A 60,948-nucleotide genomic window follows, 5' to 3' on the forward strand; every position below is an offset into this window, starting at 1 on the left:
AATAGCCAAAGCAATCTTGAGAAAGAAAAACGAAGTTGGAGGAATCAGGCTCCCTGACTTCAGGCTATACTACAAAGCTACAGTAATCAAGATAGTATGGTACTGGCACAAAAACAGATATATAGATCATTGAAACAGGATAGAAAGCCCAGAGATAAACCCACGCACATATGGTCACCTTATATTTGATAAAGGAGGCAAGAATATACAATGGAGAAAAGACAGCCTCTTCAATAAGTAGTGCTGGGAAAACTGGACAGTTACATGTAAAAGAATGAAATTAGAACACTCCCTAACACCATACACAAAAATAAACTCAAAATGATTAAAGACCTAAATGTGAGGCCAGACACTATCAAACTCTTAGAGGAAAACGTAGGCAGAACATTTTATGACATAAATCACAGTGAGATCCTTTTTGACCCACCTCCTAGAGAAATGGAAATAAAAATAAACAAATGGGACCTAATGAAACTTCAAAGCTTTTGCACAGCAAAGGAAACCATAAATAAGATGAAAAGACAACCCTCAAAATGGGAGAAAATATTTGCAAATGAAGCAACTGACAAAGGATTAATCTCCAAAACTTACAAGCAGCTCACGCAGCTCAATATCAAAAAAACAAACAACCCAATCCAAAAATGGGCAGAAGACCTAAATAGACATTTCTCCAAAGAAGATAAACAGATTGCCAACAAACACATGAAAGGATGCTCAACGTCACTAATCATTAGAGAAATGCAAATCAAAACTACAATGAGATATCACCACACACCAGTCAGAATGGCCATCATCAAAACATCTACAAACAATAAATGCTGGAAAGGGTGTGGAGAAAAGGAAACCGTTTTGCACAGTTTGTGGGAATGTAAATTGATACAGCCACTATGAAGAACAGTATGGAGGTTCCTTAAAAAACTAAAAACAGAACTACCATATGACCCAGCAATCCCACTACTGGGCATATACCCTAAGAAAACCATAATTCAAAAAGAGTCATGTACCACAATGTTCATTACAGCACTATTTACAATAGCCAGGACATGGAAGCAACCTAAGTGTCCATCGACAGATGAATGGATAAAGAAGATGTGACACATATATACAATGGAATATTACTCAGCCGTAAAAAGAAACGAAATTGAGTTATTTCTAGTGAGGTGGATGGACCTAGAGTCTGTCATACAGACTGAAGTAAGTCAGAAAGAGAAAAACAAATACCATACGCTAACACATATATATGGAATCCAAAAAAAAAAGGTTCTGAAGAATCTAGGGGCACGGCAGGAATAAAGACACAGACATAGAGAATGGACTTGAGGACACGGGGAGGGGGAAGGGTAAACTGGGATGAAGTGAGAGAGTGGCATGGACATATATACACTACCAAATGTAAAATAGATAGCTAGTGGGAAGCAGCCGCATAGTACAGGGAGATCAGCTCGGTGCTTTGTGACCACCTAGAGGGGTGGGATAGGGAGGGTGGGAGGGAGACACAAGAGGGAGGGGATATGGGGATATATGTATATGTATATCTGATTCACTCTGTTATAAAGCAGAAACTAACACACCATTGTAAAGCAATTATACTCCATTAAAGATGTTAAAAAAATGCAAGAGCAGATTAGAATATAGTTTGAAAATACACTGGCTATGATTCCATTTACATGAAATGTTCAGAATAGGCAGATCTATAGAGACAGAAAGTGGGTAGGGGGCTAGACAGAGGATTGGGGGCTAAGAGATGTGAGATTTCTTTGTGGGGTAATGAAAATGTTACAAGATTGATATTGTGGTGATGGTTACACAACTCTGTGAATATACAAAAAGCCATTGAATTGTACGCATCGAATGGGTGAATTGTATGGTATCTCAATTTTACATATACATAAGAATATATTTATATTTTCATTTTCATACCTTTTATATTTTTATATATTTATATAACATAAATATATGATTATATATTTTTATTTTTAACATATAATTTTATATGTATATATATATAGAGAGAGAGAGAGTATGTGACAATAGAAACTAGAAACCGAATAAAGTTAAGTCTTGAGTTACAGGGAAAGCTGATTTAAGGAACACTTAAATTACTACCAAATTGTTATCTTTTCCCCCAGAACCTGTTCCGACCTTTCCTATCTTGGGGAAGAGTGAGTGGCAGCAGCAATCCAACTGCCCAAGCCAGAAACAAGGGGGGGCATTTTTTACAACCCTGGGTTTTAACCAAACACCAAGCTCTCTCACCTCTAGCTCCCAAATCTCTCTCTGAATCACCCCTCCACCAGCCCCAGAACTACTGTCATCATTCAGTCCCTCGCCCCCATTTCCCTGCACAGCCTCCTAACTTGCCTCCCTGCCCCAGTCTCTCCCCACCAGCCCCATCTGTGTTCCAGGCTGCAGCCAGAGTAATCTTTTCTACAGTGTAAGTCCCATCATGCCTCTCGTCTGACTGTCGGTGGCTCCCACTGCCTACAGATTAAGCCCAAGCTCCTCTTGGCATCCTGCCTGTACCTCCCAACCTCCAACCTACTGTATCCCCCATCTCCTCTCTCCCGACCCCTGTTCACACACACACACACACACACACACACACACACACACACACTATTGAAGCCCATCCTCAACTACTGTGTCCCACACCCTCCACCTTCTCTCTTGCCTGGCCCAGATGAATAATATCATGTGCTCCAAGAATCCTCTCCTGACCCCTTCCAGCCAAGTCAGGTGCTTCTTCCTCTGTGTTCCTAAAACCCCTTCTGTATGTCTCTATTATAATTCTAGACACACAGTATTATAATTGTCTCTGTGTTTGTCTATCACATAAGCCTGTGGCCTCCTTGCAGATAAAATCCACGTTATCTTCTTTTTTTTACTTCTTTTTTTCCTTCCAGTTTTATTGAGATATAATTGACATACAGCACTGTACACATTTAAGGTGTACAGCATAATGATTTGACCTGGGTTTTCTTTAACTTTTTTGCTAACACAGGCTCAAGACGAGGCAAGCATGCGTTATATAGTGTGTTGTATGAATAAATCTTCACTGGCAATGTCAGAAGTTTAATTAGACTCGGGATGGTAGTAAGATATTTGAAAACAATAATCATTTGTGGGAAAATATCCAGGATGGGATAAAATAGATTAATGTTCACAAACTTCTTCCCTTTACCCAACCTGCCCAAGAGAACCCTAACTAACAGCCTAATTCTTCTTCTTCCCCCATCACCTGAGAGACCAATTCCTAGACGTTTTTGGTGCAGAGTCTGGAGTCAGCAAAGAAAGACAGCAGCAGAGGGCTTGAAGCAGAAGCAGAAGGACTTAAGGAAACAGGCCAAATCAATCTATGTAATAAAGAATGAAAAGAGAAAAAAAGAGGAAGTTCAGTAAGTAGAAGCCACTGGAGCTGGTGGAGAAGGAAAAAGTTCTTCAAAGTTCTAGGGAGGGAACAGCCTCAAACAGAGTGTGGGATATAAAAAAACTGGGCAAGCGTCCAAAGAACATGCCATGGGGTATACCTGGAAGCCTGCTGAATGTCCTTTGAGAAAGATGAGAAAAATATTAAGTTCTTAAAAATATTAAGTTCTGGCTTCCCTGGTGGTGCAGTGGTTGAGGGTCCGCCTGCCGATGCAGGGGACACGGGTTCACACCCCGGTCCAGGAAGATCCCACATGCCGCGGAGCAGCTGGGCCCGTGAGCCATGGCCGCTGAGCCTGCGCGTCCGGAGCCTGTGCTCCGCAACGGGAGAGGCCACAGCAGTGAGAGGCCTGCGTACCGCAAAAAGAAAAAAATTAAGTTCCCTTTTCATCATGTTTTGGTTTATTTGGATTATTCTTCTGTAACTAATTCTAGGACTGGACCATGTGGGTCACAGCTTCAATAGGGTTACACGAGGAGTCATTTCAGTAAATGTGAAATGAAACTAGAAAAACAACTGAAAACATATCCCGCTACTAAGAGGATAAGCCTCATTACCCATGTCCAAGGACCATGATCATCTTCACATCTGTTCTTACTGTCCTCTGTCTGGTAGGAATTCTCGTGAGACCAGAAATAGAAACACGGTTAAGCAGCAGAGGACAAGTGACTTTCCACAATGACAGGGAGTATCCATGGCAAGGCCACCCCAGAATTCAGGGGCCCTGAATTCTAGCCCCTGCTTTACTACTAATGGCTTATACAACCCTGGACAAGTGATTTCCGCTCTTTAAGCCTCAGTTTCCTCGTTTGAAAAATGAGGGGGTTTAAACCAGACAACCATTAAGTATTCATTCCAACTGTGAGATGCTACGATCACAGGGATCTGAGACAACCTCCTCTTCAAAGTCTCCAGGGGCTTCCCTGGTGGCGCCTGCCGACGCAGGGGACACGGGTTCGTGCCCCGGTCCAGGAAGATCCCACGTGCCGCGGAGCGGCTGGGCCCGTGAGCCATGGCCGCTGAGCCTGCGCGTCCGGAGCCTGGGCTCCGCAACGGGAGAGGCCACAGCAGTGAGAGGCCCGCGTACCGCAAGAAAAAAAAAAAAATCAAACAAAAGTCTCCAAACTCCAGCTCACTTGGCCAGCAGTGAGCTAACGAAAGCTTTAGGGCAACAGCTCTAAAGCTTTTGAGCAAGGTTTGTCAGCACCGCCCTGAGGGAACTTTAAAGGAGCTTGTGTGCCCATAAACAGCATTTAATTAAAGAGCAGCAAATTAGCAGCAGGGAAAACTGAAAAGTAGGCTGGCTGTCCAGGAGTATTTCTTTGCATCTCTGCTCAACCATAATACACTCACAATGGCCTTTGTTAGAGAAACAGAGAACCTTTGTTTGGGGTCATTTGACCAGCTGCCCTGGAAAGACAGCTGCCCCAGCTCTCTGCCCGGATGCTGTCTCTACCCTGCAGAGGTGAAAAAGCCTCCCAGGTGCCAATGTGGGAATAAGGCTGGGAATTGGGTTGGTCTTAGCAGGATGAAGTTCTCTATAAGGGATTTTTAAATCCGTGGGTGTCCCAGAAGGTTTTTTTTTTTTTTTGGTTTTTTGTTTTGGTTTTTTTTTAACATCTTTATTGGAGTATAATTGCTTTACAATGGTGTGTTAGTTTCTGCTTTATAACAAAGTGAATCAGCTATACCTATACATATATCCCCATATCTCCTCCCTCTTGTGTCTCCCTCCCACCCTCCCTATCCCACCCCTCTAGGTGGTCACAAAGCACCGAGCTGATCTCCCTGTGCTATGCGGCTGCTTCCCACTAGCTATCTATTTTACATTTGGTAGTGTATATATGTCCATGCCACTCTCTCACTTTGTCCCAGCTTACCCTTCCCCCTCCCCGTGTCCTCAAGTCCATTCCCTACGTCTGTGTCTTTATTCCTGTCCTGCCCCTAGGTTCTTCAGAACCATTTTCTTTATTTTTTTTTTTTAGATTCCTATCAAAAAGAGTCATGGGGCTTCCCTGGTGGCGCAGTGGTTGAGAGTCTGCCTGCCGATGCAGGGGACGCGGGTTCATGCCCTGGTCCGGGAAGATTCCACATGCCACGGAGCGGCTAGGCCCGTGAGCCATGGCCGCTGAGCCTGCGTGTCCGGAGCCTGTGCTCCACAACGGGAGAGGCCAAAGCAGTGAGAGGCCCGAGTACCGCAAAAAAAAAAAAAAAAAAAGAGTCATGTACCACAATGTTCATTGCAGCTCTATTTACAATAGGCAGGACATGGAAGCAACCTAAGCATCCATCGACAGATGAATGGATAAAGAAGATGTGGCACATATATGCAATGGAATATTACTCAGCCATAAAAAGAAATGAAATTGAGTTATTTGTAGTGAGGTGGATGGACCTAGAGTCTGTCATACAGAGTAAGTCAGAAAGAGAAAAATAAATACCATATGCTAACACATATATATGTCCCAGAAATTTCACATGCTGCTTCCAACTCCCTGGTGTGGCAGATTATCAGCATGTTGTGTAAGAACGACTAGGGCTCCTAGGAGGAAGGACTTCCATGGCACATGAAAACGTTGATCCCCTGCATGAAGAAATTGCTTACTTTTCCACATCAGAGTAAAGTTTAGACTTCAGAAGGATTTCGTCACAGTAGGATTCAGAAATCTGCCCAAGGCCACAGAAACTAGTAAGTGTCAGAGCTAGGATTTGAACCCAGGTTTCTCTGAGAGGGAAGCCCATGCTTTTACCCACAAGCCTCCAGCCCTTCGTCAAGTGCTCTTCGTGGCTCAGGACCCATTACAACACTGGAAGCAGCCCGTGGGCACACGCACATTCAAAATGGGCTGGTACGTGGGATACACGCCCCGAGGGTCATAGTCCCTGAGGACTCTTCCATCCTATCCCAGGCCACGGATGCAGACCATCCTCCTTGCTGGGAGCCTGGCTTTCATGTCTGTGGTCATGGAAGGCTGGCTGGAACGGGACGCATGGATTGGGTGCTGTCTTTGAAGGAGCTTTGAAGAGAAAAACAGACTGAACGACTGGGGTATCAAATGATTTTAACTATCAACCCCTGTTGACTCATAAGAATGAAGGACCAGGAGATTAAGGGAATTTGACATCCACGTCATGACCTGTAAAACTTTCTTTAGTTGTTTTTTCCAACTGCCTCCTTGAACCAATTTTTCTTTTTTTCTTCTTCTGTTATTTGACAGAATGTTGCAGACTTGTGGAATACGCAGCGCCTGTCTCTGGCAGAGCTCACACATTGTTTTATAATTATCTAGTCCTGTGACTGTTCCTCCTTCATTAGGCCCTGAGATCCCTGAGGCAAGGATCTTATCTTACTCATCTCTAAGATAATGAATACACAGATGTGTATTATACTATTCTCTCCAGTTTTCTGTACATTCAAAATTTTTCATCACACAAAATTCCAATAAAGCAGTTTTCTAACATAACCACAGTGCCATTACCAACTTCAGGAAAGTATCATTACTACAATCCTACTATCTTACATACAATCCACATTCTAATTTTACCGATTGCCTAATACTTCCCTTTACACCAACTTTTGTTTCCAGGATCCAATCCTGAATCACGTTTTGCAGTTACTTGTCATGCTTCTTTGCTCTCTTTCTATTTGGAACCATTTCTCAGCCTTTGTTTTCTACATTTAAAGACACTGACATCGGGGCTTCCCTGGTGGCACAGTGGTTGAGAATCTGCCTGCCGATGCAGGGGACACGGGTTCGAGCCCTGGTCTGGGAAGATCCCACATGCCGCGGAGCAGCTAGGCCCGTGAGCCACAACTACTGAGCCCGCGCATCTGGAGCCCGTGCTCCACAACAAGAGAGGCCGCTATAGTGAGAGGCCCGTGCACCGCGATGAAGAGTGGCCCCCGCTTGCCACAACTAGAGAAGGCCCTCGCACAGAAATGAAGACCCAACACAGCCATAAATAAATAAATAAAGGAATTCTTTAAAAAAAAAAAAGGCACTGACATCCTTAAAGAGTAAAGCTCACTGTGTTGCTGCATGTGTCTGATTGTGTCCTCATGATTTGATTCTTGAATACTACAGGATTCTAGCAGGGATACTACATAAGATGGTGTGGCCTTCTCAGTGCCATGCATCGGGAGGTACCAGATGTCAGTTTGTCCTCTCACTGGCGACGCAGATGTTGATAATTTGGTGAAGGTGGTGTCTGCCAGGTGTCCCCACTGTAAAGGGGCCATTTTTGCCTTTGTAAATAGTCTGTAATCGGTGGTAGACACTTTGAGACTGTGTAAACACCCTGTTCTCCAATGTTTCACCCAATGGTTTTGGCATCCACTGTTGATTCTCGCTTGAATCAATGAGTACTTTGATGGTTGCAAAATGGTGATTTTTGTAGCTCTATCATTCCTTCTATGTTTGTTAGTTGGCATTCTACTGAGAAAAAGAGCTTTCCCTTCTCCCCCTAGCATTTGTTTATTTGCTAGTATCAGAATGGACTCAAAATCATGTGTTTTTTTGTAATATAAACATTACCGGGCTTCCCTGGTGGCGCAGTGGTTGAGAGTCCGCCTGCCGATGCAGGGGACACGGGTTCGTGCCCTGGTCCGGGAAGATCCCACATGCCGTGAAGCGGCTGGGCCCGTGAGCCATGGCCGCTGGGCCTGTGCGTCCGGAGCCTGTGCTCCGCAACGGGAGAGGCCATAACAGTGAGAGGCCTGCGTACCGCAAAAAAAAAACTATACCCCAATATGAAATTAAAATTTAAAAAAACGCATACAGCGCATACTAGGGGCCGAGCTCTGAGCCCCCAAACTGAATCCATGTCCTCACTAGTGCGGAAGACAGGAGGCCAGGTGAGTAACTTCATCCCAATGCAATGGGCGCTGTCACAGAGGTGAGCCAAGTGCTCCAGGAAAGAGCACGGGAGGAAGGAATGGGGAGATACACTGGAACCATCGTGAAGGAAGAATAGTTCTCCAGTAGAAATGGAGAAATGAGCCTTACAGGTGTGTTTGGAATCACTGAGGAGTCAATGGGCCTAAAGTTTGGAGGTTGTAGGATTGCCTGGTTGGATATGGAGATAGAGCAAAACAGGTCAAGATGATTTTTTATAAAAATGGCATTCCACCATGTGCACTCTTTTGTAACCCAACTCCTTTCCTTTCACAACTTGCTCTGGACATTGTTTCCATGTCAACACATGCAGATCAGTTGCAGTGGATTTTGAAATGAGTCATTTCCAGTGTCAGACCATGATTTATTTAACCCAACGCCCTGCTGATGGGCAGGCAGGCCGTTTCCAACTTTTTTGCTACTGCAGTCTTTGTTCATCCTTCTTCTCCTGTGTCTGATTGTTTCCTTAGGATAGATGGGGGAGAGGCTTTTGGCTTCCAAGACCAAAGCCAGACCTGAAGGGTTCAAGGCCGGAGCTGGAAAGAGCGGTGCTAGATTGCCCGTTGTTTTCTTTCATCCATGCGTCATCCCCACAGCAGAACGCCCCTCCCTAGGAAGCTGCCTCTCTTGCCTGCCTGAGCTGACTCTGGACCGAGCATGAAAACGGGGCTTCCACTAACAGCTCTCACCAATTATTGCCAACACATATGAGTTAAGACTCCAGGTGGGCACACTGACTTTTTTTGTTGTTTTTTGTTTGTTTTTTGCGGTACGCGGGCCTCTCACTGCTGCGGCCTCTCCCGTTGCAGAGCACAGGCTCCAGACGCGCAGGCTCAGCGGCCATGGCTCACGGGCCCAGCCGCTCCGCGGCACGTGGGATCTTCCCGGACCGGGACACGAACCCGTGTCCCCTGCATCGGCAGACGGACTCTCAACGACTGCGCCACCAGGGAAGCCCCACACTGACATTTTTTAGACACAAAAGTTAGAGCCTAGATAGACTAATATCCTGTCCCAAGATGCCAGAATGGAAAAATATGAAGAAGGGAAAGGTTGAGAAGCCACTCTGCCTGGAAACAGGGGAGGAGATGAGGATGAGTACAGACGGGAGGGGGAACACAGACCTGGAAGCCGGGCCTTCCAAATCCTGTCTTTTGGGGCAAGTCACTGAATTTCTCTGAGCCTTGGTTTTCTTGGGTGTAAAATGGGAAGATAATGGCTGCATCGTGGAGGTTTGTGAGGACTGATTAGATAACAAACGTGAAACACTGGTGCAGTGCTGGATGGTCAAAAGCCCAAGAGGAAACATTACCCACCACAGGCGGTTCAACCGAAGAGATTGCATGGCAGGGACTGTTTAGACGGGTGTGGGCAGGCCTAAGGGAACAAGCAAGGCACCCAGAATCTAGCCACAGTGGGAAGCCATTACCACCTGCAGGGCTGAAAAAACCTCGGAAGAAGAGTGTTACCAGAAGCCAGTGATTGTTAGTGCCGTGGAGAAGGGGACACTAGCTGGAGTCCTAGTTGCAGCTACTGCTGGTGACACAACACCAAAGAGAGAGGAAAAGAAAAATGAAGAAGGAATGCCAGGTTCCCTCTCTCCCCCGAGCCCTCCAATCTCCTGCCACTGCTTACCAGGGTCAAGCCCAACCAGAAGCCAGTGACAAGGGACTCTGGGTGATGCAGACCCAGAGGTGGTCCAGACTGAGAAAGGCGAACGCTCAAATGGACTCAAGTGGATTCTGGCCAGGAATCCAGGTAAACAAGCCATCGATTCAGAGACACCAAGATGCAAGGTGGTGGAGTTCATCTAGCCCAGGCCTCCTTGTTTCAGAGATGCGGAGAGAGCAGTCCAACATAAGTCATCTGCCTAAGGTCATCTTCTAATTAGCTACACATCCAGGACCAGAACCAAAATATTATACTCCAGAACCAGCTTTTTCTGTCCTTTATTATAAGCATTATTATTACAGCCATGCACCAAAGTTGTCTTTGGTAGAGCCATCAATGCACTTATTCCTAAAGCCTCTGAGCCGTAAAAGGTCCATTGTCCGCTGTAAACTATGAGAAATCAGAGTAACCTCCTCTTTTATAGGCTCAAGAAAGTAAGAAGTACAAACATTCTTCAGTTCTCAAGGATAATGAAGGCCGAATCTTCCTCCAAATTCAAATTCAAAACAGTCCAAATTCAAACCGAAGCTTGGTAAGAAATGAAGCTGAGGTGGTAGTGATTGGTTGTTGATTCATTACCGATCCATTCATTTCATTCCCACACTGCAGATTCTAGCAAGGTTTCTCAATATTTAATGAGCACCTACTATATACTCAGCACCATACTATATGCTGGGGATACCAAAATACATTAGACAATATTCTTGTCCTTAAAGCAGTTATCTGCCTATTTCTTTATTCTCCCGCTCCCAACACATGTACACACACACACACACACACACAACACACACTTTTACATCTTTCTGTTGTTGATATTGATGACAAAAGCATTCGTCAGTCCCAGAACATGATCACTGGCATGAGTTTACATCACACCAAGTATTTTTAGAGTTGTCACCTGCAGACATAAGCCTGTGTTTCTTTGTCCTGCCATGGAAGGGACATGACTCTTCCTCTGATTTCCCATGGCCCTTTATATATACCTCTGTTATAGCATGTATCACCCTGTCTCCACCATCAGAGTCCCTCAAGGACAACAGTCAAAACCCAGGCATCTTTGCAGCTCAGTACTCTAGTGCCTAACACCTAGTATGTGCTTAATACATATTTATTGATTAATGGAATGGTAAATGGATAAATTGATGAATGGATGAATTATGAATATATGAACTTATAGGTGAGTGAGTGTATGGGTAGGCAGATGAGTAGATAGACAGATAGATGTTTGGGCGGATGGATGGTTGGATGTTGGGTGGAGAGATGGATGAATAGATAAATGGATGGGTAGGTGATGATGGTTGGGTGGCTGGGTAGATGGATGAGTAGCTGGTGGATGAATGGGTGGATAAATAATTTAAAAGATATTTATATTCCTTGTGGCTTTAGGAAAACAATACCTATCCTGGGGATTTCCCTGGTGGCACAGTGGATGGGACTCTGTGCTCCCAAAGCAGGAGGCCAGGGTTCGATCCCTGGTCAAGGAACTAGATCCTGCACGCATGCCGCAACTAAGAGTTCACATGCCACAACTATGGAGCCCGCCTGCTGCAACTGCGACGTGGTGCAACCAAATAAATAACTTTTTAAAAATAATAATACCTACCCTGATAATCTCCTAAAATAATGCCATACTAACAGAGAGGTTATAATAATAGTTGCATAGTGTAGTAGGAAAAAAACTTGGGGTCAACAGGCCCGGGTTCTACTCCCAGTTTTGCCACTTAGAAGCTGTATTGACTTAAACAAATCCCTAACTTCTCTGGGCCACCTTCTGTTCAGTCTAAAGTGACGGTGATACCCACCATACAAATCTAGTGGTTATTATACGAGATTATACTGTACTGATATAAATGATAGTGCTTTGTCACAGCCAGCGATGCTGGTTATGATGACAGATAATATAAGTAGCTGTCATCTGGCCATTGTCCATTGGTGGGAATATAACATTTCTTCCATTAAGCTTTGCAGTCCTGGACCCCAACTCTCTGGTCTCAGCCTTCCCGGTCCCCTAGACTAGTGATGGTCCAGCCACCTGCTCATTTTCCTCCTAGCCAGCTGCAGTTCCACGCCACATCCCACAGCACCTGTGCCTACGGGCAATAGGCAAGCAAATGCCCAAGGACCTGAGCCCGCTGTTAGGAAAGAACGCAGGGAGATGGCTGGGGAAGGGCAGCTAGGAGAAGTGCTCTAGGCGAAGGCTTCACTGATGAGTTCCTTTCCAGAGTGCTCTTGTAATTTCTTTTCTTAGAACTTTCATAAATACCTCCACAATACCAAAACCATTCATTCAATATTCACTTATTGCGTGCTTACTGTGTGTCAAGCACTGCACTTGCTGGGGAAACAAAGCTGAATAAATGCTGGCCCCTGCCCTAAATGAAGCCCACTAGTCTGTGCCACTAGATCACAGGCCACTGCAGGACCTTGTCCAGTCCTGGAGTCTGAGTTCATCCCTGACCACCCAGGACCTGGCAGAGCCCAGCACAAAGGAGGTGTTCATTTCACTTCTGTTGCACTGAGGGAGCTCAGTCTAATGGCTGAGGCAGACCAGTCAACAGCAACCACAGCTGGACACCTCCAGAGACAGCTGGAAAAACAGAGGAGGGGCATCAACTCAAACAGAGGCATGGTGGGCTTCCTGGAAGAGGTGCCACCTACGCTGAGTTTGGAGACAAAGAAGAATAAGGCACAGGAAGACGTAGGTGGGAGGAGACAAGGTTAGGCAGAAACACGCTGATAACAAGCTTTTTCCCGCTTCTCGCTTTCTCTCCTACTTAGCTTCCATCTGCCTCCCCTTCGCAGAGCTGATGGGGTTTTTAACTCTCCGATGGGAAGACAACCTAGAAAACACCAGTGTGAGCCCATCTGGTCTCCTCTACATGAGGATCACCTGTCTGGAGGGCCGGTGGGAAATCACAATGCTCCTTCCTGCCTGGCTTGACGAACCGAGAAGACAGAGGACCTCAGATTTTATCAAGATCAGGGACAAGAGGTGAACAGAGGGTGGAGCGGGTCCTGGGAGGGATTGCTTCCACTCCTGCAGCTTTCCTCCTGCGTAGACCCGCAGCCAGAGTCCACGGGGCCCGGAGGCGGCTCAGGGTAACACCGGACAAAGTAGAGAGAGCATTTGCCCCGGCGCCTTACGTGCCTAAGATTTCAGAACAGGTGACGTGCCCACTCTTGGCACTTGGAGCTGACAAATCAGTCTGGAGCTGGGCCCACGGCTAGCTGGGTCTCTCCTGGGGCAGAGAATGTGCCCAGTAAATCCAAACCCCTTACTTAGCAGGATGTGATAGGCCTCACCCTCCAGCCCCATCATCCCCCAGTTCTCAACCTCTGCCTCCACTGGCCTCCAGCTCCCCAACCCTCCACTTTTCTTGCCTTCAGAACTTTGCACACGCTGCCCCTCTACCTGAGACTCCCCGCTCCAACCAGCCCTGCTCCTGTAGCTGGTTAACCCCTCCTCCTTCAGGTCTCAGCTCAGCAAGTCCTCCCTCTAGAATATTCCTGTGATTCCACCCCCAGGTCCAGGGGAGCTACCTCTGCTTCGAGCTCCCATTTTATCGTCTACTCACCCCTTCAATGCATCTCTCACGCTGGCTTGTGATCCGCCGGGTTGCGTGTGTCTCCCAGTAGGGCTCCTTCAGGGTGGAGACAAGTCTCTTCCACCTTAGTGACCCCAGTCCAGCACAGCGCCAGGCCTATGCACGTGCCGGATCAAACAGACATGTGCACGTTCACCCTCTCACGGGAGCCACTGACTCCCATCAGGAGGACGAGAAGGTCCCGGTCGCTCCTCAGCTGAAGTGTCCTTCTCTGAGGCCTAAGGGCACTCCCTCCGCATGAAAAGCCACTCCCTTCTTTCAGCTTGCAAAGGGCTTTCACGTGCACTTTTCTACATGGCTTCCCCACCACCCTCGGGGTAGGTATTAGTCTACCCACTTTATAGATGGGGAACCTGAGGCCCAGAGCAGCTACAGGAGCTGCCTGAGAGGGACACTGGGAGGTGGCGACGAGAGGACCGGCCCCCGGGTCCACCTGACTCCGGGTCAGCACTGGTCCCCGGCACCTTTGTTCTCCCGTCACACGTCCTGGGCTCTGGCATCCCCGGGCGGAGCCCACCAGCCTAAGACCCAGACGAGCAGACACTGCTCAGGCCCCTCCAGTGGCACGTTAACCGCTCCACGACTCCACGGGGGGGCCCTTGGGGTGGTGGGAAAGGCTTGATTCTCCCCCAGCCTCACGGTTCTTCAGGTGTCTGTGGGTACAGGTCCATGTCCATCGGGAACACAGGGCTGGAGTGACTAAGAGAATTCATAACAAGTGTGGGAGGGCTGAAGACACACATGGAGGAAAGTGGTGTTACCCAGAGCCCAGGAGCCCAGGCACTGCAAAGCTGCTGCCAGAGGAAAAACAAACGTCTAACTTCTGATCTCACACAGGTGCCTTTCATTGCAATAATTAACTGAAACCCAGCTAGCAAGGGAGTCTGGAAAATACAGTCCCTCAGACATAGTAGTACAGGAAAAAGTATCAAAGGGCAGGTATCAAGCTGAACACCAACAGACAAAACCTGTACATCACTAGGGTCATCCAAGACTAAGGTGCTGTTCCCAAAAGGCCCTGGCTCCGGCCTTGAGCACAGTGGACACTGGCTTGCTTTGTGGCCGTCCCACGCCTCTCGGCGGTCTCCATACCTCTGCAGCGTTCCTCGCTTCTACCTCAACATGGAAGTTACGATCTCACTTTGCCAGCCTCCCCTGCAGCTGGAAGCAAGCATCCCCTCCAGAAATCAAGTACAGCCAGCGGGAGCGAACAGGACAGAAGCAAGGGGGAAGTGAGGGAGACGCAGCGCCCATGCTCTGGACGAGGGGCGTTGGCAGTGGGGCAGCGTTCCCACTACAGTCAGACCGAGTTCCTAGTGTGGAAGGGGCTGGGGTGGTGCAACTGCTACAGCAGGTGCCCAGCGGGGACAGTTTCCTTATCACATCAATTCTGCAGCAGAGTTATGAATGTCATTGCCAGGAGCTCAGCCTCAAGCCTGTTTCTCCAGCCTTCCCAGTGGTTCTTCCGGTTACCCGATAATCTTTTTAAACAAGCATGAAAGCTAAGGTATAATGTCCTGACAAAAAGTATATCAATCGTGAGTGTACAGCTCAATACATTTTTATAAAGTGAACCATCACCCGTATCAATAAGTATATTACCAGTACTCCCAGGTGCACCCGCAAGGGCCCCTCCCAATAACTTGCCTCCTCTCTAATGTACCGATTTCTAAGACCATGGATTCGTTTTGCATATTCTTGAGTCTTATATGAGTGGAATCATTTTGTATATCCTTTTGCACCTGCCTTCTTTCACTCCATATTATGTTTCTGAGATTGGCCCACGTTGCTACCTACGGCAGTGCTTTGTTCGTGTTCCCAGCTGTGGAGTATTCCATTGTAGGCGTAGAGCACAATTGACCCATTCTATTGCCAGAGGACACTGGGTGGTTTCTAGTCGAGGCTTATTATAAATAATGCTGTGCTCAGCGTTCTTCACACCTGACCTTCATTGCAGTGTAGACAGTCATACGAGGGAAGGCAGAACTGGGGCCGACTCAGATTTTTATAGGAAAAATAAAGGGTAATTTTTTTTGGAAAAAACGTTTCCCCAAACTGGCTTTAAAGCAAGTAGAATCATTTCCAAAGGTGGAATTTAAGGTGACTGCCTGGGCCCACAGTCTCCCCTGTAATTAACACCCCCTTGGTGGCAGGCCGGTCCTAAGTGCCACAGCTGCTGCATCACTGCAGGACATGGCAGAGTGATGGTCAGCACCTCTCTGAGCCTCAGTTTCCACATCTATAACAGCATCAACCTCATCGGGCTGTTGTGAGGGTCAAATTGATGATTGATCTGAAGGCAGGGAAACTAATGTTTGCTGTGGACAGTCTCCACACCAAATGCTCCCCGAACATTCGCTCACTGAATTCTCACACGAACCTGATTCTCATCCTTCAGAAAGCTGAGGAAACTGAGGTTCAAGGAGGTTTAATAACTGGCTCGAGGTTCTAGGGCTGGTAAAGGGCAGTGTCAGTGGTACCCAGGTCGGCTGGACTCCCCAGTCTACACTGAATACACAGAAGGTGGGGGTTGGATCCTGCCTCTAACTGGGAAGGGGCGGTGGTCTCTGGCTTCCTCTGAGCCCCAGCGTCTTCATTTGCAGCACGAGGACAGTACTACCCTCAGAGGGTAACCATGAGGATTACATGAGTTCATGGCTGGGAAGCGACGGAGAACTAACATTTCTGAGCAGAGCTAAATGAACATTTCTGAGCAGAGTTAAATGATTACACGTCCTACCTGATTTAACAGCCTTCCAAGGTGGGAGTTGGATTATTTCCTTCTAACTCGGGCCTTCCAGGTGTCAGGACCGACCACGTGACTCAGAAGTCAGAGAGAGAAGCCAGTCCCCAGCTGCCCTCACCATTCCTGGAAGTTCCAGCTCTTACCCAGAGAAAGGCGCCCCATCAGAATTCAACCTGCCGGGTGGACCGTCTCATCTCCTACCACGAAGGCCAGGCCCACAACTCCTCCAATGGGCTTTGTTCCTCAGGCCCCGAAGCCAGGCCTGCACTCCCGGTACATACACACACACACACACACACACACACACACACACACACACACACACACAGACACTCAGGGCCCTGCATTTGGACTCCCCTCCAAACCCCCCACCGCTATCAAGAAAGCCATTGTCAAATGCACACACTTAACATGCTAAAAGGCTGCGTTTTTCTTTTTCAAGGGCCCATTCCTAATCACAAGAGGCCACTTAGTCTGAGTGGAGCCCGGTGATGCTGATGAATGATTACGCATTTCTCCAGAGAGCAGGGGATGCTCAGCTGCCTCGATGCCCACCCGCCCGACTTGGACATGAATCAAGGCCACCGAGAAGCTCGAGCCGCAACGGTGACCTTTCCCAGCACAGGGCTGCTCTTAGGTTCCAGTGGCCTTTGCTCAACACCCTCTGCAGCAGGCCCTACTCCCCCCAGCCCCCTGCCTCACCCTGCCACGGCTCTACCCTAAGGGGCTGGGCTGGGGGGGGGATCTAGGGGAGTTCACTTCCTCACTTTAGCACCCGACTCTCCCCGCCCATCACACACCATGTGGATGTGAATGTTAATAAGAGCCCACACTCCTGCAGACTGTTCATCTCAATGATTTCGAAGCGTTTTCTTTAATTCTCTTTCTCTGTGTGACAGATACAAAAATTATTAATGTGTGAGTGTTGCCAGCTCCCCCACACACACACCCCCTCCATCTCTAAAGGAAATTTTATCTTTAGATTTTCAGTTCCTCCCCCAGCCCCGTCCCACCACCGCTTTGCTTCCTTTGAGCCAGGCCTATTCCCACGTCTGGGGGGTAGAGAATCGGAGAATGATGGCCGAGAGGCACCAAACTAGAAACAAGAAAGTGAAAGCGGGGTGGGTGGAGAAAAGTTGAGATTCAAAGATTCCGGTTTGGGAAGCAGTTTTCTTGGAGGTGGGGAGTCAGGGGTTCTACTACAGGTGTAGGGGTCAAAATGAAACAAAGCAGAGTGAGGATTTTAAGAAACTCTGGGGAAAGAAAGACATTGGCACCCTCGTACCTCACACCACGGTAGAGAGGGGGTACAATCGCTTTGCGAAACTGGTCGTTTCTACCAGAGCTGAACTTGCACGTACTCTGTGATCCAAGGATTCTCACTTCTAGGAACGAGGTATAGGAGGTGCCTACGCAGCAGATAACGTGTCCCCGCGTTCACCAAAAGATGTGCGCTAGAATGTTCACAGCTGCACAGCTCGCTTTATCCTAAAATTACCCAAATGCCCATCAAGAGTAGCATGAATAAATCAATCATGGCGTGTTTATACAGAATACTCTACAGCAACAAGAAGGAAAGTGGGACAATTAGACACAACAATGTGAATGGCTCCCGCAAGTGTAACGGTAAATAAAAGAGGCCAGACACAAAAGAATTCATGATTCCATTTATAGAATATTCGGAACCAGGCAAAAAGTAATCTTCGTGGTTACAAGTCAGGACAGTGGCTCACCTGGAGGTCTTGTTGACTGACAGGGAACTCTAGGCGGCTTCTTGGGGGCTGGTGGTGTCATTCTCATCCAGGTGGTGGTTATACAGGTATGCTCAGTTTGTAAAAACTCATCAAGCCCTATGCTTAGGCTGTGTGCGATTTTCTAAATGTACCAAATACAATAAAATAGTTTTGAGAAGCAGTAGCATTGTAGCGCATCTGTTCTTTGGACTTCTCAAAGATTGGAATCACTGTGAAATTGCTTTGGTGGTTGGGTTGTGTTTATGTGAATGTGACACTGTGCTGAGGCAATGCTTTGTGTTCTCTCAACCTCTTTGATGTACCTTCTATGCCACCAGGAAGATTGATGTTTCTGAGCTTCCCTTGGGGTTAGTTGGGACCACGTGACTGAGTGCTGACCAATGGAATGTGGGCAGCAATGAAGACTCCTACTTCCAGCCTGGCCCCTAAATCTCCTACACGATCCTCCACTTGTTCTGTTTCTCAATCTGTTCACCACTGCAAAGAATTCAGTGGAGGGCTCTGAGGTCCCAGGAGGGCACGGGGGTACTGATAGTCATGGCACTAAACAAAAGGAGACTGAGTCCCTGAATAAGCGCATGGAGCAGACACCCCTCCTCATTCCTGCCGTCGCACCTGCCTACCCACAGTGGGCTGTGATGTGAACGAGAAATATGCCTCTGTCGTGATACGCGATGGAGACTTGGGGATTGTTTGTTAACAGCTGTTAGCCTGACTCTAATACACAATTCGTCTTCCTAAAAGATGCCATTTGGGTCCTGGGTTTCCAAGTGGAAACTTCTCTTGTCTTGTCAATGGGAATGCAAGTGAACATGCTCAAGAAGAAATACTTATTCCTCCCTCCTGGCACTTCCCTAGAGGAGAGGGAATTTCCCAGGAAGGAAAAGTAAACAAGAAACTCTTTAATTTTTCTCCCAAGGGAAAGAATTATGTGATTGGTGAGCAGATGTAGGCACTGACCTCAGCCTGTGTGAAGCCAATCAGGCCTCGGGAGGCCACCTTCTCTGTTCTTCCCTGTGGTCAGCAGTAGGCTGTCCTGTCCCTGCCATGCTGTGCCAGGGACCAGGGACTCTCAAATTCTGAGGTTCTGTTTTAGGATGTCCACATGACTACACCCCCTTACCATGTCTTCCAACCTAGCTTTTCTCAATAATGAAGCTAACATTTTTATCTCTATCTAATAACTGTAATTACCTCTTGGTCATTCCAAACTGAGAAGGAAAAGGGGAGAGAGATTTACTGGTCCCTAAAAAACCAACAAAGACTAGGAAAGGACCTGTTCTCTGTAGCCATGGTCCACAAATGAGACCAATTTAGACAAATCATTTTTAACAACAGAAGTCAGGGATATTTCAAGGGATTTTTTTTTTTTTAAGCAGGAGCGAAAAGGGACTGAGATAGGGGGTGGGTTTGAGCCAGCACTAGCTGTGACCCTTCTCTTCCTTCCCAATTTAGATCAGCTTCACCTTTTTCTTTTACATATAAGATTTGGATTTCATTAAGGCAGAGTTCCATGCTTAAAAATCACTGGAAAAATCTGTGATTTAGATAATCTTTTCAGGAACCCCTAGCCTAACGGATCTTTGAGCTTATATAAGAAATCCAAAATTGCATTTTTGCAATGTTTTGCCAATGATTTTTGCCTACGACAAAAGTAGACAGACACTGGGATGCCGAGAGAAGCCTCGTGGTCAGCTTCTAAATTAGTTAAAGCTTTCTCAGGAAGCAAAGAGATGCATTCAGGGGACCTTAGCTGGTGAGACAAGGTGGTCAAACTTTCTGTCTTGGACAGTGCTTGACTGGTTCACCTGAAGGGTTGAAATATGATTTCCAATACACCTTGCTAGGTCAGAGATTCTGAGAGTGTTCCAGGTGTGAAAGGCAGAAAGAGGCACACTGCATTTAAGAAATTCAGAGAAGATAGTTGGCAGTTTACTACAGCACTTTATAGGAAGTGTATTCATTTCCGAGGGCTGCTGTAACGAATCACCACAAACTTGATAGTGTAAAACAACAGAACTTTATTTTCTCACAGTTCAGGAGGCCAGAAATCCAGAATCAAGGTGTCAGCGGGACCACACTCACTCCAAAATCTGTAAGGATTCTGTGCCTTGCCTCTTCCAGCTTCTGGGAGCTTCAGGCATTCCTTGGCTTTTGGCCACATCACGCCCATCTCTGCCTGTCTTCACATCACCTTCTCCTCTGTGTGTCTGTGTCTTCTCTTCTTTGTCTGTTAAATATCCCCTGTGTGTCTCTTATTGGACACTTGTCATGGGATTCAGGGTTCATCCAGATAATCCAGGATGATTGCCTCATCAAGACCCTTAATTACATCTGCAAAGATCCTTTTTCCAAATAAGGTCACATTCACAGGGTCTGGAAATTAGTCTATGGACATATCTTTTGGGGGCCACCATTCAATGCACTACAGGGTGCGTATCAGAACTTGGGGAGTTTGTACGTAATGAAATGATCTTAAATTTTTAGCAGCAGAATTCCCCTGCTTCACTGACCAAGAGTCTTACTTTTTATCTATTGAATAACTTTGATAAGCCTTTCTGAGGTGAGTAGGTCTGATTAACTGCAATGCTTTTATTTTGCTGAGTAAAGCGTTTTGGAGGCAGAGCTAAACTGACCAAGGAATTAGAGGGGACTGGAAAAGCCACATGAGGAGAGGATGAAGAGAAAGGCAGGGAGCCAGTTGATAGCTGAAGGGAATTTAGGTTATGAAATGGATTCACTCCTTCAACGAATATTTATGTCAAGAAGCCTGGGGCTTCCCTGGTGGCGCAGTGGTTAAGAATCCGCCTGCCAGTGCAGGGGACACGGGTTCGAGCCCTGGTCCGGGAAGATCCCACATGCCGCGGAGCAACTAAGCCCATGCGCCACAACTACTGAGCCTGTGCTCTAGAGCCCCCAAGCCACAACTACTGAGCCCGAGTGCCTAGAGCCCGTGCTCCACAACAAGAGAAGCCACCGCAATGAGAAGCCTGCACACCACAACGAAGGGTAGCCCCCGCTCGCCGCAAGTAGAGAAAACCCGCATGCAGCAACGAAGACCCAATGCAGCCAAAAATAAATAAGTAAATAAATAAATTTTAAAAAAAGAAAAGAAGCTATGCATGCCAATCTTTGCGCTAGGTACTGGGGATGTGGTGGTGAACAGACCGACACAGTCCCTGCTCTCAAGAATGTGGGGAGTCACTTTCCCTAGATGTTCCATGCCTATCCCCCAAAAAATCTTCAGCAAAATCTACACTGCTTATGCTCTGGAGACAGGAGACAGGAGATGGGAGGAGATACTGAAGCAATAATATGAATAATATGAACGGCAAGTGTTTTCCTCTTTATATAGAATTGGGTGATCATTGTTAAGAACAATAATTTACAGGAGATATTACAGAATCACAAGATTGGACAGGAAGAAGCCGGGAAAAGATACTTTATCTAGAGACTGATTAGGGAATTTTGGGGGGTAGTTAATTTAGAAATGTCTATTTGTTTTCATCATGCCTCTTACCTATTCCTTTCCGGTCATTTAGCTACATTACACATATTAATAAAATAACATTATTTTCTATAAAATAGAATACCTAATTCATCCTAGGTTCCATTTTGACTGATATTAGTAATTTATGTAATTTACTTTTTGATTTGAAGTCCTTTAATGGCTTCATATTGCATTTAGTGTGAAAAAACACAAACTCTTTTCCATTTAAATTTTATGAATTTTATATTTACCTTTGTTAGTTCAGTATGATATCAACAAACAAGCAAGAACTTACATTCAAGCAGAATTGGGTGGATCTGAATCCTGGCTCCATCATACCCTGGACAGATAATTTAACTTCTTAGGACCCCATTTCTTCATCTGTGCAATGGTTTAAATAATAACTTTCAAAATGAGTAATTGTAAGGTTTAAATGATCTAGTGAATAGAAAGCATTTTTAATACTGTTCTCATCCAGGGCACCCGCCTTCTTCCTGAGGGAAAGCCAGACGCTCCTCCAGGAGGTCACACGTGTGGTTTACATGCACCAGTGGGCCAGCCAGGGCTTTTCAGGCATCCGGCACCCTCTTCCCCCTTATGATGCAACAGCGCTTTGCTTTGCTTTTGGAAAATTACCTCTCCCCTCTTAACAGGGAGACTTAAGGCCAAAGTGAGGTCACTAAGACCCAGGAGTTCAATCGTAAAGGGAGAGACGCAAGCACAGAATAAAGGGTGGAGCTGATTTAGGTAAGATCAGTTCCTGGTCCCTGGATCCCTGATACACTCTCCGTGTCAGGCTTCTCAGCAGATCCTTGGAATCTCTGAGATAAGTCTATACCCTTCCGATAAACTCCCTTTTGCTTAAGTTAACCAGAGTCCTTTTTGGGTACCTGAAATCAAAGAACCCTAACTGATGGAAAGGATCATGAAAAGTCCCAGTCCCTCCTCCCCCCGCAAGGGGGCAACCTCCAGGGGACAAGGGCCTGGTTATGGGGACAGATGCATCTTATATGCTAAGCCCCAAGTTTACAACTTCTGTATCAGGACAGTTTCCATCAAAACCAAAAGTCTCCCTTAAGCTAACAGTGATTACCCATCGTTAACAAGGATACTCACTCTATCAGTGCCAGCCCTCAGGAAAAGGCCAACACACTGACTGAGGAGAGAGAGGGATCAAGTTCATCTGGGTCAGGTTGAGGCTTCAAATGACACATGGCGCTTAGTAAACACTTCCTAAGTGATCCTGCAGCCTTGCACCTGAATTCAATTCCGCACTCCCTGGGGGTCTCTCTGGCCCAGACGCCATGGCAGGGGTTTCTCCTTCTCGCTAAATGCATACGCATTTGTACAGGCCACAGAAGTCCTCAAGGGAGAGAAAGCTAAATTTATACCTTCGATTAATCTTCCCAAATGTTTCTGCCTGCCTTCGGTCTATACTGAGTCTCCTTTTGCCCAAATCACCCCAAGTATCCACACCCATTAGCAGGCAATTACACAACTGCAAACAAAAGCTATTAACTGCCGTTTTAAAAAGTTTCTCAACTTTGAATCCATTCTTCCCAGTATCTCCAACCTCTTCCAACATCCTCTTTCAGGAGGCTTGATTCCCCTGTACGACAACCTCCCCACACCCCCCAACCCATTAAGGCTCCTAGGAGGCCAGGCCATTCGCTCTCTCCCTAAATAGGCCAAATTCCTACCCAACCTCTTACCCGGTCCAAATTTTAGTTCAGTGCCTCGAACAGAGAAGCACCTGTCTGTGGCAGGCACCGTGCTATGGACTGGGAACACAGCCTTGAATCAGGTGCAGTCACTGCCCCCAAGATGCTAACAGACCACAGGAGAGAGACATTAAGCAAATGATTATAGACGGATGAGTCTCAGCAGAGAGCAGGGTGCCAGTGGACCCTATGGGGAGACATTCTACCTCGCCTACAACCCTAGATAGGCCTCTCCTTGATGAAATGATGTAAAAGACGGGGAGACCTGAAGGAGGGGGACAGGGTGGACAACAGGAGTCAAGAGAATTGTTTCTCTTTCACTTGGGGCCTTCTGGAAAGCTGTCCCCAACTCAGGAAGAGGTTATGTTCGAAAAGTTTATTTTCCCATTCATGGATTTAGAGCTCATAATAATAAAAATTTATTTTTCCACAGAAATACACTTAGAAATAGTGGCTAGGTTTCCAGGCTGGTCCACTGGCACCCAATTACCTATCGTGTGCTGCACCATGTATAGCATTTTTTAACCAAACTCGTTTCTATGGGAAACTTATGCTGAGTCCTGACGTCCTGGGCTCCCAAGCCCCCCTTTTCCTCACTAACTCCCAGCAGTTCCCTCACAGAGGTCTCTCCAATCCAGCCCCCAGCCCCCAATCCCACGGCCTTGGTTCAGGCCAACCTCATAGCGACCCACGGCCTTGCGTCTGCGCCACAGCAACAAACTCAAAGCTCAGTCACCTGATCTTCAGCTGCCCCTCTCAGCCCTCTCCCCACCTCCCGATGCTTCAGCCAGTCACTTTTTAAGGAACAAATGTGAAAATCTTTCAATGGTTCCCACTGCTCATTCGTTCTCCTTCTCAGCCTGGAATTTCCCATCGATTTTTCAAGACCTAACCCCTCTATATCCAATACAACTTTTTACTTATTTCTACTCTAGCAGCTTATCAAGTTGTATTATAATTTGTGCTCACCTATTCAACAAATACATGAGTACCTACTACCGGCCAAGCTGTGTGCCTTCGTGGAGAGAACACGCTGTGAAGACAGAGATTAGGTTCTATTTGCATCTGCCCAGGCACCACTCAGCAGACACTATATTACACTATATTATATTATTTATTAATATCATATTAATATATGTTCTTTTCTTCCCAGGCTACAAGGCAATTCCCCCCCAGGGATGATAGCAATTTATACCTTCAACTAATGTTTCCCGACATGTTGGCCTGCCTTCAGCCTGGCAAGAACAGAATCTTTTTCGTCACTTAATGCCAGCTTCTCGACGTTGGCTTCCTCAACTACAGCAGCAGAGGTCTCAACTTAGGGTTGAGTTCATATCTTATCTTTGGTAACTTCTAGCTGCTTGCTCTTAAATGACTTAATCTCTCAAGTTTCCTCATTTGGGAAATGGGGATGATACTACTTACTTCACAAGCGGGTTTAAACATTGACTCCCAAACCCAGCTGAATATCAGAATCACTGGGAACTTGAAAAAGATGCAGAATGAAAACGAAACAAGAAATCTGCATTTTTCAAAAGCCCCAAGTGATTCGCACGTATAGCCAGATTGGAAACCAGAGATTGGAGGCTTAAATTATTCGTGAAGTACCTGTCACATTAACGCTCAATACCCAGGTGAGGGGACTTCCCTGGTGGTCCAGTGGGTAAGACTCTGTGCTCCCAATGCAGGGGGTCCGGGTTCCATCCCTGGTCGGGGAACTAGATCCCGCATGCATGCCACAACTAAAGAGTTTACATGCCGCAACTAAGAGTTCGCATGCTGCAACTAAAAATCCTGCACACCACAACGAAGATCCTACATGTGCTGCAACTAAGACCTGGTGCAGCCAAAATAAATCAACAAATATGTAAAAAGAAAAAAGAAAGGGGAGAGGTTAATTTAAAAAAAAAAACAATACCCAGGTGTGCTGTAGAAAATGGGATTCTACCCTAAGGAACAGTGGTGGGAAAAGAGGAGGAGCACGGGGAAGCATTCTGGGCATAAACCGTACATGGAAGGAATTACATGACATGATATTCCCCTCAATTCCAATTAGAATCACCAGAGCCACTTTGGAAAGCAAGCAAACTGCCAGGAGACACATATTCTCTCAGCCCAGCCTTTCAAGATACTAACGGTGAGAAGTCCAAGCAGACAGGGGTGAATTTTTCCAAAGGTTAAGGTTTGCTAAGTGAATGTTGAAAATTTCAAAGGGGCCGGGACCTCAGAAAGAGTTGGCAACAGATGCAGCTGTTGGCAGCTGCAGCATCACCTATTACATCCGTGTTCTTCAAAAGGTAGCTTAGAACACAGTGATACTGGCAATGTGCTATCCTCCAAAACAAGCAGGACTGTTCCTATTTTCTCGGTGTTTCTCCAGCACCAGAATAGGGGTGCACAGTCCTGTTCCTTCCCATGACCCAACTTGTGATGAAGGAAGAGAGCCTGCCTAAGGCTGGGGCTAGACTTGGATGGTTCAGGAGTGTCACTGCACCTGCCTTTCACGGTCCATGGATCCTTAGAAAGAAAATACAGAAAGGGGATTAAACTAATTCTGTCCAGTTCCAAGACTCAGACCCATGGGTGGAGGTGACAAAAATGCTATACAGCATACTACAATCAGATATAACCCCTAACCCAATGTTCTGAAGCATCCTGCTTCCTTATAATGAAAACCTAAAAATCCTGCTTCCAAGAATTAATCCTACAGGTATTTTCCAACACGTGAACAGAAGGAGGTACAAAAATGTTTGCTGGGACTTCCCTGGTGGCGCAGTTGTTAAGAATCCGCCTGCCAATGCAGGGGACACGGGTTCGAGTCCTGGTCAGGGAAGATCCCACATGCCGCGGAGCGTCTAAGCCCATGCGCCACAACTACTGAGCCTGCGCTCTACAGCCCGTGAGCCACAACTATTGAGCCCGCATGCTGCAACTACTGAAGCCCGCGCACCTAGAGCTTGTGCTCCACAACAAGAGAAGTCCCGCTCACCGCAACTAGAGAAAGCCTGCGCGCAGCAACAAAGACCCAATGCAGCCAAAAAAAAATTAGAAAAAAAAAGTTTGATGTGCGGCTATAATAGCAACACACACTGGACACTCCTCAATGCCCACCAAGAGATGACTAGCTACATAAATTAAGTCATATCTAAAAGAGGCAGCAGAGTAGGGATACAGAAACTTAAGACATACAACCATGAAGCTGTACATTTTAATTTACAATTCTTACCAATAAAAAGGATTAGTTACAAAACGGGAATTTCTCTATACAAAATTAGGATTTATTTTCTTTCACAAAGAGAATCTGCTGTCATGTCTTGCCTTGCCAAATCAAATCTCAAATAGCTTGCTTAGCTAAAGTTATTCCCCAAAGATAGGTAATCCAGACAAAATTAATAAAAATTATCAGCTTCTTAAATGTGTTTAAGAGGAAGAATTTAATGAACATTTTGCCTTGAACTGAAGAATTCTAAGGAATACTTGTAACCTTCAGAAAGACTACTGCTCTCAGGCAGTTGAGCTACTGTGACAGCGTGTAGGAGACTAGCTCACTTACCGTGAGAATCTTCTTACACATACAATGAGTCTCCACTCCTGCACAGTGAGTGCAAGTATGACGTAACAGGAAGAAGGGTTTCTAAAATTTTACAAGTAAATTTTATTCTGGCCACAGGTCAACAGCAAACATATGACAGTTAGGGTTCAGATTCTCCCTGCCGCCTATTTTATCATATAAATTAAATATGAAGAGGTACACTCGAACAAACTTCATGAAAAACGAGGAGCGGATTTCAAATCCCCACTTCCTAGAATAACACACGTCACTGCTTCAGAGCGGGGCGAAGAGTCATACTCTTAGCACACAGTGTCTCCTGCACAGAACCGCTGGTCAGAATGTTCAAAGCCTTCTCTAGTTGACTCAAAGTATGGCAGCCACTCAGCACTGCTCCTAGCAGTTTGCTTTCAGAATAAAAATATAAAATAAGAACCTGTGTGAAACGTCGCAGCCTTCAAAAAGCTATCCGGTGACAAGCCTAGCTCTGATGGAAAAAGCCCACCTGTAAAAAAAGGAGCTGTGGGTGAAGATGGTCTGATGTACCTTCATGACTCGAAATAGAAAAGCTCCTCAAACACAGATGATTCTAAAGCCATTACACCCAACATTACGTGATTCACGTAGATGTGCTTACAACAGCTTCTAAATAAGATCTACATACAGAGGAGCTGCACCCTCCTCACAAGTAGCTGAAGCATATGGCCATGGGGGTGGGGAATGGGGGCTCGGTTTAAAAAAAAAGACAACTTAACGAGGGTTTAAGGTTCTCCCTCCACTCTACTCAATAAACATACACCCAGAAGGAGAATGAAGTCAAATCAATCAATGCCCAGGCACCTCTCAAAGAGAGCTTCTCCCTGTGGCCAATGTGCTTTGGAACTTTCTAGCACAATACAAATCCACTACTCTGGGTACACACAGAGCCAGTATGCCCTACACGAGATGCATTGGGATTATGCCCACGGTTAAACACAGCCCCTGTGTAAGATGCAACTCCACTAGGGTTTTGATCACTTAGGATAAAAAATGCCTAGCAAGGACCTTCAGGCCTCATTAATACCGATCTGTGGTCCTCACTGACTCAGCGGTGCTTTTTTTATCAGAACAGCTGAAGAGGTGGCAAACGGTGGCAACTGATATCAGGCCACGGCTATCCCAAAAGCTGAGGAAGCTCTTCATCTGCTGTCCGCCTTCTGCACTACGGTTACGGTTCTGCCACCGTAAAACGCTGGGAACAAGGCCTCTGTGGCCAAGCCTCGGCAAAAGCCAACAAATAAAGCGAGCTTGTCAGAGGCAGGACCAATTCATGGGCAATCTCCTCTAGCTGGGAGTGTGAGGCTGGGGAAGGAGGAGGCAGGCGCGGGTGCGAGAAAGAGCTAAGAGCCCCCGGGACAGGGGTCTGGTGACCCAACGCCGGATACCCAGCTTGGTGCCAGCAGAGCAGGACCTGCCGAAACCCATGATTCAGATGGAAAAGGAAGAGAAGACACCAAAAACTAAGGTCAGTTCCGAAATCTGCCCAGTTGATATTTGTTCTTCTTAGCAGTAAGGACTTGAATGAGAATCACGAAACTCGAGGAACATATATTTTTTCTTCAGGATTTAAAAAACTGTTGTCTTGTACTGAAAGACTACATTCAGTGTGGGTCAGGTCCAACAGCGTTAGCTAGAACTCGGTGGTAAAGGTCACCCGGCACTGGGAGGAAACGTCATCTGAGTGGAGGGCTGGTGGGCAGGCCAGAGGCCACTCGGTCACTGGTCCCCGAGCCTAAAGCCCTGTCCCCAGTTGTGTCTCCCGCCTCCGCCGTTCTGGTCGGCGGCTCGCCTCATGCTAGCGGGGGGCACACCAAACCCTGACACCCCTCCTCTCCTGCTGGGCAGCCAGCGGTACCTAGAGCAGAGGGCGGAAGAAACAAAAGGAGAGAAAAGCACAGTCACTTCTCCACGCAGTTGTCCATCCCATCTCCCTTCCTGGGGTTCCCACGGCATCTGTCACATTGAATTACGTTCGTCTGTGGCCACGGAGAGGCTGAGGACAATGTCTTATTGCACTTTGCCTTTTCAGCACTTAGCTCAATGCCCTGACCACAGAAGTCACTCACTTTTTATGTTTTCTTTTTAATTTACTAAGCTTTCGCACTAACTTCACACTCTAACTTTTTTTTTCCCTGATTATAAAAGCAATTCGTGCAGGAACAGTATGGAAACAAAAATATTACACCCACGAGCCCAACAACCAGAAAGAACCATCTATATAGCATTTTAGTTTATGTAACTATGGCTCTAACTGGCTCAAAGGATACAAAATGAACTCAGTTCCAAAGGACAAATCTGCAGCCAGCGTGTCTGAGCACCGCCCGGCATCACCACGGTGCTGCTGGGTTCTTTGGCGTCCATCAAGGGACAGCAGAGAAGACAGCTTTCTGTCCTGGAATTTGGGCGTGTTTTAAAGTTGATTCATAGTTTGCCCTCCAACTGCAATCTTTCTCTCATAGATGGTGGGAAAGCTGAGGCCCGAAAAGGTTAGCTGATTTCTCACCTTACAAATGAATAAATTAAGTCCCAGAACCGCTAAGAAAATGTAAACCCAGGACTCTATGTTCACAATAGCTTTTCTAACTACTTCCCTTCCTTGACTATTAGTAAACTGAGAATGTATTTTAACCTATTCCACTAATCAGATCCTGATGGTTCAATTTCTGTCTTGAAGGCAGAGACCGTGATCTGATACCTCTTTTTAAACCCCTCATGGCACCAAGAGCAAACCACGAGGGGTGACTTGCCCACAGCAGGAAGCCTGCAGAGTTCAACCTTATCATAAAGCATCTCCCTTACACCGGGTGCTGCATGTTTATAAGTGCCTCTCATCTTCACGACTGCCCTATGAGGTTGGCACAGTTATTACCCCATTTTATAGATGGGAAAACTGAGGCAGAATTGAGCAAAGCTCTTCTAAAGTGACAGACAGGATTCAAACCCAGGCAGCCTGACTCTGGAGCTCATGCCCCACACCACTTCCTACACCTCACACTTCCACAGGACACACAGCGTGAGATTCAGGTGACAACAGTTAGTGACCGGAGTCCTCATGTGTTTACATCAACCCAGTTAGCTGCACGCTGCCTCCCCAAAAAGACAATTAAACCCCTTGTAAACAGAAAAATAACTGTGCACAGAAAAGGATCTGTCTACTTTTCTAAGTGGAATGCAAAATAGTGATACGACTTAGAATTCTATAACTCGCATCCTCCCTTTTAAACAAATACAGTTTTATCATTACATCAACATGTATTTCCAAGCACTGGTTTCCCAACATTCATGACGTTCTGGCACAATAACATTCCTCCAAAGTATGTAATAAATTGGAAGACTTAAAAAAGGCAACACCAAGGCTGTCTTGCTTTGCTTCTTACTCTGAGACAATATGGAAGCCATCGCCACTGCTTAAACAGATAGTGAAATTAAATGCAAGTAATTAGTATAAAAAGATACCCAATTATACATAATCAACAAAGATTTATGGTAATTTCAAAGCAGTTACTGCTTTTGCAAGGAGCTACATTTTGTCATCTGATCTTTATGCAAAATTTAACAGAAGGGCTTCCACCAACAGGGAAAGCTCAAGTGGAAGGCAGGCTCCAGTGGGATGTCGATTTTGCCACTAGAATCCCATACACGTTGTTGCCCACAATTGAGAAATCTCTCCAAGCCATTAAGTCAGAATATGGCTGTTTAAAGTAAAATAGTTCTTGGCTGCCCCGCAAAGCAACACATTTTTTTTTTTAATGATGCATCTGCCATCCGACTTGATAAACCTAGATCAAAAATCCAAACCTGCTGTTACTGCGCCCTTTGATAATTAGAAAGCAGACTGGTCATTTGGTTTTTTTTTTAGCCTGAAGGCAACTCAAGGCTCACACGAGAAACAAGTTTCTTCTTATGCTCTTAACGAAAAAACAGAACAAAACAAAACAGGGCTTCCCTGGTGGCGCAGTGGTTGAGAGTCCGCCTGCTGATGCAGGGGACACGGGTTCGTGCCCTGGTCCAGGAAGATCCCGCGTGCCGCGGAGCGGCTGGGCCCGTGAGCCATGGCCGCTGAGCCTGCGTGTCCGGAGCCTGTGCTCCGCAACGGGAGAGGCCACAACAGTGAGAGGCCCACATACCACACACAAAAAAAAATACAACGGGGTCTTCCCGGGTGGCGCAGGGGTTGGGGGTCCGCCTGCCGATGCGGGGGATGCGCGTTCGTGCCCCGGTCCGGGAGGATCCCGCGTGCCGCGGAGCGGCTGGGCCCGCGGGCCGTGGCCACTGGGCCTGTGCGTCCGGAGCCTGTGCTCCGCGGCGGGAGAGGCCACAGCAGTGAGGGGACCGCGTACGGCAAAAAAAAAAAAAAAAAAAAAAAAACAACAATAGTGTACTTCTCTGTTTGTATACTGTATTTCACCATAAAAAACCTTCCTCTAACCTATAAAAGTAGGGGGAAGGGGTGCCTACTCAAGTTTACTGCCCTCATTGACCCCCTGGAAGAATGACAAACTGGAAAACATTAAAACGAGCAAGATGTGAAAAGGGTTTTTTGCTTTTTTTTTTTTTTTTTTAAGCTTCTAAGTGCAAGCTATTATTGCATACGCCCGACTGGAGATTAAGCGTGATTGTCAGGCCGGCTGTGACACCCAGATGGTGATTTCACTTGTCCCATCTTCGACAGCCTTTTGCTTCACTGACAGAATGGTCACACTACTTGAACGCTTAAGTGTGTCAGCATCTCTGGGGGCTCATCAGAATCCCGCCCCCCGCCCCAACTTCAGGAGCAAGGCTGAGAGCTTGTATTTACTGAGCATCCGCTACTGTGCTGCTAACGGTAAACCCCACCTCCTGCAGACCCATGAGACAGGGCCTCCCCGCAACACACAGACTCGCGAACTAAAGCTCGGGGGATTTACTAAGTCACTTTCGCAATATATGAACTGGTAGACGACGGGAATGGGATTCCAACCAAAGTCTGTCTCGAAACCAAAGCTGTGCCCCTGGCCTCCTCACTTTAGTAAACTCTGCAAACAGAGAAAGAACACGCACATCCTCCCAGGGGGCGGGACTATACAAGCCTCCCGTCTCTCATTTTAACGTTGAAAAGTCCTTTAAACATTCTGGTCTATAATATTGAATATAAAGATGTTTTAAACTGCTAACCAATGAGACTACTTACCCTCTTACCCCTTCCTCAGGCAACATCTTGGGTAAAACTGATAACCCTGCCACCCTGGCCCCCTGCTGCACACAGGCGTGCCGCCCGCTCTGCAGGGCCCACGGCTCCCCGGGACGCCTGAATCTAGGCTCAGCGGCCCCTGGCTACGAGGGCTCCAGGAGAAGACCAAGCCTTGGCTTGGAGTGACCTGGGCAAGTCCCTGGTTGGCTCACATTTCTCCATCAGACGGAGAGGGAAACCTCACCCCTCACAGAGTTTTTATCAGGATGCTGACAAACACGGACAATAAGATGATTGTCAAACGAGAGGGGGAAGAAACACTTACAAAAACTGAGGCGTGGATAGAAAATTCCTTCCTCCCAAGTCCATTGGGTATCTGAACATGAGGAAGAAATAAAGATGTCCAACAAGATTTCCAATTAGCTCATTGATGACCCTGCAAACAGAGAGCCAAATGAGTTTCAAGACATTCAAGCAGTGAAGTGAGACACAGCAAGTTTTAGCTAATAGCGGAGGGAAGAGATCCTTCGTGGCAGCCTGTTTCTGGTCGCTGGGAGGCTGTGACAGCTTGACAGTCAGCCCTTTTATAAAGTCTGAGAGGCACACGCATTCTGAATGAGAAGCAAAGCCGTCCTGCTGGACCAATGGGGCCTGTGCTCTTCAAGGCCAGCTGCCCCTCCGACATCTCTTTCAAGCCCCTGCCCATCCTCAACATGTTGTTTTTGCTACTTCCTGCCTCAGGAGTTGGGCAAGCCGCAAAGCAAGCTTTTGAACGCTTTCAGTCACGAGCACCATATTTGCAAAACGTGGGCAAAACTGAAGGCTGGCAAGACAGAAGCATGGGAGTGAGGAAAGGAGGGATGAAAAACGTCCACTCCCTCGTTCCTGGAACCATGGATCACGTCTCCCTCACCTCTCGGGTCCCTGACTGTAAGACATCACAGAGTTCACTCTGGAAAGCTGACCTTCACCTTGTAATCCTAAAATAAACACTGCCCTTCTTCAATCTTCCCATGGCTGACACACAGGCCACTTCAAGGTTTTACAGATCAATTCTTACTGTTACATATCCTTCTCCGCCTCCGCCTGCAACATGATTCCTCTTAGGGACAAATCACCGTCTACAACTGCTCCCAGATTCTGCCCTTCTGGGCGGCAGGGCAGTTTTACCAAGCCCCGGACTTGCTCTACTCTGAACAGAATCTGTTTACTCGATTCATTCCCTTCTCCCTGTGGATATGCAGCAGAAGTTAGGACCATATAGAGCAAAGAGGTCATCGCATTAAGAACTAGCACTAGCAAAATCCGTTTAAAAATGTTAAAAACATTTTGTGGTGTAAGAAACAGGAGTTCTTAGAATAACTGCATCTTGAAATCCTCCTTCCAAAATTCTGACTGGATGCATTCAAGATTTTCCTAAGCCTCAGGTCTAATTCCAGACTAGAAATTTGACCCTGTTTGGCCCAAACTTCTATACTATTAAACCACTGACAAAACTTCCCATCTGAGAATCTGTGCATTTCTGTGACTGGTGAGCAGTTTCCAAGGCATTCTGGAAATGCCTTAAGAATTAAAAAAACAGAAATTTTACGCACAGAGTTGGCTTGGATAAAATTAGGTCTATATTTGCTCAATCTGGACAGTGAATCCAGAAATAAATATTTATTCAAAAACACATATATGGAAGCATACTATAACAACAACAATAATAAAAAACCATTCAGTGCTAAATGTGCTTAAAGCCCTGCAATTTCAATCAATTACATCCAAATGAAATTATTTCAAAAGTATAAGGTACCAAGGTATCAACGTTGAGATTCTTTGAAGTGTTATAAAGATTAGAGAAGGAAGATAAAGAATAATGGAAGTCTTCCAAGGGTTAGTTTGCAATTAAATAAATCTAATATCACTTACGAGCCTCCAATGATATAGTTGAATCCAAGGATAACCCAAGGTAAATAACAGGCCTAGGAAAGAATACACACAAACATGAATACACCTACAGAGGATACAGCTGCCAGGGGGCTGAAATGGGGAAGGTTCTATTGAGAAGGGCTTTTATAACACACCATTGTAAAGCAATTATACTCCAATAAAGACGTTTAAAAAATAAATAAATAAATCCTTTGGAAAGTCACTGCAAAAGTTCCTTTTAACAATCTAGCATCATTCCTACTGTTTCAAGCCTTCTTATTTATTTATTTATTTATTTATTTATGGCTGCGTTGGGTCTTTGTACTTTGTCTAGTTGCGGCAAGCGGAGGCCACTCTTCGCAGCGGTGTGAGGGCTTCTCATTGTCGTGGCTTCTTTTGCTACGGAGCATGGGCTCTAGGCACATGGGCTTCAGTAGTTGTGGCATGCAGGCTCAGGAGTTCTGGCTCGCAGGCTCTAGAGCGCAGGCTCAGTAGTTGTGGCGCACGGGCTTAGTTGCTCCGCAGCATGTGGGATCTTCCCGGACCAGGGTTCAAACCCATGCCCCTGCACTGGCAGGCAGACTCCCAACCACTGCGCCACCAGAGAGGTCCCTAGCATCATACTTATTCAGATATTAGCAATTGGACACAGAGTACTTTGCCCATAGTTTTCAGATCCAATATATACCCTGCTGAATTATAACAAACAGCTTTAGAAAGAAGATGAGTGTCTGGGACTTCCCTGGTGGCACAGTGGTTAAGACTCTGTGCTCCCAATGCAGGGGGCACAGGTTTGATCTCTGGTCAGGAAACTAGATCCCACATGCATGCCACAACTAAGAAGCCCACATGCCGCAACTAAGGAGCCTACCTGCCGCAACTAAGGAGCCCACCTGCTGCAACTAAGACCTGGTGCAAGCAAATAAATAAATAAATACCAAAAAAAAAAGAAAGCAGATGAGTGTCCTATGGATGCTAATAAAAACATGGTCCATAATAGAGTCACATTAAGACTCCTGCCAGCAAACTGTTACCAATCAGCTATAAAACACCCCATCTTTTTAGGTTCTCCTTTTACATATTTCACAAAATTACTTTGAATCTTTATCACATTACACATTGATCTCTTGAACTAACACTCTCCGAAGTTAGACAGCTCTCCAGATGAATTCAACATTTGAGCCCGGGTAAAAAAAAAAATTAGCAAACAGAACCCTCCATTAAGTAGGGTTGGGAGACCAGAAGGGGGAGCTCTCACGCCCTGTTTCAACAGCAGAGCCCAAGAGGAAGAAGACAGACTTCTTTCCCTGCAAGGACTCAGCCAATGAAAAGCTTTGTTTACCACACCTCTTGACTTCCTTTTCCTCTTTACAGAAAAGCGATCTCCTTCCCTTTGCATGTAGGGACTTGCTCATGGCTCACCATGGTTGCAGACCCCGAAATGCAGTTCTCCACTGATCCCAAGTAAACCCATCTTTGCTGCAGAAGTATCTGGCAGCCTATTTACTTGAGGTCAACACCCCTTACCAGTTTCAAGACATCATACTAAGAGCTAAGGGCGTTGCAAAAAAACATCGCAAACTGGTAAAGAAAGGGTTACACATCAATAGCCTGAAGGCAGAATGCAGTGACTACTATAAGAACACAGCAAAAGCCCAAAGGCAAGACCAATTCCAGGGAGGAGAGGCAGGAAATATGTTTAGTCCCCCACTCAAATTAAGAATGGGCAGGATTTACATGAGAAAGAAAATAAAAAAGATGTTACAGGTGGAAAGCTGTGAGAGAAGGCACAAAGGGAAGTGTTGGGGCGGGGGAGACCAATCTGTTTCAGCTTAAGTGTAAAATACATAACAGGCAATGATAAGAACAGACTGAAAGAGCGGGTTCCACATGAGTGTCCTTCCTCCCCTCCCCCTACCACACACACATACATGAGATCACTCAGGACACATGCCTAAAGGGCCTGAGCTCCAGAGGGAGTGAGAAGTAATAGTCAGCAAAGGCCTCAGGGTTGGCTAAAGAAACCCAGGACTGAGGAGGGGAGAAGGGGCTTGCCTACGGTTTACTGCTCTGTAGTGACCTCTTCTGCATGTGTCAGAAAGTACATCTCTGGGCTGAAGAGAGGGATTTCTGCAGACATATGAAAAGGAAATTTTCCCAGCTAGGTTAGAGTACCTTAAATCGTGTTCCAAACCAAAATGATACAATCATGTCTCTGTTCAGCTGGGCCCAGACATAAAGTACTGACATGATCAGAGGAATCATCAGCAACTGCAAAAGAAACGAACACGTAAAGGCTCCAGAGGCACTTAAAACAGAGGCTTAGCGTAAACCTACCTTTTTTTGCTTTTTAACCTCTCCCCTCCAAATAAATTCTCCCATGGTTATTCAAAAAGCAGAAGGAAATTCAACTCATCAGAATTACTTAATCATGCAATGCATGCTTTAAAATCCTCTAATAAAATACAACACAATTATATTATTTGGGATGGATTCAGAAATATCAGGGTCAAGCTCTGTTACTTGGAAAAAGTATGCAATAAAGCTTTACTTACCATGTATTCTCCATTTTTAAAAAATACATATCCACACACATGCACAGAAAACACTGGATAAACCATCGTTCTCAACGTTCATACATTAATACAGAAGCCAGAAATGAGCAAGGACAGTAATGATTTAGGTAACTCACATAAGAGCTTCAAAATACCATATAATGAACCACGCGGTTAATGCAATTTAAACTTCTGTCAAAGGTCATTAACAGTAAGTCTGAAACACATGAAAGGCCAAATAGTTTCAAGGGACACTTACCTGCATATCCATTGCTAAGCCAGTAATCTTGGTTTGTAAAGTTAAAGATCAGACACAAATAAAGCGTTCTACACCTAATAACAGTTCATTTCATTCCAGTTTTCTGAAGGAAAACACTTTTCTATAGTTCAGGTTGCTTAAAACACCCCGGAACACAAAGGTATCTAATAATCTTCACTGTGAACACGCTATTAAACTATCCGATGACGAGGAAATAGTAGAAATTAACTGCTTTGGCACATGACTCAGTTTGGTTGCCTGTGTCCTCCGTGCCCTGCCACTGTATTTTACCAGCTCTCCTTCAATTAGGAGATGGAGGGGCATGTGAAACATGCCTCTGAAACAAATAATGCGTCTGTTCACATTCAGGGCTCCACAGCACAGGTGAAGTCCAAAACAATCTTTTTATCTTCCCTTAAAGGAGGGAAAGGGCATCCAGAGTGCCACAATTTTCTGGCTCTTGGCCAGGTTTCAATGGACACTAAACCCCAAAGCCATTCTGAGCTCACCAACTGTGCACAGGACTTGAGCCACCAAGCCCCTTCTGCTGCTCTCACTATCTGTAAAGGTCTGCGGCCGGAAGACTGCTGACAGCTGTGGTTGACACACAGCAAGCAGAGAGGCATGCTGTGTCCTTTCCCAGAGCCAGGCACTTACAGAGGGACCGAATTACCATTTAGGACCTCGAGACAAAGACAGCACTAAAGTCAGAAAGGATGCTGGTTGTAAATTAATTTTCTGATAAGGACCACAGCTTTCAAAAGCTATCTCATGGCACGGAATCTCTCTGAGCTGCAGTCAACAAGCTGCCACACACCAGAACACAGAGAACTGGGAACAAGAAGAGGGAACAGTAATAAAACTCAACCAAATGTGGAAAAACCCCACAAAGGCAATGGTAGGGGAATGCATCACTCCACGGCTATGTGATTTACTACTGCTTTTGACAAGAACTTTCATGATTCTTAACTATTAACTATAGTAAACAAAGATGCAAATACTATCATTTAAAATATTATGCAGATTACTGCCCATTTCCCCAAACCTGAAAAAAAACCTGGTTATTTCTGGCCCAAAATGACAGACGGAAGGATACCACGATGCAAATCCAGTTGAAGAGGAGCATGAATAAATAGTCTGCTGGCCTCCCATCAAAAGCTCCTGGAAACAAAAATAAGCCAAATGTCATGGTTCAGAATTTCGGAACAAAGAGACTTCTATGTTGAGAAATACTTCAAAAAATTGTAGAGAAAACACAAAATGAGAATATTTTAAAACCACTCCTTGGAAGTAAAAGAAAATTTTAATATATAAAACCGTGTCCACAATTAAGCCCTAAAGTAAAGTTGCCCGGGTGTCAAGGCTAATAATCTGTGTTCCCCTAACTGAATTCCAGTCCGTAAAATGCTCTGCTCAACTAGCACGAGCCAAAAGAAACCCAAAGGGAGGACAGTCAGGTCCACAGCTACTGAGACCCCATCCGCTGAAGCCCCTCACAGCCTGCTGGCCTTTCCTTCATGGCTCTCATCATGAGATGGAGACCTATTCGTGATTACCTGGTTAATCCCTTCTCCCTCCACTAGACCATAAGCTCCGTCAGGGGAGGAACCACGTCCGTTCTGCCTACCACTGTGGCTCCTCCACACAACTAGGCTGGGAAGCACTTACTGTTGTTATGACTGGAGACACGCGCACACGTACGCGCACACACACACGCACGTGCACACACACACGCACGCGCACTACCGCACAGTCCGGCACTGGGCTCACCAAGAGGATTCGGTCTCCGTCTTCCAGGACCTCACATTCTAGCAAAGGAAAACAATGGTGGGGGAGTAGGGGGCAGCCACACCTTTCCATGGCCCTGACTCTTCCTACCATATCTGTGAGGGACAAAGGAAAGACCTACACCCTCTTTTGGCAGATGAGGAAGTACAGTTACATGACCAAAGTCACATGGCTTTTAGAAGCAGAGTGAAGTCTAACTACTAGTTTAGTGTTCTTTCTGCTACGCCACATACTGGGCTTTGTCTTATTACTGGGCAGAACAATCAACATGGGCCCAGCTCTCCCTTCTAAGGATGATCCTCTTGCCTCCAGCTGCAAGACTAGGAGAGGGGCGGAGAAAATAACAAATGACTGTAAGTTCCCTCTATCTCAAACGGTTACCTCCCCCCCCCACACCCCATCACAATTACATGATATATATAGCCCATTTAAACAAAAATAATCCTGGGCTTCCCTGGTGGCGCAGTGGTCGAGAGTCCGCCTGCCGAGGCAGGGGATGCGGGTTCGTGCCCCGGTCCGGGAAGGTCCCACATGCCGCGGAGCGGCTGGGCCCGTAAGCCATGGCCGCTGAGCCTGCGCGTCTGGAGCCTGTGCTCTACAACGGGAGAGGCCACAACAGTGAGAGGCCCACGTACCGCAAAAAAAAAAAAAAAAAAAAAGACTGGCTATGGGATAACTGTTAAAGATGAGTGATGATTAAAAGGGGCTCATACTGACACATGCTACAACAAGATGAACCTCAAAATTATTATGCTAAGTGAAAGAAGCCAGTCACAGAAGGACACATAAAATGTCCGAAATGGGCAAATCCATACACAAAGTAGATGAGTGGTTGCCAGAGGCTGGGAGGAGGGGGAGGGATGGAGACTGCTGGCTTGGATTTTTTGGGGGGTGATGAAAATGTCTGGAATTAGTGGTGATGGCTGCACAACTTTGTGAAGATACTAAAGACCACTGGGTTGTACACTTTAAAATGGTTAAAATGAGGACCTTTATGTTAGGTGAGTTTTCTCTAAATGAAAAGGAAAAAAAATAAAGAGGTTCATTAACCTTTCTACTTTTGTATATGTTTGAAAATGCCCCATACTACAATTTTTAACAAGTGGTCACGGATCATCCACATTTAATCTAGAGTTTACTACTGATATAAAAAAAAATTCCTCCCACAGCTTAACCCTCAATGAAATCATATCAGAGGGGTAGAATGCTAAGCAAGTTGGCAAGGGAGAATGAATATCATATATGCTGGTAGATTTAAGGATCCAATCCCTGATATGGCGGTCAGAGTCCTGGTTGTCAGTTTCACCTCAGCCAAGTCACTTTACTTGCTTGAATCTCCTGTTCTTCCTTTATAAAACTAAGGGAATGGGCTAGGTCCCTTCCAGAAGTAATAGTCTATTACCCAAAACTTTGTATTAACACGGTGATTTCCCTCTTCTTAAAAAGCACCTAACAGCAAATGCCAATTTAAGGAAAAATGATATTTGACACCGAATGTCCAACCTTCTATATCCCTGCAGTTGTGAGACTGATTCACAATTCTCAAGCATATGAGCACTGACTTAGATTTAAGGGTAGCTCAGAATTTTCTAACCTGAGCTAACAGCCATCAGGTTTCTAGTCTCTGAAGTCAGACCACATTTTCAAAATCATTTAGGCTTTGCCAAATTATATTTTGACACAGCAGTCTATCGAGTTATTGCTTCTCAGTATAAGTAACTCAGAAAAGCATATAAGGTATTGTAGAAAATAAATAACAATTCAGTAAGAAAGTTTTAAGAAAAGAATTTTATAGCTTATCCATATAGGTAGTCATACCTGAAAAACTACCATGCTATTAAAATCCTGGCTATATATTTTTTAAAACTTGAGTGCTTCATATTGAGTATAAATGCTCTAACACAGTGAATAATAATTAAAAAAAAAAAAAGAGGGACTCCCCTGGTGGCGCAGTGGTTAAGAATCTGCCTGCTAATGCAGGGGACACAGGTTCGATCCCTCGTCCAGGAAGATCCCACATGCCACAGAGCAACTAAGCCTGCGCACCACAACCACTGAGCCTGTGCTCTAGAGCCCACAAGACACAACTACTGAGCCTGTGTGCCACAACTACTGAGGCCCGCGCACCTAGAGCCCATGCTCCACAACAAGAGAAGCCGCCACAATGAGAAGCCCACACACCTCAACAAAGAGTAGCCCCCGCTCACCGCAACTAGAGAAAGCCCACGCGCAGCAACGAAGACCCAACGCAAACAAAACTAACTAACTAAATAAATTTATTTATTAAAAAAAAATTTTTTTTAACTTGCATGTTTCAATTACAGAGACTAAGTCTAGGCTTTTACTTGCATAAAGTAGTGTTTTTCAACCCCAATTTAGGAGATATATACACTTCAGCCCAACTGTGCTTTAAAAAACAGGGACTGCTGTGTGACAAATGAGGGAGACGTCACATGAAGTGAGAGGCACACACAGGAGATGGACAAGATGTGTAAACCTCTGCTCTTGTATTTTTGTCACCTATAAAGTGGTGACACTGCTGCTTACATCTCATGATGATGCTGTGAGGATTAAAAAACGAATAATCTAAGCACCTAGTAGACTCCTGGCACAGTCACTACTTACTGCGCATTTACAGCATTATGTCATTTCTTTATATACGCCATCTGCCCTCAAAATTCCTCCAATAAGTAAATACATGGATTAGTAAATCAGACAGAAACAATACTTAAAACAACCACAGATAACATACCTGTTTCAAGTCGTGTAGAGTACTGATATAAGAAATATAAATTGACCAAATAAAGAAATCCAGTTCCTGGACCCACAGGGAAATAAAAGGTGGCAGTAATCGGCCTCCAAATCTGTCCAGATCAAAATAAACACGGCTGTTAGTTTCTCTAAGCTGGGTGTTTTTTTTTTTTCTTTTAACTAAACAAAATTAACCCTTGAAAAACATTCTCCTCAGTGATGAGAGCTACCAAATGGACATCACCAATATAATTCAAGAAAACTGAAGAAAAGTTCATATTAGCTACAATGACTTCAATGTGCAAGTCAATGGAATGAGATAGCATCATAAAATAAACAATAAATATTTCTAAACAAGTTGAAAAAAATCAATACTAAAGACATATATGGTTAATCTTTACTGGGATCAGGCTTATAGTTATGCCTATCAAAAACGAATTACAGTATAACTGAATCACTTTGCTGTAAGACCTGAAACATTGTAAATCAACTACAGTGGGGAAAAAAAAAAAGAAAAAGAAAAAAGATTTATAAAGATAATTTCCAACAGTATAGTAATTATCGCTATTTAGAAAAAGAATACACTGGGATGACAAACCTTGTCAAAATAATGTCATATTCAAAAGACGGAAGTAAAACAGGAACTTTCCATTCAAATCAATGTGCTATTTAGGCAATATGGATACATAACTTAAAAATATTCCCTTCCCCCCAAAAAACTACAGAAGGTCTACAGTGAGAAGTAAGCCTCCCTCCTGACCCTCAGTCTCCCAGCTCCTTTTCCAGCAAGAACGGATCCATTCATTGTACTTCTCTCGAGAAACAATCATTTCTATTACTATTATTCCTCCCTTTTCACCCTAACTTACCTTGCACTGTTCTATACCTTGTTTCACTCCCTTGAAAAAATATTTTTATAGGCTTCATAATATTCCTTCTGTGTGGATGTTCAAACTTCACTGAAGCTATTACAATGCTACAATGAATATCCTCTTTATACATGTACATATCGGATAAATTCCTGTGAGTCAACCTGCTAGATCAAACATTTGCATTTAATTTCAGCAGATATTGCCAACTGCCTACAAAAATGTTCAACCAATTTATACTTCCTCCTAAAATGGAGATTAATGTCTGTCTTCTCTCCACAGCTTCACCATTTAGTGTATTTCACAGTCACCAATCATGTTTCTAAAGCTTTAGCATTTTCTTTCTTCATTTTTCTACTCAATTTGCATTTCTTTACACATTATGGAAATTGCCCTTTCTCATTGTTGCAATTATTTTCTGGTCTGTCATTAGTCTTATGCTTTTGTGGTATTTTTGCCATATAAAATGAAATGTGAAAGTTTAATTTTTATATAGGCAAATGTATCCATCATGTATCACGTTTACAAGTACTTCTCCCCTCCAAGAATACAACAGTGCTCCCAGTTGTACTGTGGTTTATGTAAGAAGTGAGAAAGAGAGTCAACTTATTTTTCTAGACGGTCACTAGTTTTCCCAATACTGTTTACAGAGTGACCCCTCTTCTCTCCATTGATTTGAAAAACTACTTTCATCATACATTGATTCCCTTTTATAGGAAAGTCTACTTTTAGACTATTCTGTTTGGAATCGAATGCCAATACCAATACCAAAACTATTTCTAGTTTTATAATGTATTTTCTTATCTGGCAAAGTTATATAATTAAATAATCCCCCTCCTGTTTTTCTTCCATATATGTCACAATCTTCTTGGCTAGTCTCCATATTACTTTTCTAAATGAATGAGAACCAACACCTTTCTTATTTCACTGTGATAAAGACAGTTTCCAGCCAGAAAGTCTTTCATACCTTTCTATTGAGCTTTCGATTTCTATCTTTTTTATACTCAACCACCAAAGCTGAATTATCTAATTGTTTGTGATATTTGAAAACTCAGCCTCTTGCACTTTCCAAGTATACAACTCTATCTGTAAATAAAATTTTGTATCTTCTTCTTGCCTAATTTACTGGCTAACACCTCCAGAATCATGTTAAGTTATAGAGGTTGAAGAAGATGGCCTTCCCAGACTTGGAAATGCCAACATAATGCTGGCTTTTGTCTTGAGAGCTGTGTCTTATCGCATGAGTGTGAAAGATATGGTCCCCACATCAAGGAGGTCTCGATAATGGGGAGTCTGTCCAAAGAAGCAAGAGTAGGGACAGGAAGGGGAACTTGTGGTCTTGGAAAAATGAGTACAAAGTCCCAAAGAACTGCAAGAGCACAATAATGAATGGGTATTGCTCACGATTTGGGTGTGGCTAGAATGGAGGGCATTAGCTGTGGGGCTGGCCAGGCATAGCTGACAAGTCAGGTTCTCCAAGTACAGAACTGTAACCCTCAGAGCTTAACTCCCTGTGGAGGAGAATGCACTTCACATATCCCAAAAGTCACTTCCAACAACCTTGAACTAAACCAGTAAAACAAAATAGGTTAAAATTCATTTTGGTTTATTCACAATTTTATCTCAGAAATAGTTGAGTCTGATGGAAAGAGCACCGGAAAGGAATTGAGAAGACAGAGACTTCAGTAGGGGCTTACAAGTCAGCAGTCCTGAGTCTCAATTTCCATTTGTAAAAGAGGAGTGACATACTAATACTTGCTCCATTTTGGTTAATGCCTTAAAAAAAAAAATAGTGTACTATTATGCTCATTTACATGTCCTAACTCAGGGGGTAGATTGTATAGATGAGGAAGCAGAATGAGAAAAGGCCAAATAATAGCCAGTAAGTGGCTGAGCTAGAATTTTGTCCCAGACAGCCTGACTCCAGAGTTTATAATACTAATAAGCCCCTATTTCTACAATGCCTCCCACAAGTGACATCATTACTATGAGATATAATTAAAATCAGTAAAAATTTTTAGTACTACTATACTACTTGTATAATCCTGAAATGAACAGAGCGTAAGCTCACAAATTCACTCTCCCCGCTTTAAGAAAAAGCACTGGGGGTAAAAGACCAGAAGCAAGCAAGCTGTGGCCTTGGCTCGGGGCCTTGGAAGAGTCTGGACCTGTGAGTTTGCATCTTCATCTACCCAGTAACATCTGTCCTTTGACTCCCGCCTTCCTCATCTCACAGATTTTGTAAAAGGTTGGAATTAAGAAAGCGGATTAAGAAGGTGCTTTGTAAAAAAAATTTGTGTGGGCATACAATTATTACAATCTTTTAGGAGACACGTGCTGACCTGGTTTTTACAAATTCACATTTTAAACTCCCCCCGGATTCCTCTCAGTTACTCCAGGCCTGATTTTGGAAAAGAAACCTCAGGGGTTTTCTGACTACATTTTTCACTAACACTTGATGCCATGATGCTATTTTTAGCCACTGTGTGCACCTGTGCTTTGGAAATCAGTGTCAAAATACCGCACACTGCTTTTCCCAGTTCATTATGCTTACCCTTGAGGTACACTTGCTCTCACTGATCTAAGGGACTTAGTATTATTTTTACATCACTTTAAAATTATAATCTGAAAACACCAGGAGATAGCTCATCTCTTCAGAGGGAAACAGTGTAATATATTTCTGAAATCCCCCTTGTAGGTAACCAACTAAATCCCCTCCTCTCCTCTGATATGGAGATAGTTACGATAAGGAAATGGCTTTATTTTCAGGGCTGGGAGTGGTGAAGGCACCTTTCGAGCCTAGAAAGCCTGCACTGACCCGTAAGAAGCAGCCAGGGGCAGTGCAAAGAGCCTGGGACTTGCAGGCAAGCATCTCACTTTAACCCCACAGCAATCCCAAGGCCGGAAGCATAATCACCCACCTTTTCATGAGGAACGCTGGGCCCTCATTAGAGTTGAGGTAACCCTCCCAGAGTTCCTCACTTAGCAAGAGCAAGAAGCCCACGTGCTCCCGGGCGTAGAGGCCTTCAAAGAAACATCAGACACTGCTCGTCGCCAGCTGCTAGTCCGACAACTTCTGTTGAGTGTTTAGTTCAACCATCCTTCAACAAAAATCTCCCAAACAATGTGCTACTGAAATCATTACAAACGCCACCCAGAGTCGAGAGCAGGTTTTTTTAACTATCAAAAACAAAGATTTTTCTGCAACAATACAGACTGGTTGATTTGGAGTTAAAGAAAGTCTGCCTGGGTCATCAAGCAAGTAAGAATGAAGAGCACCAAACGCCGATGTTAGCAAACTCTGGCTTTTCTCTCTCTCTTTTTTTTTTTTTTTTGGCAGGAGGTGGCGGTGTAGGGGAGAGGAGCCGGGGGGTGGGGCTGGGGGGGACACTAGACAGGCAAGAAAATCAAATGAAAGGCACTCAGTCTCAACTGAGGACGTTAAACCAGCTATTAGGAGCCATCAATTCTACTCCTAGGTACGTATGCATACCTATGTTCACCAAGACGTGTTCCAGAATGTTCACAGCAGCACTACTCATTCTAGCCAAAACTAGAACTACCCAAAAAGCCCGTTACCAGCAGAAAGGGTAAATAAATGGTGGTCTGTTCACACAAGGGAACAATATAAGGATGAGCAATCTATAACCACATGCAACAATGTGGGTGACTCTCAAACTGTTGAAAAGAGGCTAGACACAAAAAAATACATATTGTATAATTTCATTTATAGAACAGTGAGAAAACTGGCAAAAACCATCTATGGTATTAAAAATCAAGACAGTAGTTACCCTTGCAGTGGGTAGTGACCAGAAGGGAGCAGCAGGAAGGTTTTGGGGATGCTGGCTGTGTCTTGATCTGGTGGCTGGTTATATACTGATGTTCAATTTTTGAAAATTCAACAAGCTATAAATATATAATACATACACTTTCCTGCTTGAATACTGCAACTCAACAAAAAGTTTAAAAATGAAGCTATGAGCTCACCCTTAGCTACAGACCACAGCAGAACTGTCTTATGTGGACAGGATTGCAAAGGAAAGATTTTAAAGCTGTACATACCAGAACACTTGCCATAAAGTTCTAAATCCAAACCCTGAGGCTACTTCTATGCTCAGCCCACAGACCAAGTTCATTCCCCTTCCAGTTACGGGTCTATATGACTCTCTTTCCCAACACACTCAGATGAGTCTGCTAGGGCTGCTGTCATCAGGCTAAATGTGAGAACATGAGCAAAAGCTTGGCAAATAAATATCAGCACCAGGCCTGGTCACAGACTCGGTTGGTGCTATTTCTTTTTGTTCCCGGAAACAAATTAGAGAAATTGAGAGTACATATCTTCCCATTTCTAGTCAGGACGCCTTTAGTGGGACAAAAAGAAGGATAATAATCCAGCAGTTACGTTTTAATTTCAATTACAAATTAAAATTAGAATATTACTGCCCAAGGAGAGAAGGCAGCAATGGCAGGAATTATTATTGACTAATAAGTAAAAATAGTCACTATTTTTTTAATAGATTATCTACCAGATTATTGACTGGGCACCTTACATTTTTTATGTTTTTATATAATAGAGGCATGAAGTGGGTAACATTTCTCCTCAATTTGAAGATACTCATTTTCGTGTTCCTGAAATTCGGACGTGCCTTACCGTCAATATATTCATTTAATGTAATCTGTACTCTCCTCCCCTTCCAAAAAATTGTATTAAATTAAAGGAGCATCTTATAACCAATGGAGTTACAACACAGTTAACTCTTAGAACAGAGTTAGTATGGTATTAAATTCTCCCCACTTTTAGGTGGGGAAATTGAGGCTCAGAAAGGATAAACAGCTTGCTGAGGGCTTGCAGGCTGCAAGGGGGCTAAGCCAGGCCTGGAGACCACGACTCAACTACTGGAAATCCCACAGTCTTTCTACCCTAATAGAAAAGGAACAATAATTTGCTACGACTGGTTTGAAAGAAATCACCCTCAAGAATGTTTTGTTAAACACTTAACTATGTGTTTGGGTAGATAGGATGCAAAAGAGTGAAACAAGAGCCCTTAGAACTATCTTGAACTCACCAAAATAGAAACTGAAACTGCAGCTGTCTATCAACTGGGGTAATGCTGACCTCGGGATGTTTATGGGGGTTAAGTGAGGTATCATATGGAGAAAGAAGCCCAACACAGATGTAAGGCAGTGATGTTATTTTGTCCAAAGAAACGAAATCTCCCGTGTGGGCAGCCCTGGGAGACATAATCTCAGAAACCACGAGGGCAGCAGCAAAGTGCAGCCTCTCTTCTCGTTAATCAGGGACCAATATGGAGGCATTTCATCACTGTGTACTATCTGATCAATGAGTCTTAAATGTAAGAGATGAGGAACTTCAGGCAACAGTGGAGTGAGTCTTAACATACACCTACGCCTTTCCACTTACCCAAACTAAGGAAATAACATTTTAAACTTTAGAGTTCCAAACCAACAAGCTACTCAGAGGAAACCCACAGATAAGGAGGAAAAGTAACTTTTGTCACTTCCAGCATGAATCCACAATTCTAAATTGATCACTTCCAAGTTGTCCAAAGATGCAGCTTTTAAGGAAAAGAGGAGCCTCTAGCAGAAAGCACACCACAGGCTGTGTGTCCTCACCCATCAGCCTCTCAGATGCAGTTTTTCCTTTAACTGCTTCATTTGCAAATGAGTTCTTCCAGCTTCTGAAAGCTAAACCTGTCCAGAAAGAGTAGGAGTCAGAGTAGCAGAAAGAAAGTATAGATACTGGTCTCTCCACACCCGGGCAGTGAGCACACTGTCCTGCCTTCTACCAGCAGCTTCTCCCCCGTTTCAGGAAAACAAGCCCACAAGAAACAATGCAAGGAAGATGGGAACATTATGGAAGGTGTTACATGAAAGATGACCTTTCTAATCAGTTCACCACTTTTAATATTATACACATGTAGGCTATTAGAAAGACTTACTTTTACTAAGCTGACTACAGAAACAAGCAAGATTTTGCAAGTAGGGCCAAAGAGCCAGTTTTGACCAGGTCCTTCTCATTGACGACCATTGATGATTTACAATCATTTATGACCACTGCTCCTCAGGCACCGCATTACCTAACATGCCACAGGGCACAAAGTGCACAACATTCACTGCAACAAATATTTTACCAAAGCAAATAGAAAAGAGTCTGCCACTCTGGCTGCACACCCAGATCATATTCTAATACTCAACTGCCTACTTAACTTCTCCACCTGGATGCCTAAAAAGCCTCTCTAGACTTAATATGGTCAAAATATAACTCTTTATTGATACCTTTCTCCACCCCCAAACCTAAGCCTCCCTGAACATTCCCAATCTCAGAAAAGAGCTGCACCAGGCACTCCATTGCTCCTGTGAAAACAGTGACATCTTCAAGTCCTGCCCCTTCACATCCATTAAGCTGCAGTGTAGTCCACTCCAACTCCCAAATCTATCCACTTCTATCTTCACAGCCACTCTGGTCCAAACCACCATCTCTCTTGCCCTCTAACTTGACTCACCTCTCCGATCCTGTTACCTAGCCCACCCTTTCCCCCATTCACATACCAAGTCCATCCCACAGAGTAGCCAAGGCAATTTTTCAGTCCTTTGTTCAAAAGGCTCTGAAGCCTTTCTAGTGCCTTCAAATTAAAGTTCAAACCACAAAGCCCTACACAGTCTAGCCCCAGCCTGCCTTTCCTCTTTCACTTTATTGCACTCACCCCTGGCTATCTCTCTGTCCTCAACTACCAATCCTCGTCCCTACAGCTGACTCTGTACTAACTATCCAGTCTTCTTTCTGTTTCTAATTCCTGCTTCTAAGCCTTTCCCTTATTACTCCTTCTTCTTGGAAGATTGTCCCCAGAGCCAGATCTTCCCAAAGCTGGCTCCTCGTCATTCAGATTTCAGTTCAAATACCTTCTCTGAGGCCTTTCTGGAACACTTCATCAAAGTCACTCTCCATCACACACCCCTCTCTTATTTTCTTCATGTGAGCTGGGACTTTTTCTGTACTATTCACTATTGTACCCCTAGTGCCCAGCACTGGCAAGTACCCAATTATTTCCATGCATTCAACCCATATATAAGCACCCGCTATATGCCAAACACTAATCTAGGTAACAAAGACAGTGGTAAACAGACAAGTGGCTCTCACGCAGCTTTATTCTCTGAAGGGAAGCAGGCTAACAAACATCAAGGGGTGATATGTAACCAAGAAAAATTAAGGACAAGGGAGACAGAGTGAAGGAGAGGTACTATTTTACATAGGGCAATCAAATAAGGCCTTGCCAATAAGGTGGCATTTGGGCAGACTTGAAGGAGGTAATGAGATAAACCACAGTTATCGTCCTCAAGCAGAGAAATAACATATGCTAAGGGCCTGAGCAGGGATGGAGTTAGGTGCTGAAGAAACAGAAAGGATTCCACTGTGGAGCCTAATATACAAGGTGGAAAGCAGTAGGAGATGAGGTCAGAGAGGCAGTAGGGGCCTTGCAGGCCACTGAGAGGACTTGAGCTTTACTCATCCAGTTGAGAAGACATTAAAAGGTTCTGGGCAGAAGGCTGCCAGGATGTGATTTATGTTTTAAAAGGGTCACTCTAGCTGTCTAGAGAAAAGATTGAAAGGAACAAGGCTGCTATGATAATGGCTTGCAGTAGAGAATGAAAAGGGATTGCATTCTGGACATCTGTCTAAAATAAACAGAATTTGCTAACAGACTGTGGGATGTGAGATAAGAAGTCAAGGATGAGTCCATGACTTTTAGGTTGAGCTCCTGTAATAATGGAATTGCTATTTACTTCTAGGGAAGAGGGTATTGTTTTGGACACATTACGTCTGAGATGTCTATTAGTCATCTAAGTGGTAATTTCAAGTATACGAGTCTGGAAGTGAGATAGATCTGGACTGAAAATATGTATATTTGTATTTGAGAATCTTCAGTTTGTAGAAATTATATAAAGCCATGAAGCTACATGAGATCACCCACAGCTAGGGAGAATACGGAAAAGAGGTCCTGGGGTACATCACAATATTTAAGGATCAGGAAGATGGGGAACCAGCAAAGAAAACTAAGAAACAGCCAGTGAGGAGAGAGAAGACAAGAGTGTGTTACCCACAGTCCAAACAACGTGTCGAAATTAATGTCAGATCTTAGTATCTGACCTGCCACTGATTAAAGATTTAAATCACAGAATCCAGTGAATAAAGATAACCTCCAGAAAACTAATATTCTCTTGCCAGGAATGTTACTCTGGGCTGTTTCCTTCATGCTTCAAAAAATAAAGACTTCCATTTCAGGAGCAATTTACTCTTTACTCACTCCTTCATAAATACAACTACTACCTGCCAGATACTAGATCAGGATCTGGGATGCACACAAATAAACTCACTCTTTGCACCTCGGGCTTCAAATCACTCCTACTGGGAAGAAACGCCATTAACATAAAAAGAACTCAGCTGGTAGTTGAGCCAGGCGACGTCCACATGCCATCCACTTGGGTGGCAGAGGGAGGTCAGAGGGCAGCTGCTCCAGTTGGCCCCAGGTTGCTACTCACTGGCGTCCAATAGATTGACAACTATCAGACTTACCTTCCCACTGCCGCCTTCTCTGAATACAGAGGGCGAGGAGCACAGTTTTAATGGAAGGACAAAATCAATCCCTTCCCACCGGGCCAAACCGTGTTGTCTCCCTCCACGTCTCCAGCTACCCAGGCCCACGCTCAAACCCCTTGGCCTCCACCCTACCCCCTGGCCACAGGACCCCGCCCTAAACCGCTGGAGCCACCGCACTACAAGTCCCACCAGGCACCGCGCGTCCGCAACCAGCCGGTCTACGCTCCGCCGCTGCGGGGCCACCTGGGGCCTGTAGTCTCCACTTCCCCAGTCGCCGGTCAGTACCTGGAAGCGATAGAGGAAGGCTTCGGGCCAGAGGAAGAAATAGGCCGGGCTGATGAGACCGAGTTTGCCGACTAAGGGCACCGCGACGGTGGCGGCGAACCAATAGCGCGTGATGGCCGGGATGCTCCTGAACCAGTCCCCGATGTCCGACATCTTCGCCTCTTCGGTGGCCGGGATGTGCAAAGCCGCCCGACTCCTGTCCCGGGCCCCTCACGACGCGGTCCACTGGGCGAGTGGGAGGTGTCGAGGCGGAAGCCGCCCCAGCCCCGTTGCAGAACACGGAGACCGGCAGACGTGGCGCCACCGAATTCGGACGAGCGAGGGAGAATTCGGCAGCGAAACTTCCCCTTCCGGCGGCCGCCGACGACGTTAACCAGAAGTCCCGCCGCTTAAAGGGCGAGCACCGTTTTTACCACTGGGCAGAAGCTCGGTGGTTCGAAGGCGGGAGGGCGAGGGACGGGTCCAGGAGGGGCCGACCTCACGACTGGTGGGGAACAGTGGTTGCCAGGAGCAACGACAGATACTCCAGCCAATAGCGAGGCTGAACGCCGTCTACCCAGTTCCTGCCGGATTTATAGCCCAGGTGGTTCCACTTGGAGGGTGTTTAAAGGGGAAGGAGGAAAATAAAGTACAATGTAGCCCCTCAATTGTCCATCCTTTCCACAAATGTTTATTAAGGGCTTAGTAAGTGCGAGACAGGGTTTTAGACTCTGGAGGTGCTGCAGCTATCAGAGCTGTTATGGTACCTTCTCTCCTGGAGCTTCCATACAAAGGTAGGGAGGTAATGAACAAATAATTGAGTAAGATAATTTCAAGAGAGTGGTAAGAAAAATAAGGAAGATAAGTTAGGATAGTGGGGATAGAGTGATGGAGTGGGAGTGCAGAAGTGTGGGGAGAGATGGCCGCTTTCGATGAGAAAGGTCAGGGAGAAGCTGGAGGAGGTGATCTTTGAGCTGAGCCCCCCCCCCCCCACACACACACACAGATCTGGAGAGTTTTCCACACAGAGAAAACAGCCACTCTGCACACACAAAATGTTGCCTGCCATTTCAGTAAACAGAATGTTGACTTCTATGCCAGTAAACAGGGAATGTTGCCTGCCATCAGGCCCTTAGCCACTGCAGCCACCCAGATGGTGTGCCCTGAGGAGAATTCAGGGTGGAGAAAAACAGGATACTGGCCCTAAATAGTTAAGGTGCATATCTAAGGAATAATTTCAATGAGCCAGATTATTGCACCTTCCCATACAAAGAAAAGCACTAAAATCTTTACCTTGAGATGTCTGATTTTTGCAATTAGCAGTAATCTTTTGACATTTGACTACATGGTTTTTTTGTTTGTTTCAGCAAAAACTCCTATATATCTTGGCTTCTCCCTTACCTCTTTGGAGCAGTTCCTCAGAGCTATCTGAGAGGCTATGTCCTGGGCTATAGTCCTCAGTAAATTCCTCGAATAAAATTTAGCTCACAACTTTTAGGTTACGTGATTTTTCTTCAGTCAACAACTCCAACTGGCTTGCAATTTGGAGGAACTGAAAGCAGAAATGATCATGACTCTTAATCTAGTTTGCTGGGTAGGACCTAAATTACAAGTAGACGAAAATCCCTCTTGTTTTTAAAAGAATCTATCAAAGGATACAGAGTAGAACTTTTCCTATTGTCTTTAGATATAGGACTGTTGTGCTGCACCCTGCAGGCCTGCAAGCCCTGCACTTGCCCAGCTTCAAGACCAAAGAAAGAGCCCAGAGTCAGCCAGAGACATCAAAGGTTTAATGGATAGGGGGAGCTTACACATCTGAAGCAAGGTCCTGGAGCGACACCTCACCATGTGTGGCAGACAGTGGGCAGGATGTGGCAGCAGTCTTTGCTACCTGGGGGAGAGAGAGGTTACCAGTTATATGGGGAATTGACTTCAGGTTGGGTTATCGGTTACCAGGGAAACTATTGGAGGAGCATGCCCCTCACTGCCCCTTTGATAAACTATCCTGGGGGAAATGTTCTGATCTAAAGATTAGAACAATCACTAGCTGGGTCATGGGGTAGGAAGGTCAGTCATGTGAGTAGGGTGTAGGTGAAGTACGTACGTACTGGTCCAGCAGGGGATGTACAGAGACAAGAGAACAGTCATCTTGATTGGCCTGATCATATAAGGACCTACAGTTTAAGACTGATGAGGCCATCCAGTAGAGACCACTAGGAACACACCTATAGTCCAGAAGGTTAGATTTCTTAACTTGCTAGGAGGGAGACTGCACTCCAGAGGAAACTGAAACATCTCACCAAACTAAAGAGAATAGGGTCATTATTGGATTATAAGAAAGGGTTGAGTTGTGGTATAATTTAAATGAAGCAGTGTTTTGATAGCCTCAAAACAGAGCAGAGCTGTCTGTAAAAGTGTTAACATCAGGCCTAAGCCTGAGCTGAAAAGCAGACCCAGGGTCCTCTTTCCTTAGAAATCTCAAAATTAAGATAAATGTGGGGCTTCCCTGGTGGCGCAGTGGTTAAGAATCCACCTGCCAATGCAGGGGACACGGGTTCGAGCCCTGGTCCCAGAAGATCCCGCATGCCGTGGAACAACTAAGCCCATGTGCCACAACTACTGAGCCTGCGCTCTAGGGCCCACGAGCCACAACTACTGAAGCCCATGAGCCACAACTACTGAAGCCCGCGTGCCTAGAGCCTGTGCATGCAACAAGAGAAGCCACCGCAATGAGAAGCCTGCACACTACAACGAAGAGTAGCCCCTGCTCGTCGCAACCAGAGAAAAGCCCGCGTGCAGCAACAAAGACGCAAAAGCAGCCAAAAATAAAAAATAAATAAAAATAACATTTTAAAAAAATACAGTACTCCTATGATTTAAAAAAAAAAAAGATAAGTGTGGAATGTTGGGTCTGAAAGCTCCTTATCTAAAGCTTTGCACCTGGATTTAAAATCCTGTGTCAAAATGATCCGTATGCCTCAGGTCCTTCAGCAAGAATGGGGTGTTCCATCCACACTGATTTCAAACAGCAAAGTTTCTGCCAATCTGTTATTTTGGAGAACATTTCTTAGCACCATGTCCTTGATGTTAATTAACAAAAGCATTTTTTACAGAACAAAAAGGCACTAAATATTCCATAGTCTAATGAGACTATACAATATTTGGGGATCTAAGAAATATCAAGCATAGTAAATATATGAAGAAACGTCTCACCTGGACAAAGCTGGTGGGAGTGTAAATTGGTACAACCTTGTAAGCTAATTTTGATATAAAAGAAAAGCTAGTACGTTGTATAAATAGATATTTAGAAATCTCGCCTAAGTTTCCTTCTCTACATCTCCACCCATTTTCTTTTACCTACTACCCATTGTATCCAAGGTACAGTGAGAAAAAAATGGGTTATCTACCTTAGGTGGAGGGATAAATAAGGTTTCTCTGATGAAATCGTAAGTAAGGTACGTGAGAAAAAAAACAAGGATAAAACAACATACATCCAGTGTTTGTCAGTATTTATTTCTGGGTTGTACTCTAGAATTCACTGAGTGTGTACTCTGGAATTCAACTTCAGGGTTTAGAAACACAAGTTTAAATTGTGACTATGCCACTTATTAGCAATATCATGTTTTTAAAATGAAACCTCAGGACTTCCCTGGTGGTCCAGTGGTTAAGACTCCGCGCCCCCCACTGCAGGGTGTATGGGCTCGATCCCTGGATGGGGAATTAAGATCCCGCACGCTGTATGACGCAGCCAAAAATAAAATAAAATAATCTCTCTGTGTCTCAGTCTCTTCATCTGTAAAATGGGTGGGGAGAAGGTAACTCATAGGATTGTTGTGAAGATGTACAAGAGACAAATTCATGTCTAGTGCTTGAAGCAGTATACTTATTACAATTCTCTTTGTGCTTATTTCTCCTTTTGAAATGTTTAAAATGAAAATGTATCTATCACTTTTGTAATTTAAACAAGTTAATCGGTAAGAGTGCTTGTCTGCCTTCAAATTGCCCTACCTTAATGACAGAGCAGTGTTTCCAAATGAGAGTGAGTATGAGGGTCACCAGTGAGAACTTGGCCCATCCCCCAGAGACTTCAAGTTTCATAAGCTTGAGGTGGTCCTAGAAATCGGCATTTTCAAAAGCCCTTCCCCCACCCACCATGTGATTCTGATGCAAGTTATCTGCAGACCATTCTTTGAGAACCATCAGACTAGATGGACATTCAGGATTTTCCCATTTCTCTTTATTATAAAATCACTCTACATTGTGATAAACTATTCTGGGCATAAAACACAAAGGTGTTTAATTCTTAGTTATCTTAAATAGAGGATTTCCCCAGTGCTCCAGATAGCGTGCTCTAGAATTCAATCACTTAGCTTGTAAGAAAGTTCCTGTGTTACTGTCATCAACACAAGTCATCATTTAAAAACATGCAGGTAATGATACCAGGCTACGTTCTAGGAAAAAATGTGGAGGTTTGAGGGAAACAGGCGCTCTCGTGAATTACTGATGAGAATATATATTGGTACCCCTCCAGCAAGCAATTTGGCAATATTTAAATTCATTTCTAGGAATTTAAATTTTAGGTACACTCAAACTTTTTTTTAATCTGCAGGGATAATCATTGCTGCATTTTCTGAAATAGCAAAAGACTAGAAATAGCTGATTATCTGTCAATAAGAAACTGATTAAATAAACTACACTTTATCCATATAATTGAATACTATACAAACTTTATTAGAAAAAAATAATTTTGTATGCCCCCCACATGGAATAATCGCTAATAACAGACGGCATTAACACAAGAGTAATAGTACAAGACACATGCTACGCCATTACACAGATGAATTGTACAGAAGGCACACACAAAAATATACGCACAGTATTTGCTTGAAACAGTGGTTACCTTTGGGAAGGGAAACTCAGAGGCTGGGAGACAGGAGTGGGAAGGAGGCGTTTCATTGCATATCCTTTTGTGCCTTTTAAATTTTATCCCAATTATATGTACTTGTGTTTTGAAGTTAACTTTAAAAATAAGTAGAAAGGTTTCTTCAGAAAGGAAGAGGTTCAATGTCAACATCTTCAGAAAGATTGAGAAATAGAAAAGATAACCTCAACAATGTCTCTCCTGCTGTAATTGAAATATATTTCCTATTGTTTCTCTAAAAAACAAGAACTTAAAAAAACTGGAGGGAGACCAACAACGGAGAACACATTATTGCCTGGTGATAGATCTCAGCACTACGCTTCTGAGTGATGCTGACAGACAGGGAACTGATGATTTAAATACCTTTCTGTCACAACAGTTACATAGGAACACCATCCTAGTGGGATGCCTGCCACGTTAGTGCCGTCTCGCTTCAAGAAATCCAAAGCACATTGCAAAGATGTAATTAATCTTTATGTTAACTAGTAGGCGGTTTTGTTAGCCCCATCTTGCAGATGAAGAAGCTATGGCAAGAATAATAATTTGTCTCTGTTATGCCTGGCGGAAGCAGTCCATATTTGTAGTCCTAAGCCTGGGCAATTATTTTTATTTCAGCACACCGGGCTGGGAAACAAGAGGATTAGTAAATAGCATATAAAGCATTTCCCATTTGTTATTCTGATTAGTGCACGTGTGTGTGTGTGTGTGTGTGTGTGTGTGTGTGTGTGTGTGTGTGTACTAAAGAGCCTTCTACACACTGTAAAGGAATCAACCTGGATTCCAGTCCTGCCTCTGTCCTCTGCTGATTGTGTGACCACGGGCAGTAACTAACCGCTTAGCTGACTTATCCAAATGGGAAAATAGTATTACCTGCCACCTACATCAAGGTTGTTGTTTGTTTGTTTTAATTGAGAGCCTGCTGTTTACCAAGCTCTGTGCTTGTGCTTTCTGGGCATCATCTCTCTCTCTCTCTCTTTTTTAAATAAATAAATTTATTTATTTATTTTTCGCTGCGTTGGGTCTTCGTTGCTGCACATGGGCTTTTTCTAGTTGCAGTGAGCGGGGGCTATTCTTCGGTGCGGTGAGCGGGCTTCTCAGTGCGGTGGCTTCTCTTGTTGCGAAGCACGGGCTCTAGGCACGCGGGCTTCAGTAGTTGCAGCACACGGGCTCAGTAGTTGTGGCTCAAGGGCTCTAGAGCGAAGGCTCAGTAGTTGTGGCGCACGGTCTTAGACGCTCCGCGGTGTGTGGGATCTTCCCGGACCAGGGCTCGAACCCGTGTCCCCTGCACTGGAAGGCAGATTCTTAACCTCTCCGCCACCAGGGAAGTCCCTGGGCATCATCTCTCTTAATGTTCACACTAATGTTGCCGAAACTCGGCCTCTGTTCACCGGTGCCACTAGAAACGCAGAGATAAGAGTTTTGGGTGAAGTTGAAAAGAATAGCTTTATTGCTTTCAGGCAAACGGGACCACAGCAGGCTATTGCCCTCAGAACTGTGTGTCCCACCCTGGAGAGGGTAGTGAGTTTTATAGCGTTCAAGGAGCAGGGAGTGGTCAGCTGGTGGACATTTTTCTGATTGGTTGGTGGTGAGGTAATCAGAAGTCAGCATCATCAACTTTCTGGTTCCAATCCATCTGAGGTCTACATGTCTGTGGGCAGCATACAGTTAACTTCTTCCACCTGGTTGGGGGTTTCAGTATCTGCAAAACAGCTCAAAGGCCATGGCTCAGGATATTATCTATAGTCCTTGAGGAAGAAATAAAGGTCTGTTTAATGGCTAAAGTATTATTATTTTATCCTGCTTGACTGTTTTCCTTTCTGCATTTTCTCACTTCTCTGATTAAATTTATTCTTTGACTAAATTATTTCTACAGACAAAATGTAGGCGGAGGACATGGGTGGAGGTCTATTCTGGGAAGGCTTCATAGAGTCCTGCTCGGTTACACTAACCCCCATAGGCAGGTACTATTATTACAGAAACAGAGATTAATTTATCCAAAGTCACATAAGTGTAAGTGGTGACTCACATCTAGGTCTATCTGACTTGAGTCAATCTTTTAACCACCCTGCTGTACCTCTGTGAAAATAATGAAGGCTTTTTATAAACTCAAAAACATCTCATAGGTACTGGTTGTCCTATGCATTGATTAATTTTGTGTGTTGACAATTTGAAAATCTTTATGCATATACGTCTTTGTATAAAATAGCTAACTGTTTTTTTCACTAATAGCTAACATTTACTGAGTGTTAACAGTTTGGCACCTTATCCATTAGTCTTTGCAAGAACACATCACCCTATGAGGTACTTTTATTTCCATTTATAAACGAAGAAACAGGAGACTTCCCTGGTGGTGCAGTGGTTGAGAATCCGTCTGCCAATGCAGGGGACACAGGTTCGATCCCTGGTCCGGGAAGATCCCACATGCCGCGGAACAACTAAGCCTGTGTGCCACGACTACTGAGCCCACGTGCCACAACTACTGAAGCTTGCACACCTAGAGCCTGTGCTCCGCAACAAGAGAAGCCACCACAATGAGAAGGCCACACACTGCAACGAAGAGTAGCCCCTGCTTGCCGCAACTAGAGAGAGCCCGCACAGCAACAAAGACCCAACGTGGCCAAAAATAATAATAATAAAAATAAACCTTTAAAAAAATAAAGAATAGAAGGGAAAACATATTTAAAAAATAAATAAATACATGAAGAAACAGCCTCAGAAAAGTGAAGTCACTTGCCACTTGCCAGCAGATGCATAGGTAAGATTTAAACCCAGGTCTATCTGAATTCAAAGGTGGTGCTCTTTTTCTTTTTGTTTTTGTTTTGTGGTACGCGGGCCTCTCACTGTTGTGGCCTCTCCCATTGCGGAGAACAGGCTCCAGACACGCAGGCTCAGCGGCCATGGCTCACGGGCCCAGCCGCTCCACGGCATGTGGGATCTTCCCGGACCGGGGCATGAATCCGTGTCCCCTGCATCGGCAGGCGGACTCTCAACCACTGCGTCACCAGGGAAGCCCGGTGGTACTCTTTAATTCGGCCCTTCAACAAGGTTTTTGTCAAATACTTGTGTCTTACTCTGAACCAGCTGCTATAACAAAGTTCCATAGATTGGGTGGCTTATAAGCAACAGAAATTTATTTCTCACAATTCTGGAGGCTGGAAGTCCAAGACCAGGGTGCCAGCAGGGCCAGGTTCTGGTGAAGGCCCTCTTCACGTTGCAGACTTCTCCATCACATCCTCACATTGGTGGAAGGGGCAAGGGAGCTCTCCCAGATCTCTTTCATAAGGGTGTTAACCTCATCACGAGGGTGGAGCCTACAAAAGGCCCCACCTCCTACATCACATTGGGCAGTAGGATTTCAGCACTTTGGGGAGAATTTGGGAAAAACACCAACAATCAGACCACAGGACCTTGTTATTGTACCGGGTACTCTTGTAGGCATTGAGGATCCGGCTGTAAACCAAATTGACAAATAATTCTGTCCTCTTAGAGGTTACATCCTATAGGATGTAGAAAGACAGTTGAAAAGGGTAAAAGTAAGACGTTTAGTAGAAAACTGTTGATAAATGCTAGGGAAAAAAAATAAAGAGAAAGAGATTTGGGTTGGTCAGGAAAGGCCTCACTGTGACCTCAGGAGATATTTGAGTAAAGGTCTTAAGGAGGTGAAAGAACAAACAATGTGGATATCTGGGGGAACAGCAGTTCAGGTAGAAGGACCAGCAAAGGCCCAGAAGTGGGATGGTGCCTGGAACGGAGGCGGTACAGCACGAAGACCAGTGTGGCCGAGTGGAGAGGGAGTTGGGCAGAAGTTCAGAGAGAGAAAGGAAGAATCAGACAAGACTTTGTAGTTTACTGAAAGGACCTTGCATTTTATCTTGCTCTTAACTACTGTGCCACACTGCCTCTCAATAATTCTACGGAACAGATTTCTAGGAGTGGGATTCTGAGATGAAAGGATACAAACATCCTTATGACTATTATTCCTGGAGATCACCTGATTGTACAGCTAATCAACATTAGGCTACCGGACCCCTCACACGGCTCTTCCAAGGCTTTCGCTTAATTTTGTATTCATAATTTTACTCTTTTTTCTTCAAGAGGGCCCCTCAAATTGTATAAACTTCAGGCCCAACAAAACCTGGATCTGCCCACTTACTGCATATTGTCATACTGCTTTTCACCCATAGAAAGCTTAGGCTACAGGGTCATTTCCCTTGAGCTCTGCATAGCATTGGAGAAGAATCAGATCCCCGGCACCTCCAGCTGAGTTCCCAATCAAATTCCGGTTTCCACGTAGGGACAGGCTCTGGCTCTCAGCCTATCCACAACCCAGATGGCCAGTCCCCTTCACCAGCCACTGGTAAATGATGAACAGGTTTAGGACACCAGCAAAGCAGGGTCTCAGTGAATTTATCTATCGATAGAATCTCCCAATCGGATAATCTGTTGTTTCTGATTTTGAATTACAAACGGGAGTAGGTACCTTCATCTTTTTAGATTTAGGGTCTGACTCTAAAGGTGTCAATCCAGCCCTACCTGCCCTCCCTCCCTCCCACTCCAGCCAAGACTCTCCCCTCCTCTTCCTTTTCTTTCCCTCTGAAAACATTCAGGTGCCTCGAGGGAATGGCCTTCCAGAATCCTGTGACTACAGTTGAATAACACCAATGAGTCATGTTACGTATACAACAAGTACTGATTGCTTCCACCAAAAAAGAAGACGGTCTCAGACTTGTGACCTCTAGCATGTGAGCTCCACAAGGATGGAGGCTTTGTTTTGTTCACTTTTGTATCCCCAGTGCTTACATCTGTGCCTGATACATAATGGGTGCTGCAGAAATACTTGTGGAATGGATGAATTATGATTCATTCTAGAAATTTCCCCTGACTCCCCATCCTAGGTCAATGCTCCACACGCTTCCTCTATACTCCTAGAACACCTTACACA

At 44.9% G+C, this 60,948-nt stretch overlaps 1 protein-coding gene across 1 annotated transcript; it reads right to left on the reverse strand.

The window, feature by feature from the left end:
• Positions 1 to 26,514: 26,514 nt before the first annotated feature.
• On the reverse strand, positions 26,515 to 51,469 carry DERL1 (derlin 1). The gene is made up of 8 exons (XM_082858852.1): positions 51,107 to 51,469; positions 41,337 to 41,448; positions 37,893 to 37,957; positions 36,797 to 36,823; positions 36,158 to 36,253; positions 33,983 to 34,035; positions 32,394 to 32,504; positions 26,515 to 28,753 (listed from the first exon to the last, which is right to left on the reverse strand). Exons 1-8 carry the CDS (start codon positions 51,257 to 51,259, stop codon positions 28,615 to 28,617), a joined length of 756 nt encoding a protein of 251 aa, XP_082714978.1. The 5' UTR covers positions 51,260 to 51,469; the 3' UTR covers positions 26,515 to 28,614.
• Between the last annotated feature and the right edge of the window lie 9,479 nt (positions 51,470 to 60,948).

Source organism: Leucopleurus acutus (genome assembly GCF_964270905.1).
Source record: "Leucopleurus acutus genome assembly, chromosome: 17".
Lineage (NCBI taxonomy): Eukaryota > Metazoa > Chordata > Mammalia > Artiodactyla > Delphinidae > Leucopleurus > Leucopleurus acutus.

Coding starts and splice junctions, on each gene's coding strand:
- DERL1 (XM_082858852.1), bottom strand. CDS start 51,259: ATGTCGGACATCGGGGACTGGTTCAGGAGCATCCCGGCCATCACGCGC. Junction 37,958..41,336: donor CTCTACACGACTTGAAACAG/GTATGTTATCTG, acceptor TTTTGTTTCCAG/GAGCTTTTGATGGGAGGCCA. Junction 36,824..37,892: donor TCAACTGGATTTGCATCGTG/GTATCCTTCCGT, acceptor TTACAAACCAAG/ATTACTGGCTTAGCAATGGA.